The sequence below is a fragment of the Oncorhynchus mykiss genome, chromosome 19, assembly GCF_013265735.2.
Source record: "Oncorhynchus mykiss isolate Arlee chromosome 19, USDA_OmykA_1.1, whole genome shotgun sequence".
Lineage (NCBI taxonomy): Eukaryota > Metazoa > Chordata > Actinopteri > Salmoniformes > Salmonidae > Oncorhynchus > Oncorhynchus mykiss.
In genome coordinates, this window is record NC_048583.1 from 52943424 (window position 1) to 53015512 (window position 72089).

At 42.9% G+C, this 72089-nt stretch overlaps 1 protein-coding gene across 1 annotated transcript; it reads right to left on the reverse strand.

Annotated features, from left to right (window-relative positions):
• Nucleotides 1-8624: 8624 nt before the first annotated feature.
• On the reverse strand, nt 8625-46809 carry LOC110498108. The gene is made up of 13 exons (XM_036953830.1): nt 46722-46809; nt 46267-46359; nt 27297-28004; nt 24681-25367; nt 21824-21916; nt 21533-21665; nt 19539-19641; nt 17728-17792; nt 17424-17638; nt 17000-17330; nt 14529-14676; nt 10208-10355; nt 8625-9701 (listed from the first exon to the last, which is right to left on the reverse strand). Exons 2-13 carry the CDS (start codon nt 46295-46297, stop codon nt 9385-9387), a joined length of 2979 nt encoding a protein of 992 aa, XP_036809725.1. The 5' UTR covers nt 46298-46359; nt 46722-46809; the 3' UTR covers nt 8625-9384.
• Between the last annotated feature and the right edge of the window lie 25280 nt (nt 46810-72089).

Below are 72089 nucleotides of genomic sequence, written 5' to 3' on the forward strand. Positions count from 1 at the left end.
CGGTGGAGAAGGAATAATGGTCTGGGGCTGTTTTTTCATGGTTCGGGATAGGCCCCTTAGATTGAGTGAAGGGAAATCTTAACGCTACAGCATACAATGATGTGCTTCCAACTTTGGTGGCAACAGTTTGGAGAAGACCCTTTCCTGTTTCAGCATGACAATGCCCCTGGGCACAAAGTGAGGTTCATACAGAAAGGGTTTGTCGAGATCAGTGTGGAAGAACTTGACTGGCCTGCACAGAGTCCTGATCTCAACCCCATCGAACACTGTTGAAATGAATTGGAACGCCGACTGAGAGCCAGGCCTAATTGCCCAACATCAGTGCCCGACCTCACTAATGCTCTTATGGCTGAATGGAAGCAAGCAATGTTCCAACATCTAGTGGAAAGTATTCCCAGAAGAGTGGAGGCTGTTATAGCAGCAAAGGGGGGACCAACTCCATATTAATTCCCATGATTTTGGAATGAGATGTTCGACGAACAGGTATCCACATACTTTGGTCATGTAGTGTATATATATGCAGTACCAGACAAAAGTTTGGGCACACCTTTATTTGTACTATTTTCTACACTGTAGAATAATAGTGAAGACATCTAAACTATGAAATTACACATATGGAATCATGTAGTAACCAAAAAAGTGTTAAACAAATCACAACATATTTTATGTTTGTGTAGCCACCCTTAGCCTTGATGACAGCTTTGCACACTCTTGACTTTCTCTCAACAAGCTTCACGAGGTAGTCACCTGGAATGCATAACAATTAACAGATGGGCCTTGTTAAAAGATCATTTGTGTAATTGAATTCCTTCTTAATGCATTTGAGCCTGTCAGCTGTGTTTTTAACAAGGTAGAGGTGGTATACAGAAGATGAACCTGCTTGGTAAAAGACCAAGTCCATGCTATGTAAAGAACAGCTCAAATAAGCAAAGAGAAACGACAGTCCATCATTACTTTAAGACATAAAGGTCAATCAATACGGAACATTTCAAGAACTTTGAAAGTTTCTTCAAGTGCAGTCGCAAACACCATCAAGCACTATGATGAAACTGACTCTCATGAGGACCGCCACAGGAAAGGAAGACCTCGAGTTACCTCTGCTGCAGAGGATAAGTTCATTAGAGTTACCAGCCTCAAAAATTGCAGCCCAAATAAATGCTTCACAGAGTTCAAGTAACATACACATCTCAACATCAACTGTTCAGAGGAGACTGCGTGAATCAGGCCTTCATGGTCGATTACTGCAAAGAAACCAACAAGAAGAAAAGACTTGCTTGGGCCAAGAAACACGAGCAATGGACATTAGACCGGAGGAAATCTGTCCTTTGATGAGATGAGTCCAAATTTGAGATTTTGGTTCCAACTGCCATGTCTTTGTGAGACAACGAGTCGGTGAACGGATGATGTCTGCATGTGTGGTTGCCACCGTGAAGCATGGAGGAGGAGGTGTGATGGTGGGGGTGTGCTTTGCTCTGTGATTTATTTAGAATTCAAGGCACACTTAACCAGCATGGCTACCCCAGCATTCTGCAGCGATATGCCATCCCATCTGGTTTGTGCTTAGTGGGACTATCATTTGTTTTTCAACAGGAAAATGACCCATCACACTTCCAGGCTTTGTACGGGCTATTTGACCAAGAAGGAGAGTGATGGAGTGCTGTATCAGATGATCTGGCCTCCACAATCACCCAACCTCACTCAATTTAGATGATTTGGGATGAGTTGGACTGCAAAGTGAAGGAAAAGCAGCCAACAAGTGCTCAGCATATGTGGGAACTCTTTCAAGACTGTTGGAAAATCATTCCAGGTGAAGCTGGTTGAGAGAATGCCAAGGGTGTGCAAGGCTGTCATCAAGAAAAAAGGGTGGCTACTTCAAAGAATCTAACATCACAAATATATTTTGATTTGTTCAACACTTTTTTGGTTACTACATGATTCCATATGTGTTATTTCATAGTTTTGAGGTCTTCACTATTATTCTACAATGTAGAAAATAGTACAAATAAAGAAACACCCTTGAATGAGTAGATGTGTACAAACTTATGACTGGTACTGTATACTTACTGTATATATTAATACAAAAATGCTTTACTGAGGTGAGGTTTGAGTTAGGGAATGTTTGTGTTAGGGAAGGATTGTGTTAGGGAATGTTTGTGTTAGGGAAGGATTGTGTTCAGGAAGGATTGTGTTCAGGAAGGTTTGTGTTCAGGAAGGTTTGTGTTCAGGAAGGTTTGTGTTCAGGAATGTTTGTGTTCAGGAAGGTTTGTGTTCAGGAAGGTTTGTGTTCAGGAAGGTTTGTGTTAGGGAAGGTTTGTGTAAAGGAAGGTTTGTGTAAGGGAAGGTTTGTGTAAAGGAAGGTTTGTGTAAGGGAAGGTTGGTGTAAAGGAAGGTTTGTGTAAGGGAATGTTTGTGTTAGGGAATGTTTGTGTTCAGGAAGGTTTGTGTTCAGGAAGGTTTGTGTAAATGAAGGTTTGTGTAAGGGAAGGTTTGTGTAAAGGAAGGTTTGTGTAAAGGAAGGTTTGTGTAAGGGAATGTTTGTGTTAGGGATGGTTTGTGTAAGGGAAGGTTTGTGTTAGGGAATGTTTGTGTAAGGGAAGGTTTGTGTTCAGGAAGGTTTGTGTAAAGGAAGGTTTGTGTAAGGGAAGGTTTGTGTAAAGGAAGGTTTGTGTAAGGGAATGTTTGTGTTAGGGAATGTTTGTGTTCAGGGAAGTTTGTGTCAGGTAAGCGTGGGAGGCCACCAAACACGTTCACCCTGTCTCGTCCGGTTAGCCCTCTTTTTCACACCAATCACGTTTTGTCAAATACATTTGTGTGTGTGTGCTGTGCATGTATTTGTGAGGAAACCTGAAATTATCTTAGAGGAAGTCATTCTCTTACTTTTGACTGTGATTGGCCTGGGATTCCAATCTCCAACTGTTGGTGTAGGTGTTGCAACATTTCTCTTTTGCTTTCAGAGAGTCCTATGCAGATTCACTCTGTGACTGTTTTCTCAGAAAGAGAAACATAAGACATTTGAACAACGTCGAACCAATTAATGAAGTCTAATATGTCTGCAATCTGTTTCCTGCTTCCAAAGTTACTTTACAGACTTTACCTCTGCTTTACATCCACTTTCATTGTGGGGCTCACATGCCAATCAAATCAAGAAGAGAACCATTCCTAGGTCTACAAGTCTCAATGGGAATCACACTTTGGTCAGTCAGTCAGTCAACGCCACAGAGTCTGGGCTGAGGTGAATGAAAGGTAACAGCAGCAGAAGCCGACAAGGAGAGAGACATTTTTTGTTGTTGTTGCCAGAAGCAGTCCTTATTCATTTCACTGAGAGGGTGTGATAGAGGATGGGGACTTTGGTTGTTCCCTGTCCCACAATGTGCCCCCCCAATACCATTAACCCCAATACCATTAACCCCCCCCCCCCCCACACACACACACACACACACACTGGAGGCCTGATCACAGCTGCATGTTTGTACTTCCTTGTTCGTTTGCATGCGTGTATGTGTGAGCGTGTCTAGAGAGTGTGTGTGTGAGTGTGTCTGGAGAGGGGCGGGATGCAGGAGAGAGAGAACACACTAGATCCAGTCAGCATAGGCTCTCTGGGCAGGTAGGAACAAGCTTAGCTAAGTTTCTGTTGTACCACAGCCAAACTCAGCAGGTTGATTACTGTCATCTACACATAGAGAGAAAGGAACCACAACAGCTCTCCAAAAGTTATCTATCCTTTTCTCTCTGTCTATTGCCTCCCATTTGGGTGTAACACAGTGAAGAAAGCAACTGTCAAAAGGGCAGAGAGCTAAATCACATCCTCATTAAGGGCTTTTATAGAGGCCCTAACCACTCATCCCTTAACATAATAGTGTGGTTTAGACCGAGTGAGGACGAGGTGTCACTTGGTTCTCAACAGACTAAATGTTTCAGTGAAGTCAGGTGTTATCCCGTACATAACTATCAACAGCCCATGTCTCATGGCATTATGTCAGTTTGGGATTTTTTTCCACAATCCCTGGGAATTCTAGGACGAGGCAGAATTACTAGGAAGAATTCCTAAGATGAGACATAGCCTTGTCCATATTGCATCATCATTTTCCCCATCCTCTGAAAAACTAGGAACTAGACTAGAGTCCATGGAACAAGGAAGAACCCCAGGCCCTAATAATGAACCAGGAAGATGACCTTTGACCTTTCATATTGATTGTGTTTAGACAAACAAACAACTTGTGTGACTTTTTGATGACTAATCAAGTTCAACTGCTTTCTTTTTTCTCCTCCCATCGAGCGCGTCCCCATTCTCATCGACGGGGCTGTAGTGGAGCAGGTCTGAGAGCTTCCAGTTCCTTGGTGTCCTCATCACCAACAAACTACCATGGTCCAAACACACCAAGACAGTCATGAAGAGGACACAACAATGCTATTGTTGAGACTGAAAATATTTGGCATGGGTCTTCGGATCCTCAAACATTTCTACAGTTGCACCATCGAGAGCATGGTTGCATCACAGCCAGGTATGGCAACTGCTCCGCCTCAGACCGCAAGACACTACAGAGTGTAGTACGTACTGGGTTGTGTTCGGCGAATGTGACAAATAAAATGTGATTCGATTTTTTTATTTTGATTTAAAAATATGTTTTACTGTTCCTGCACTGTCATCTAATTAACTCCTGTCAAACTGGCCTGAAATCCCTCTGGTACATAGGACCTTTATAAGGGATTAGATTTAATGCCACCGCCATGTTGTGCTAATCTGAAGTGAAAAAGGTTTGGATAGAAATGTCAGGACAACACATTCACTTAGCAACAGACAGAGAGAAACATGAGTATGACTTGAACCTGAGCCAGGCCTCTAACCCTGCAGGGCTGATGCAGACATAAGGGTGTGTTACAGATGGTTACAGTGGATTGTGTGTGTGTGTGTGTGTGTGTGTGTGTGTGTGTGTGTGTGTGTGTGTGTGTGTGTGCGTGTGTGTGTGTCTGTGTGTGTGTGCGTGTGTGCATGTGTGTGCGTGCGTGCGTGTAAACACTTAACTAATGAACTCAACAAACCTATCTTTGTTAGAATGCTGTAATGACATTCTCATTAACAGTCAAATGACCCAATCGCCATTTAGTGGCCTCATGGGTGGAATGTTATTAATGTTTTAAATAATTAACAAACATAATAAAAATAGAAAAAACGCCAAAAATCTGCTGTTTCTATATTTCAGTCTTCTGTGATGTCTGTAAAGTGTAATATTGGAATACAAACTCCAAATGTAATACATTTCAACTCTATATCTGACTCAGTACAGTTGTGTTCTTGTTTTTAAGTCCATAACCGTGTGTGGGAGGTGTATACTTTTGTTTCAAAGTAACCAGGTAGGCTAGATTTTTTTAAGACTACCAAGAAACACTCTGTTTGGCCCTGATTTAGCCCGCTGCAGTAAAATGTTATTAATGAGTATCTCTATCCTTGGGTTAGAGTATGTTATTAACAGAGCTGCACCTGTAATACCTGTAGTAGGTTAACCCTGACAGACAGCTAGGCTTCGTCCCATCCCTGGCTGGAGCAGATAGAAATCCCTGCACTTCACAAAGGTAGAGGTTAGTCCAACTGCCACCAATTCCAAGTGAAGTGCTATCTTCATTCAGTGGTCTTCAACCCCCGGTACATGGACTGGTATTGGTCCCTGGAATGTTGCTGACTGGTCCCTCAAAAAGATGGTTAACTTGTGTAGATTAAGCCAGTTCCAAGTGCCAATTCTAAATCGGTGGTCCCCAAACTCGGAGTCATATAACAATAGGGGAATTCCACATAATAGTGCTTGACCCCTTAAAAAATTTATAAATGGATTAATCCAATGACCGGATGAGATAACAAGTGAACTGCAGTTGAGTAGTCTATAGACCAATGTATATATACTACAGATTGAAAGGAACAAGCCTAATAGAGGAGTAGTGACATACGATGGACACCAGGGGTCATAGTTGCACAATCTGTGTAAAAGGATATGCAACAAGAAGAAAAAGATGTGTTAGGTTTGGACTGATGTACAGTACATCTACATGCATTCATCTCCTGTACATGTCCATGTTCTCTTCACCTATTGTCATAAGCTTCTCCTCAGGAAATCTTTTATCTTATCCTCTTTATTGTAGTTTTGAGAGAGAAATTAAACAAAATGAATTAAGAGATGATCAATCGACGACAATCTAATAATTGAAAATATCGTTGATACAAATTCAAATAAAGCACCATATCATGTTATAAATAAATTCATTTTTGTATTTGACTAAAATACTATACACAATCAAAATGATTAGCTATTATCAATATATACTTTTTTTCTATTGTATTATTGACTGTATGTTTGTTTATTCCATGCGTGAGTCTGTGTTGTTGTTTATGTTGCACTGCTTTGCTTTATCTTGGCCAGGTTGCAGTTGTAAATGAGAACTTGTTCTCAACTTGCCTACCTGGTTAAATAAAGGTGAAATTAAAAAAAATGTCAAGTGTTATGCAAACGAAGGGGTCCAGTTCAACCAGAAGGCTTTTCATTATTGGACAGGATTGTCAATGACTTCATGTGCCTTCACTGCCTTCTCAAGAATCACCTTCCCTTTCTCCATTACAAGTTTACTGCAGACTTTCTGTTGCAGAAGTCTGTCCAATAGACTTTCGAGCACAGGTATTGACACTCCATCTACAAAATCAGTCCTCACAGAACGCAGATCTTCTGCTGAAACCATCTGATTGGTCTCAGCCCGACATTCAGCAGTTATCTACGCAAACTAAATGAAGCACAGCTCAAGTATTTCACATATGTGTTTGACCTAGGTCTGAATAAACGCTGTGCCAAACCAGTATTTACGTTAGGGGTGCAGCAGCGAACCCTTCTACAATTCCACCACCAGCTAATTCACATTACAGACACTGTAAGGTCCGAATGGTGGTTGGTTAGATTTAGAGACCCTCTGCTCAAATACAGGCGTTGAGGTCCAAAACCCTGCTGGATCGCATCCTTCCCATTGAATCAGGGATTCATTCAGATATTAGATACCTCAACCATATTCAGTTGGGCATTCAGTTGCACATTCAAACTGCACTGGAACAGACCTGCATGGGAGCACTGGAGCCTGGAGGGCACAAGACAATAATCACACATACAACATTAATAGTCACATTAGATACCATTTCAAGTCAGAAAACTTCTGACAAACTTACATTTTGAAGTGAACTATCACTTTAAGTATTGAGTATTCTACAATATTCAAACTGTCAATATTGTGATTCTTTAACAGAGTTGAATCCATTACTACCACAGTAATATGGTCAGTATGATGTGCTTACCTCTGATGTGGAAGTAGAGCTGTGGACAGATTCAGAGTCTTCTGTCTATGTTCAGTGAGCAAGGTTAGGTTAGTGAGATGGAGATTTAGTGTATCCATTGTTGTACACATAGTATCAAACTGACATTTTGACATGGTAGGGTGGGAGCTGAATATTTACAGCTTGTTACTTCCTCAATAGATATGATTATGACACTATTTTCAGGGGAGAATCAGAGCCTGTGCCTATCTCATACAATCCCAGCAGCAAGTCATTCTAGGCCTTATTGGCATAAACGTAAACTGGCCTACAGATACTGATCCTAATAACAGGGAGGCGTCTTCAGAGGTTCCCAGAGACTGGTTGTGAGATATGCCATGTCTAGTCGCTACTGAACATAACAAAAACATCACGAAAAGGGAGTTATTAAACTAAGCAGTGGTTTATGAATCTGCACATGAAGTTGTGGCAAAAACAAAATACATTTCCAAAGTACAGTATTTATTCTGTGCTATGAACTATGAATTACTGTCTCATTGTCATAGTCGTGTGTATAGGTGGCAGGGAAGTCAGGCGCAGGAGAATTAAACTTGGTAAAATGGAGTCATTTAATAAAACAAAACATAACCCCAAAACCATAGATACAAATGAAACAAATTGGGTACGAGGACCCGTCGCGCACCAAATAGTCGTGTTGTTTGTATTTGGTGCGCGACGGGTCCTCGTACCCAATTTGTTTCATTTGTATCTATGGTTTTGGGGTTATGTTTTGTTTTATTAAATTACTCCATTTTACCAAGTTTAATTCTCCTGCGCCTGACTTCCCTGCCACCTATACACAATACACAACAGGTAATGAATGGCAGGTGTGTAGGAAGACAAGACAAAAAACAATGGAAAATGGATCAATGATCCAGAAGACCGGTGACGTCAACCGCCGAGCACCGCCCGAACAAGGAGAGGCAACGACTTCGGCAGATGCCTCTCTTTGCATTTATTTTTACCATTTAAGGACTATTAATGAGAAGCATCAGTGAGAGAACCCTGTGCCTTGTTAAAGTGGGGTCTTATTTTACCTTTATTTAAGGCAAGTCAGTTAAGAACAAATTCTTATTTTCAATGACAGCCTAGGAACAGTGGGTTCAGGGGCAGAACGACAGATTTGTACCTTGTCAGCTCAGGGGTTTGAACTCGCAACCTTCCGGTTACTAGTCCAACGCTCTAACCACCTGCCGCCCCATCAACATTACTATATTGGTGTCCCATGAACGTAATTGGCGTAATTGGTGTGTAAAACAGTGTTTGTGTTTACACTTCATTACATGTTGATTGTGTTAGATTACCAGAAATGAAATAGGTGTTTCACTATAGAGATCAACCCTGACAATTCTGATCAATGATTGCTAGGTTTAATATCTTCTTTATTTATTATTATTTGAAAACAAAGGAAATTAATACAGAGATAATCAAATCAATTACAATCTAATAATTATAAATACATTTTTTTATACAAGTTCAATAACCCCCCCTATTTTTTCCAAATAGTCAGTATTTTACTTAATTGCTATGTACAGTCAAAATGATAGCTATTGTTATTAAAATATCAATCAAATCAAATCATTATCATGGAGGTGATTATCATGTCATGGAATGTGTGACTGCATGGTATTGGCACTAGTTTACGTTACATGTTATAGTGGAATGAGAAGTTGACTGTCCAGTACAATAAAATGAGATGGTTTGTGTCTCTATATTAAAATACTGTATGTCATCAAGCACAGAAAGGACATAAAATCAAATACAGACAAAACAAAAATAGAAAAAGTGCAATTCATCTGTGAATTTATAATGATTCAACTTGACACTATAGACACTATTCACACTGTAACCTGAAATCCAACATGTTGGGATTATTGAAGAAAGCCCAATACATTGTATATTGAGGTTATGTTGAATGACAGAGAAGTGATCAGCCTAATACACTAATTCCAAAATAATCTAAATAGATTTAGCTCAATATGCAAACTACAGACCAATTGTATCATTGAACACAGACATCACAGACAACACTCTAACATGTTTCAGTGGAAGCCAAGCGTTTTGCATAAGAAGGGGTCCAGTTCAATCAGAAGGGTTTTCATTATTAAACATGAAACGTCTCCTTTCCTCAGCACCGTGTCAATGACTTCCTGGGCCTTCTCTGCCCTCTCAGGGATCACTTTTACTGTCTCCATTTCATGGTTATTAATCACTTTTTGTTGCAGAAGTCCATCCAGCAGATCGTCAACAACCGACTTTGACACACGATCCACAAAGTCCTTTCGTACAGAATGCAGTTGCTTCTCTGCAGGATCACTGTGACTGTTCTCAGCCTGATCCCGTCCCACTAACACAGCACCTGGGAGTCGGGAAAACAAAGACATGAACCTCTGTATACAATTATGTATGCTGTGCAACACCAGTGTTTACAAGCACGGTGCAGCAGGGGAAAATCCCTTCTAACATCACTAATCCAAACACATCACAGATGAGTCCACAGTAAGGTGGGAATGGTGGTTGGGATTAAAGAAAACAGATATACATATACAGACCTTGAGGTCCCAAACACAGCTGGATTTCATCTTTCATCTTAGAACTAATTTAGATATCGGGCACCTTTACCATGTTCAGTTGAGTTTATGTTTGCTAAATGTTATTTTTTTACTGGAAAACCAAAAATGAGTGTTCCTTATTGGACAAGTTCAAGTTTCCAAGTATGTTTTGTCCTGTTGTGCCCACTGAACACAATGTTAGAGAAATCTCAATGGTAGTCAACCAGTGAGAAAAGACGAACCAGCAGTACTGTGGACATTGTGGCTCAGGTATTTTAAGGTTTTAATTTAAATAATAATTGTATAGTTTTACCTGGCAGAAGGACACGTCCTGCCCACACCTCATCTCCATCAGCCCCTCTTTCCAGAAGTCTCAGCTCTACATGTTCTGTGTCCGGGTTCAGGAACACCTGAAAGGTGGGGTGGTAGTTTGGACCATAGTCCCAGTAAATCTGAATACGCTGAAACACAAAGTTACAGTAGATTAGACTACATTGTAAATGATACTTGTGCTGTTATCAAACCTTTTCCTTGTATATCAGACACACCACAATGATGAACAGCTAAAAAGCAGCGTGTGACCGTCCTATCGCTTGGTGTCGCTGCTGTGTTAAAACGTATTCTACTCAAAGGCACTCGGACATCCGTTGCTCTGGTGTGTTTCCTATATTAGGAGAGGAGCAATAACCACTAACAGAGTTGTATAGAACTGTGGTTCTCAAACTTTTTAGAGTCCCGTACCCCTTCAAACATTCAACCTCCAGCTGCGTACCCCCTCTAGCACCAGGGTCAGCGCACTCTCAAATGTTGTTGTTTGCCATCATTGTAAGCCTGCCACACACACACTATACAATACATTTATTAAACGTAAGAATGAGTCTGAGTTTTTGTCACAACCCGACATGTGGGAAGTGACAAAGAGCTCTTGTAGAACTAGGGCACAAATAATAATATAATGCTAATCAATAGTTTTGCTCTTTATTTAGCCAGCTTACATATAAAACTTTATTTGTTCATCAAAAATGGTGAATAACTCACCACAGGTTAATGAGAAGGTGTGCTTGATAGGATGCACACAACTCTGCAATGTTGGGTTGTATTGGAGAGTCTCAGTCTTAAATCATTTTCCACACACAGTCTATGCCTGTATTTAGTTTTCATGCTAGTGAGGGCCGAGAATCCACTCTCACATAGGTACGTGGTTGCAAAGGGCATCAGTGTCTTAACAGTGCAATTTACCAAGGCAAGAAACTCTGACCGCAGCCCAATCCAGAAATCTGGCAGTGGCTTCTGATTAAATTACATTTTCACAGAACCGCTTGTTGCAATTTCGATGAGGCTCTCTTGTTCAGATATTGGTAAGTGGACTGGAGGCAGGGCATGAAAGGGATAACGAATCCAGTTGTTTGTGTCTTCCGTTTCGGGAAAGGACCTGTGTAATTATACACCAAACTCACTCAGGTGCTTCGCTATATCACATTTGACATTGTCCGTAAGCTTGAGTTCATTTGCACACAAAAAAATCATACAATGATGGAAAGACCTGTGTGTTGTCCTTGTTAATGCAGACCGAGAAGAGCTCCAACTTCTTAATCATAGCCTCAATTTTGTCCCGCACATTGAATATAGTTGCGGAGAGTCCCTGTAATCCTACATTCAGATCATTCAGGTGAGAAAAAAACAATCACCCAGATAGGCCTGTCATTTGAAAAACTCGACATCATGCAAGCGGTCAGACAAGTGAAAATTATGGTCAGTAAAGAAACGTGTCAATACTTTCACCCCCTTGATAACCAGCGCACTTCTGTATGTTGTAAAAGCGTTACATGGTCACTGCCCATATCATTGCATAGTGCAGAAAATACATGAGAGTTCAGGGGCCTTGCTTTAACAAAGTTAACCATTTTCACTGTAGTGTCCAAAACGTCTTTCAAGCTGCAAGGCATTCCTTTGGCAGCAAGAGGTTTCGGTGGATGCTGCAGTGTACCCAAGTGGCGTCGGGAGGAACTGCTTGCCTTACCACTCCACTATGTCTCCCTGTCATGGCTTTGCGCCATGAGTACAGATACTAACACATCTTGACCACCAAAGTCCATTTGATGCCACAAAGCTGTCCAGTTTTTAAAAAATATACTCTAAGCCCAGGCTCTGTCGCAACCGGCCGCGACCGAGAGGTCCGGGTTAGCGAGGGTTTGGCCGGTAGGGAAATCCTTGTCTCATCGCGCACCAGCGATTCCTGTGGCGGGCCAGGCGCAGTGCGCTCTAACCAAGGTTGCCAGGTGCACGGTGTTTCCTCCGACACATTGGTGCGGCTGTCTTCCGGGTTGGATACGTGTTAAGAAGCAGTGCGGCTTGGTTGGGTTGTGTATCGGAGGACGCATGACTTTCAACCTTTGTCTCTCCCGAGCCCGTACGGGAGTTGTAGCGATGAGACAAGATAGTAGCTACTAAAAACAATTGGATACCACAAAATTGGGGGGGAAATTTCAAAACAAAAAAATAATGTTTTTTTTTTTTTAAATCCTCTCCTGCTGTCCTGGTTTCCAGTGGTTTGCAGAAGATGATGTCTTCCTTAATTGACCCCCCATAAACGTAACGGACATATACCAGGAGCTGTGCCAGGTCCGCCACGTCTGTTGACTCATCCAGCTGTAACGCGTATAATTCACTAGCTTGTATGCGAAGCAGTAATTGTTTCATAACATCTCCTGTCTTTTCCCCCAGTATTGTCCCAGCCATAACTGAGGCAGCAGGAAGAAGTAAGTCCTCCACAATAGTATGGGACTTGCCTGTCCTAGCCACTCGCTAGCTCACCATATAATACGCTTCTAGCCCCTTCTTATTAATGGTATCTGTTGCTTTTTATACATGTCTTACTACTCGAAAGTCATCTTAATTCTCGCCAAAAAAACCTCCTGTGGCTTATTTTTGAAATTGGCATGTTTTGTTTCTAAATGTCTGAGCAAGAGTGAAGGTTTCATCGAGTTGTGAGATAGTACTTTTGAGGAAAGACACTACTCCCAATATAAGTGAACCCCAAATCAATGTAGTTCTCATCATATTTGTGCCTCTTCGATGGCCCAACGTCCCTGTCTGTTGTTCAGTGCTTTCCCGGGTAAGGGGGCAGTAGCTCTTCAGCTGCATCAGATTCACAACTGTCAGTGTCCATGCTAGCCGGGCTAACAACAAATGCAGAATTACTGATGCTAGCATTGGATGTGCTACTGGAATCAGAACAACTTGTCGTCGACAGGTGCAGGTGTAGTACTGCTGGTAGTAGCAGTACTACCAGTAGAGCTGGTATGAGTCTCTATGGACGTAGGCCTTACTTTTTAAAACCATTTATCAATTTTCGAGCAAGCGGAATGAGCAGCAGCTACTTTTGGCTACATATGGACCGTTAGTGGAATTCCCGCGAGAGAGTAACGGTTAATGTGATTGGATGTGAATTATTTGACCAGGCTCCCTGTATTTAACATTGTGTTATTTCGCTGAACACTAGAGGGTTTAATAAAACATTTGGCAGTGAAACGAGGCCACTCAGGCGAGAGAAAAAAACTCACCCAAATGTATAGCCCCGTTGGAAAATATAAATGGACTGTGAAAATTGTATGTTTTTTAAAAAAAATGTGAATCACATTTTTATTTGGCGTATCCCCGACGGCATTGCACGTACCGCAGTTTGAGAATACCTGGTATAGAACAAGCCGTCTATACAACTTATAGGTTATGTGACACCTCAGCAACGTGAGGTAATTATTAGCATGAATGGACAATGTTTAGTTATCATTGTACATAGGGTTGGCCGCAGGCATAAACCCCAAGCAACTTACTGTTGAAAGTTAAAATAGTAGAATACACAAGGTGCAAGTTCGAAATGTGGTTGTGCATCAGCAATTTCTCTTCTGTCAGTCACTGACAGTCACTCAATCAGCCATGTCAGCTAATAATTTTTAGACTGTTAAATGAGTCTATCCAGCTATCAAAACTTGTAGTAATCATGGCCGAATACCGACCGTTCACGCAGGGCACATACCCAGGTGCCCTGACCTCTAGGAGGCCCCCATTGATTTTGATAGTCCCTCTCATTCAGATATCATAAACATTGTATAAGTCATGGCAAAATGGGTAGAATTGCAGGAAATTAGCAGTAAAACTGAAAAATTATTCTCTCTGATCCTTTGAAAAATGAGTAGAATTGCATGAAATAAAATGCATCTCCAGCCCATGGCAAAATGTACAAAATTGCAGGAAATTAATTTAGCTTAAATTTCTCTCCGCTGTTACGAGGGGGACCACTAAAATGTTTTGCCCACCAGAGCCTGGTTCATCTCTAGGTTTCTTCCTTGGTTCTAGTTTTTCCTAGCCACCGTGTATCTACATTTGGGGTTTGAGGCTAGGTTTCTGTATAGCACTTTGTGACATCGGCTGATGTAAAAAGGGTTTATAAATACATTTGATTGATTGATTGATTGATAGGTGGGCAGGCGGGCGGAGCCAGCCATGAGTGTACATCTGGCACAATGTGATGTCATCATCACTATGTGACATCATCATCACTATGTGACATCATCATCATCACTATGCGATATCATCATCAGTATGTGACATCATCAGTAAACAACATCATTCACCTTAGCTTTAGGGTAGATGTCCTGTATCTTCTTCAGATCACAGGAGAGACTGTATTTTTCCCCTCGACTCAGAGTGCAGTCCGAACAGACCGGTATGTAAGTGTTCCCTGTTTGTTGTTGCTTCACCTGCCACAGATTAACAGATGATGATCAATGAGGACATGAAGACCTAAAGGGGGAATTGAACACTACCTAAATGTTTTGTGTTGAACCATGTTAAGAAGAAAAAAACAACTTTTTGAAGTTGAACAAAGTTACACCATTTCCTGTCAAAAGGAAAGCCATATACAGTTGAAGTCGGAAGTTTACATACACCTCAGCCAAATACATTTAAAGTCAGTTTTTCACAATTCCTGACATTTAATACCAGTAAAAATTCCCTGTCTTAGGTCAGTTAGGATCACCACTTTATTTTAAGAATGTGAAGTCAGAATAATAGTAGAGAGAATTTTTTATTTCAGCTTTTATTTCTTTCATCACATTCCCAGTGGGTTTACACACACTCAATTAGTATTTGATAGCATTGCCTTTAAATAGTTTAACATGGGTCAAAAGTTGAGTAGCCTTCCAAAAGCTTTCCACAATAAATTGGGTGAATTGTGGCCCATTCCACCTGACAGAGCTGGTGTAAATGAGTCACGTTTGTAGGCCTCCTTGTGTAACAGTATAACTTTAGACCGTCCCCTCGCCCATACCCGGGCGCGAACCAGGGACCTTCTGCACACATCAACAACTGACACCCACGAAGCATCGTTACCCATCGCTGCACAAAAGCCGCGGCCCTTACAGAGCAAGGGGAACAACTACTTCAAGGTCTCAGAGCAAGTGACGTCACCAATTGAAACGCTATTTAGCGCGCACCGCTAACTAAGCTAGCCGTTTCACATCTGTTACACTCACCCCCCTTTTGACCTCCTCCTTTTTCCGCAGCAACCAGTAATCCGGGTCAACAGCATCAATGTAACAGTATAAGTTTAGACCGTCCCTCGCCCATACCCGGGCGCGAACCAGGGACCTTCTGCACACATCAACAACTGACACCCACGAAGCATCGTTACCCATCTCTCCACAAAAGCCGCGGCCCTTGCAGAGCAAGGGGAACAACTACTTCAAGGTCTCAGAGCAAGTGACGTCACCGATTGAAACGCTATTTAGCGCGCACCGCTAACTAAGCTAGCCGTTTCACATCCGTTACACTTGCTCGCACACGCCTTTTCAGTTCTGACCACACATTTTCTATAGGATTGAGGTCAGGGCTTTGTGATGGCCACTCCAATACCTTGACTTTGTTGTCCTTAAGCCATTTTGCCACAACTTTGGAAGTATGCTTGGGGTCATTGTCCATTTGGAAGACCCATTTGCGACCAAGCTTTAACTTCCTGACTGATATCTTGAGGTGTTGCTTCAATATATCCATACAATTTTCTATCCTCATGATGCCATCTATTTTGTGAAGTGCACCAGTCCCTCCTGCAGCAAAGCACACCCACAACATGATGCTGCCACCACTATGCTTCACGGTTGGGATGTGTTCTTCGGCTTGCAAGCCTCCCCCTTTTTCCACCAAACATAACGATGGTCATTATGGCCAAACATTTCTATTTTTGTTTCATCAGACCAGAGGACATTTCTACAAAAAGTAGGATTTTTGTCCCCATGTGCAGTTGCAAACCGTAGTCTGGCTTTTTTATGGCGGTTTTGGAGCAGTGGCTTCTTCCTTGCTAAGCGGCCTTTCAGGTTATGTCGATATAGGACTAATTTTTACTGTGGATATAGATACATTTGTACCTGTTTCCTCCAGCATCTTCACAAGGTCCTTTGCTGTTGTTCTGAGATTGATTTGCACTTTTCGCACTAAAGTACGTTCATCTCTAGGAGACAGAACGCATCTCCTTCCTGAGCAGTATGACAGCTGCGTGGTCCCATGGTGTTTATACTTGCGTACTGTTGTTTGTACAGATGAACGTGGTACCTTCAGGCATTTGGAAATTGCTCCCAGGGATGAACCAGACTTGTGGAGGTCTACAATTTTTTTTCTGAGGTCTTGGCTGATTTCTTTTGAGTTTCCTATGATGTCAAGCAAAGAGGCACTGAGTTTGAAGGTAGGCCTTGAAATATATCCACAGGGACACCTCCAATTGACTCAAATTATGTCAATTAGCCTATCAGAAGCTTCTAAAGCCATGACATCATTTTCTGGAATTTTCCAAACAGTTTAAATGCACAGTCAACTTAGTGTATGTAAACTATTGACCCCCTGGAATTGTGACACAGTGAATTATGAGTGAAATAATCTGTCTGCAAACAATTGTTGGAAAAATGACTTTTGTCATGCACAAAGTAGATGTCCTAACCGACATGCCAAAACTATAGTTTGTTAACAAGAAATTTGTGAAGTGGTTGAAAAACGAGTTTGTAAACTTCCCACTTCAACTGTATAATAACATTGTATTTTTTTATGATTTCATTACTTTTTGCATACATTTTTAGGTAAGCACCACAGTTCTAAAATACATGACAAGACATGTTTTGGATAGCGCAAGGATTTGGTCTGTACCTCATTAAGGGGCACATTCAATGGCAGAACGATTACATTCAGAACTGACTGAGGATGGCCGAATGATTGGAGGAAAGGCAACACCTGTCCCTTGATCGAGAGGAAGGGTCTAAACATTCTGACCAGGCCCCACAAGGAGAGGTCTGTGATGTTCACCACTACGTGTGTGTCAGTCACCCTCAGTGGTGGTAAAACCTCCACACTGTCACCAGTAACATGGGCCACAGACAGGGAATCAAGACCCTCTCCTGCAAAATAAATATATCTTACTCATCCACTGTTGTATTGGCTGTTGTATTGGTTATCATGATGATAGTTGTGAGTGGTGTGTAACTCACCAGAGAGAATCTCACAGTGTGGGAGATGTAGCTGACAGACAGACCCCTGAAGACACTCAATACTGAACAGCGGTCCTGCAGGAGTCTGGCCTGTGGAGTGCAGGAGATTCTCATCCCATTGGACAGTTCTGTACAGCACTTCCCCCTCCCTCTTCATCAGAAACACCAGCCCTGTCAAACTGCACTGGAACAGACCTGCATGGGAGCACTGGAGCCTGGAGCACATAGGACAATTATTAGTTACAATAATTAACACAAATTCTCAGAATCAAATATATTAATGTTACCAGCAATACATTGTTACCTGCATGACGTTTCTGTAAATCCTGTGGATGTTTCAGGTGTTAATTTTGTCACAACAGCAAGTGTCTGAAATGCAGATTGAAAACACCAAATCAGCAGAAACAACTAGACAACCTTCGATATGCCCTGCAGTCCTCTTAAAGGCACAATCTGCAGTTGAAATAATAACAAATCTCTTTCCCCACCACTGTTTCGGTAAAAAGCTAAGGGATGAGGCTGGAGAAATGTAACTACTCTTTAATTCATAGACAGAGCTATGGATGCAAGGACTGACCATCCATGATATCATAATTATTGTTTCAACCATGCTTTGAGGCTATACAGTGTTTGTTTACATTTATTTTGTTTATAAACATTGGAGTAAAACAAGCTTATATTTTGGGTTCTGATGGAGTATTACAGATCTAAGCTCATGAGGCCTTTCTAAATGATATTCGTTAAGACACAATGGGTACATATCATTCATTTATAGTATGTAAAAAAAAATATATGTACTGTAGCATCTGCAGATTAACCCTTTAAAGTGATAGTTCACTACAAAATGTTTGTCCAATATTTCAAGATCTGAAACGTGGTCTAATATCAACATGATGATAGTTGTGAGTGGTCCCGAGTGGCGCTCAGGACCTGAAACGTTGTCTAATGTCAACATGATGATAGTTGTGAGTGATCCCGAGTGGCGCTCAGGACCTGAAACGTGGTCTAATGTCAACATGATGATAGTTGTGAGTGGTCCCGAGTGGCGCTCAGGACCTGAAACGTGGTCTAATGTCAACATGATGATAGTTGTGAGTGATCCCGAGTGGCGCTCAGGACCTGAAAAGTGGTCTAATGTCAACATGATGATAGTTGTGAGTGATCCCGAGTGGCGCTCAGGACCTGAAACGTTGTCTAATGTCAACATGATGATAGTTGTGAGTGATCCCGAGTGGCGCTCAGGACCTGAAACGTGGTCTAATGTCAACATGATGATAGTTGTGAGTGGTCCCGAGTGGCGCTCAGGACCTGAAACGTGGTCTAATGTCAACATGATGATAGTTGTGAGTGGTCCCGAGTGGCGCTCAGGACCTGAAACGTGGTCTAATGTCAACATGATGATAGTTGTGAGTGGTCCCGAGTGGCTCTCAAGACCTGAAACGTGGTCTAATGTCAACATGATGATAGTTGTGAGTGGTCCCGAGTGGCGCTCAGGACCTGAAACGTGGTCTAATGTCAACATGATGATAGTTGTGAGTGGTCCCGAGTGGCTCTCAAGACCTGAAACGTGGTCTAATGTCAACATGATGATAGTTTTAAGGGCTCCCGACTGGCGCAGCGGTCTAAGGCACTGCATCTCAGTGCTCGAGGTGTCACTACAGACCTAGGTTTGTTTCCAGGCTGTATCACAACCGGCCATGATTGAGAGCCCCATAGGGGGGCACACAATTGGCCCAGTGTCGTTAGGGTTAAATAAAAACATTTAAAAAATAAATTAACTTGAGCAGATCCAACTACATGCCTGAATACCATATGAAAGGAATAGACTTCTGTAGTTATGAATTAAGACAGTGGCTTATTTTATTATTATTAATTATTGAGGCATATAGCTGGATCTATTCTACACAACTGAGGGATACAAACTTAACATTACACAACATTTGAGGAGAGAAAACATTTAAGTACTTTAAAATACTGACTGTCCTACAAAATTCAAACTGTGAGTATTGAGAATCTTTAATAGAGTTGAACTGAAACACTGAGGCATTGATAGATTACTCTACTTACACATTGATAGATTACTCTACTTACACATTGATAGATTACTCTACTTACACGTTCCGCTGGTGTAGATGTAGAGCTGTGTTCAGATTCATGGTTTGATGCATTACTGGTGCATGGATTCTTCTGACTACAAAATATTCTTCTGAGTACAAAACTATATTCAGAGAACAGGGTTAGTTAGGGCAGGGAAATAGAGAATGAGTGTATCCATTGTTGCATGCTACAATAGAAAACTGACAGAGATGAAGAAAGCTCTGAAGGTTTCCGCTAGTGCAACAGTAGCCTTGATGTCAACCTCCCCACTCTTGCATCTTCAGTACATTTTTCAGCATTTTTGTTAATATTCACTACCGGTCAAAAGTTTCAGAACACCTTCTCATTCCAAGGTTTTTATTTATTTATACTATTTTTGAACAATAGTGAAGACATCACAACTATGAAATAACTGATATGGAATCATGTAGTAACCAAAAAAGTGCCAATTAAAATATATTTTATATTTGAGATTCTTCAAATAGACACCCGTTGCATTGATGACAGCTTTGCACACTCTTGCCATTCTCTCAACCAGCTTCATGAAGTAGTCACCTGGAACGCATTTACATTCGCAGGTTTGCCTTCTAAAGTTAATTTGTGGAATTTATTTCCTTCTTGATGTGTTTGAGCCAATCAGATGTGATGACAAGGTAAGAGTATACAGAAGACAGCCCTATTTGGTAAAAGACCAAGTCCATATTATGGCAAGAACAGCTCAAATAAGCAAAGAGAAATGCCAGTCCATCATTACTTTAAGCCATGAAGGTCAGTCAATAAGGAACATTTCAAGAAGTGTGAAAGTGTCTTCAAGTGCAGTCGCAAAAACCATCAAGCACTATGATGAAACTGGCTCTCATGAGGACACCCACAGGAAAGGAAGACCAGGAGTTACCTCTGCTGCGGAGGATAAGTTCATTAGAGTTACCAACCTCAGAAATTGCAACCCAAATAAATGATTCACAGAGTTCAAGTAACATACACATCTCAACATCAACTGTTCAGAGGAGACTGTGTGAATCAGGCCTTCATGGTCGAAATGCTGCAAAGAAACCACTACTAAACGACACAAATATGAAGAAAAGACTTGCTTGGGTCAAGAAACACGAGCAATGGACATTAGACCGGAGGAAATCTGTCCTTTGGTCTGATGAGTCCAAATTGGCGATTTTTGGTTCCAACCGCCGTGTCTTTGTGAGACATGGTGTGGGTGAACGGATGATCTTCGCATGTTTTTCCCACCATAAAGCATGGAGGAGGAGGTGTGATGGTGTGGGGGTGCTTTGCTGGTGACACTGTCAGTGATTTATTTAGAATTCAAGGCACACTTAACCCACATGGCTACCACAGCATAGTGCAGTGATATACCATCCCATCTGGTTTGTGCTTAGTGGGACTATCATTTGTTTTTCAACAGGACAATGACCCAACACAAATCCAGGCTGTGTAAGGGCTATTTGACCAAGAAGGAGAGTGATGGAGTGCTGCATCAAATGGCCTGACCGCCACAATCCCCCAACCTCAACCAAATTGAGATGGTTTGGGATGAGTCGGACCACAGAGTGAAGGAAAAGCAGCCAACAAGTGCTCAGTGCATGTGGGAACTCCTTCAAGACTGTTGGTTAACATCAGGTTAAAGTATTCCAGGTGAGGCTGGTTGAGAAAATGCCAAGAGTGTGCAAAGCTGTCATCAAGGCAAAGTGTGGCTATTTGAAGAATCTCAAATATAAAATATATTTTGATTTGTTTAATGCTTTTTGTTTCTACATATGTTATTTCATAGTTTAAGTCTTCGCTATTATTCTAAAATGTAGAAAATAGTAAAAATAAAGAAAAACCCTTGAATGAGTAGGTGTTCTAAAACTTCTCACCGGTAGTGTACATTGACATGCTACTAGTGTGTATGTGCAATAATGTGTGAATGTGTACAGCTTGTTACATCCTCAGTAGATCTGATTATTATAGAAAATGTTTTGTGAGGGAGAAGCGGAGCCTCAGACAACAGTGCCTACCTCATGACATCCAAGCTGGATTTTTCTCTAGAACTCTTTGATCCAGAGTTGTGCTCACATACTGGTTCTGATGTCTGGGAGCTGTACACAGAGCTTCTCAGAGACTGGGTATCAGATATGTCATCTCCAGGTACTGGACAACATCACAACAAGAGAACTATAATACTTAGATTAGGCTTAAGTACACTACAATCCATTACTTTTTCTTGCTTGGTGAATGATAAACACATTCAACACTTTATTTGTATTTAGATAAAACTGTATTCTCAGGGAAGAACTGTAACATCCTACCCACTAGCCTCAGCAGAGATTCAGCTACAGATCCAATCCCAGACATCTGGTCTGAACCATCATATCCAGTCTCGGGTCTGCTGCCTCCACTCACTGTAGAACAAAACAATGCTTGCATCATGTAGATAACCTCCTAGAGTCGATTGCTAAGTTACATGACAAACAAATCCCCATCAATTTCCTCTCTCCAAATGTCTTAGATTCAAAAGAAATAAGCAATGCTGATATCTACACTATGATGGTGGTTGGTTCAGTTTCATGACTAATGTTAGAAACAGAAGAAAAGTGGTCTCTAGGATTTTGTTACATTTTGCTTAAATGTTATCTTGTAATATATATTACATAACAAAACAATCCCCATCATAATTCATCAGTTTAAGCTAGATACACTACTGTTCAAAAGTTTGGGGTCTACACCAGTCTCAACGTCAACAGTGAATAGGAGACTCCGCTGGCCTTCTAGGCAGAGTTGCAAAGAAAAAGCCCTATCTCAGACTGGCCAATAAAAATAAAAGATTAAGATGGGTAAAAGAACACAGACACTGGACAGAGGAACTCCCGGAGTCGCCTCTTCACTGTTGACATTTAGACAATTTTTTGCGGGTACTATTTAATGAAGCTGCCAGTTGAGGACTTGTGAGGCGTCTGTTTCTCAAAATAGACACTCTAATGTACTTGTCCTCTTGCTCAGTTGTGTACTGGGGTCTCCCACTCCTCTTTCTATTATGGTTAGAGCTAGTTTGCGCTGTTCTGTGAAGGGAGTAGTACACAGCGCTGTACGAGATCTTCAGTTTCTTGGCAATTTCTGTAATCGAACTCACAAATCCTAATGCTCCAGATACTCAACTAGTCTAAAAAAGGCCAGTTTTATTGCTTCTTGAATCAGTACAACAGTTTTCAGCTGTGCTAACATAATTGCAAAATGGTTTTCTAATGATCCATTATTCTTTTAAAATGATAAACTTGGATTAGCTAACACAACGTGCCATTGGTGATGGTTGGTGATAATGGGCCTCTGTACTCCTATGTAGATATTCCATAAAAAATCAGCCGTTTCCAGCTACAATAGTCATTTACAACATTAACAATGTCTACACTGTATTTACGATCAATTCAATGTATTTTCATGGACAAAAAAATGTGCCTTTCTTTCTAAAACAAGGACATTTCTAAGTGAACCCAAACTTTTGAACGGTAGTGTATCTCCAAAGATGTGTTTTTGCGTTGGATGCGTCTCAATCCACTGCATCCACCAGTGTCGCACTTCCGCATCTGTGGTGAAAGGTGGCAGAGCTAGAGCGGTGTTTGTCAGACCATGAGACATCTGTGGTGAAAGGTGGCAGAGCTAGAGCGGTGTTTGTCAGACCATGAGACATCTGTGGTGAAAGGTGGCAGAGCTAGAGCGGTGTTTGTCAGACCATGAGACATCTGTGGTGAAAGGTGGCAGAGCTAGAGCGGTGTTTGTCAGACCATGAGACATCTGTGGTGAAAGGTGGCAGAGCTAGAGCGGTGTTTGTCAGACCATGAGACATCTGTGGTGAAAGGTGGCAGAGCTAGAGCGGTGTTTGTCAGACCATGAGACATCTGTGGTGAAAGGTGGCAGAGCTAGAGCGGTGTTTGTCAGACCATGAGACAACTGTGGTGAAAGGTGGCAGAGCTAGAGCGGTGTTTGTCAGACCATGAGACATCTGTGGTGAAAGGTGGCAGAGCTAGAGCGGTGTTTGTCAGACCATGAGACATCTGTGGTGAAAGGTGGCAGAGCTAGAGCGGTGTTTGTCAGACCATGAGACATCTGTGGTGAAAGGTGGCAGAGCTAGAGCGGTGTTTGTCAGACCATGAGACATCTGTGGTGAAAGGTGGCAGAGCTAGAGCGGTGTTTGTCAGACCATGAGACATCTGTGGTGAAAGGTGGCAGAGCTAGAGCGGTGTTTGTCAGACCATGAGACATCTGTGGTGAAAGGTGGCAGAGCTAGAGCGGTGTTTGTCAGACCATGAGACATCCTACCAACCGTTTTGACCCCACAACTATCAGGAGAATCATTCGAAGTCGGTACCGTCGATGTGCCAACTTCTGTTTGGTAGTGTCCAAACCGTTTGGGCTACAAACTGGGACCGCACTGTGGAAAGTGGAGATTCTAACAAACATTATGGTGTTCTCTGTTTTGCGCTACGACCCCCACAGGTGTGACGGACTTGTCTGAAGGTAACCGGTACCCGTTTTTAAATAACTAATTGAAGTATGAAGGTAATTTTGTGCTTAAACATGTGTACAAAAATAAAATTATATATATATTTCTTAATTTTTTTATATCTTCTAGATTTAGGACAGACACTTCAACATCTTGTTTCTTATGATTGTATTTTTTCACTGTCCTTTTTGCCATTTATTAATGTGTTTTCAATGTGTTCCTATGGGCTTTAGTAGTAAAAGGCCAAAATCAATATTTTATATCCAAAAATAATCAATCGTTTTTATTTTAGTACCTAAAGGGGTCCTAAAATTCTAAATCAAATTGCTAAATGATCCATAGTATGACCATCTTAAAGCAATTCCATATGTCAGGTTAGCAGCCCCGGCACCCCTCCCCCAACATTTTAGACTAAAGAAATAAGTTATACTGATATCTACACTATGATGGTGTTTGGTTCAGGTTTATGAATAATGTTAATAACAGAAGGAAAGTGGACTGTAGCATTTATTTTGTTTAATTGTTATTTATTTTTCCAGTTTGACTGGAATCTTGATTTAAAAAAAAAATCTAAGTTGGTAAACTAACCTTTTTAAATTGAGGGTAGCCAAACAAGAACATTGTAGCACGCTTGAGATTTAAAGGTACTTTCAGAGTACCATACTTACTACTCAGAAGAGAGTGAGCTCCCTTTAATGGCAAAGATGGTTTCTCAAACATCTCCTCAGGTATCAAATTAATTCCTTCTTTACAATCTCTTTCAGGGTAAAACACATCTCCACTGTTGGCTGCCACCAACTCATCTATCTTCTCCAGCAGCTCTGTGACCTGAGTGGCATCACCACTGTTGTTATTGTTGAGGACATGAAATCTGTTCCCACATTTCTCAACAAGCCACTGGAGGGCCTTCCCTTCTCTCTGAATATGATGCTCAATGGTTGTGTCTCCCAGACAGTCCCCATGGGTGAACAGCACTATGGTGTGACTCCAGACTCTCTCACTGAGAAGCTCCAGGTGGTCCTCTGCAGCATTTGTCTCTTCTTCTTTGAACGAAACGTCCACCCGAATGACCAGGAAGACAGTGTGGGGTCCTGGGGGACACAAAGACGCACTGAACACAATCTCCTGTTTAACCAGCTCAGGAGTGTACTCTACAGGGAGATTCTTCCACCAGCCAGGAGTGTCGACCACAGTGACCTGCCTCCCTGCTACTTCTCCCTGTCTCTTCACACACTGAGCGGCTGTCCTCAGGTCAAACTCCTCTCTGCCCAGGATGGTGTTTCCTGCTGAACTCTTCCCAGCATCTCTGGATCCCAGCAGCACAATCCTCAGCTCTGAGAGATGGAGTGAGTCACCTGTCAGAGAGAACACAGCTTTTATTTATCTGAACATGTGATTTGGGAGCATTATGAAAACATAGACGACATTGTAGGATGCAATTTTCAAAATAATTTTCAAAACATATCCATTTTAACACAGCTAATCTGAAGAGAAGTTTCAAAAATTGGGTTACTCGTATTAAGTTAAAAATAATGTCAGCGGTTGATGCATGTTCAGTGCCTTCAGAAAGTATTCACATCACTTCTTTACAGCCTGAATATAACATCTATTAAATTGAGATGTATTGTCACTGATCTTTAAAATACATATATATTTAACTAGGCAAGTCAGTTAAGAACAAATAGTTATTTACAATGACGGCCTAACCCTATCAACACTGGGCCAATTGTGCTGGATCACAGCTGGTTGTGACAGTCTGGAATTGAACTTGGGTCTGTAGTGACACCTCTAGCACTGAAATGCTGTGCCTTAGACCACTGTTCCACACGGGAGCCCCACATAATTGCAAGATCTACACAATACTCCATAATGTCAAAGTGGAATTTTGTTTTTAGACATTTTTACAAATTCATAAAAAATTAAAAGCTGAAATGTCTTCAGTCAAAATTTGTTCAACCACTTTTTTTTATGGCAAGTCATAAATAGGTTCAAAAAATGTGCTTAAGTCACATAATAAGTTGCATGGACTCACAGACAGTTAACCCACTGTTCCTAGGCCGTCATTGAAAATGAGAATTTGTTCTTAACTGATTTGCCTAGTTAAATATAAATAAATACACAATTATCTGTAAGGTTCTTCAATTGAGTAATGAATTCAAGCACAGATTTAAAGACCAGGGAGGTTTTACAATGCCTCACAAAAAGGGCACCGATTGGTAGATAAAAACATATATAAATAAAAAAAGAGCTGACACTGAATATCTCTTTGAGCATGAAGTTAGCTTTGGATGGTGTATAAATACAAAGATAAAGGTGTCTTTCCTAAGTCAGTTGCCAGAGAGGAAGGAAACTGCTTAGGAATTTCACCATATTGGTGATTTTAAAACAGTTGCACAGTTTAATGGCTGTGATGAGAGAAAACTGAGGATGAATCAACAACATTGTAGTTACTCCAAAATATTGAGTTAAATAAATAATAATAAATAATACAGAATAAAACATATTCCAAAACATTGCATCCAGTTTGCAACAAGACACTAAAGCAATACTGCAAAACATTTGGCAAAGGAATTAACATTTTGTCCTGAATACAAAGTGTTATGTTTGGGGCAAATCCAGCACAACACATCACTGCGTACCACTCTCCATATTTTCAAGCATGGTGGTGGCTGTATTATGTTATGGGTATGCTTATCGTCGGCAAGGACTGGGGAGTTTTTCAGGATAAAAAGAAAACAGAATGTAGCTAAGCACAGGCAAAATCCTAGAGGAAAACCTGGTTCAGTCTGCTTTCCAACAGGCACTGGAAGACAAATTTACCTTTCAGGAAAACAATAACCCTAAAACACAAGGCCAAATTTACACTGGAGTTAATTACAAAGACGACATTGAATGTTCCTGAGTTTCCTATTTACAGTTTTGACTTAAATTTGCTTTAAAACCTATGGCAAGAAAATGGTTGTCTAGCAATGATCCACAACAAACTTCACAAATGCTTGAATCATTTAAAAAAGAATAAGGGGCAAATATTGCACAATACAGGTGTGCACAGCTCTTAGACATACCCCAAAAAACTCACTGCTGTAAGGTGTTTCTAATTACAAGTAAATTCATTTTAATTTTAACCCCACAAATTTGGAAAATGTCATGGAGAGTGGGTCCATCTATAATTAGGAAAATATGTGTCCTGCTGAGAATTAAAATGTATACTGTCAATTACAATTGTCTAGTGCTTTTATTCCTGCCAAGCAGTTTGAAAAATAAACCATGAACAGAAAACTCACCTATAAATGTTCTATGGATCTCTCTCTGTTTCTTTACCCTCATGCACAGCTCTTTAGCTTTGTCTTCCTTTTTTCTCCTCCAAACTTCGATCTTCTCTAGTAGCTCCCTCTTCATCTCAAAATGTCCTCCTCTGTTTCCTACCACCATCTCTTCTATCTTCTCAAGCAGTTCTGTGACCTGAGTGACATCCCCTCTGTTCTCATGGTTGAGGATATGATACCTGTTCCCACATTTCTCAACAAGCCACTTGAGGGCCTCCCCTTCACTCTCGATGTGCTGCTCAATGGTTGTGTCTCCTAGACAGTCCCCACGGGTAAACAGCACTATAGTGTGACTCCAGACCGTCTCACAGAGAAGGGTCAAGTGTTCCTCTACTGCTCTTCTGTCTTCCTCAGTGTATAAAAACCCCAGAGATATGACAAGGAGGAATGTGTGGGGTCCTGGGGGACACAGAGACACACTGAGCAAAATCTCCTGTTTAACCAGCTCAGGAGTCCTTTCTACAGGAAGATTCTTCCACCAGCCAGGAGTGTCGATGACAGTGACCAGCCTCCCTGCTACTTCTCCCTGTCTCTTCACACACTGAGCAGTTGTCTTCAGGTCAAATGCCTCTCTGCCCAGTATGGTGTTTCCTGCTGAACTCTTCCCAGATCCTCCTCTGTACCCCAGCAGCACAATCCTTAACTCTGAGAGATGGAGGGAGTCACCTGACAGAGAGAGAGAGCGGGAGAGATTATTTTCCCCTGTTCACAATGAAAGAGGTACATTTTTACTCTGTATAAAGTGTCCATTATAATATTCCTCATATGCCATTGCAACATGGAGGATTTAACCACAAATAAAGATTCCTGTAGCCGATACTACGTCACCTTTTCATAGGTGAGGTCCTCGGAAGTAAACTAGCAATGCACAGGTTATTTACATCAAGGAGTGGAGCATGGGAATGATCAGTCAGATATCAGATACCAAAATACATTGTATTTTCTATAACAGATTTTTAGGTACATTCGAGACATCTTCAGCTCCAAGCGCTCTGGACAATCACTGCTGACAACAAGCACAACATGGTTACATCATCTCAGTTTTATCATTAGCACAAGTACTCATAATCACATCAAGGTATCACATAATATTCACATTCCTATCATCTCTGGCCTATAAAGGCATACCAATCAAATAATACTGAGGAAAGCGTGTCAAGGGAGGAGAACAGCTGCCAGTGGAGAGGAACTTCTTGCCATAGACTGAATATTCAGCTCCAGTAGAATTGGGATTATGCCACGGCCACTGCTCCAATCCTCGCAAGGCCTGCCAGCCTTTTCACTTGTAACAGGATCCACTGAATTAATGACAGTGACACATTCAATACCGCCTTGGACACTCTTACCTGCATCTAGGGTGTAATCATTAGTCCAACTGTTGCAAAGAAGAGTTTCTATTGGACAAATCAAGGTATGTTTATCCCCATTTCATTCCGTTTGCTCCGTTTAAGAAAAGTTTTTTTAACAGATACAGTTCACTTTCATAGCAGCTGTGTTAAGAAGCAGTGGGGCTTTTTTGGGTTGTGTTTCGGAGGACGCATGGCTTTCGACCTTCGTCTCTCCCGAGCCCGTACGGGAGTTGTAGCGATGAGACAAGATAGTAATTACTAACAATTGGATACCACGAGATTGGGGAGAAAAAGGGGGTAAAAAAAAAATGTGAAAAAAAAAAATGAGAATCTGTAGTATTCAAAATGGCGGAACCCATCCAACTTGAAGGAGCTGGAGCAGTTTTGCCTTGAAGAATGGGCAAAAATCCAAGTGGCTAGATGTGCCAAGCTTATAGACACATATTTGCTGTAATTGCTGCAAGGTGGCTCTACAAAGTATTGACTTTGGAGGGGGGGGGGGGGGGGGGGTGTATAGTTCTGTTTTGTCATATTTCTTGTTTGTTTCACACACAAAAAATATTTTGCATCTTCAAAGTGGTAGGCATGTTGTGTAAATCAAATGATACAACCTTTTAAAATATATATTTTTAGGGGGTTTGTAAGGCAACAAAATAGGAAGAATGCCAAGGGGGTGAATACTTTCGCAAGGCACTGTGGTATGCAGTGGCGAAATGTGACTATGCCTTCAGATGGACCAGAACTGTTCCAACACATTGTATCAAACAAGAAAATAACAGAAAGCATATCATCACTTAATGCACCCAACATATCTTTTGTTTTCAGACCATTCTAGTTCTAGTGAAGGAGGAGCAATAGTTTTTAATTATATTATGAATGAAACAAACAGACCTGGCTGTGCTCCTGGCTGCCGAACACACAGAAACAGAACCAGCATGGACACAACAGCATAAAATAATGCGACCAGCAAAAACAAAAAACACACTGTTTACACAACCTATGGTAGCCTAACACCACTATCAACAACAACAGTGTCACATCAAAGGTGACAGGCTTCTACCTGTGCACTCCATTGTGCTAAAGGAGAGCCAGTTTTGGTCAAACACATAGACACAGCTGATACACAGGCGACAGCAGTCAAGTACAGCATTGAATATAAGGAATAAGCAGCCCATTCACTCCAGTAGGCCCCATGAAATCAGAACAATACAAAAGCACAACCATTTCATTTCCAAAATGAAATGAACAAACCAGCTATTACTTCCCATTGCAAATATATTTGATCATGTTCATCACACTAACCGGTGATCTAGTGTAAATGCAACGATGTTTCACAGTCATTGTTTTTCTAAGAGATAGCTAACAGCAAGCGAGCTGCAGCAAAAAACTGTGCCACTCACCAGATTATGATAATTTGTAAACTAAATTTGAACGTTAATCTTGAAAAGGGTGATGCTAACAAATTAGCAAAAACATCCACCTTGAACTTGATAACAGCTGTCGAGAGAAATCACTGTTTTTAATGGTGCCACCCACTGCAAGTCAAAATGTGATTGGTTCATTCCACTGTCACTCCAAAATTCTGCTCTAATACGGTTGAATACAGAGCAATAGTAATGGCGTCTTTTTGTTGGCAACATCTCTGCCATGGTTCGTTGGACTTAGCCTATGGCCAAATTTATGTTTTTTTAAATGAGTTTTTATAGAATTTTTCGATGAATGCTGAAAGTAAGGTCTGTGGTAAACACAGGCTTAGGAGATCTTATAAGTTTTGTTCGATGAGATAATCTTCATCAACTAACATCACATTTTGTGAATTTTGAAGCATTTATGTAATTTTAAAAAGCACATAAAGGCTTCATAATTTATAAAGGTCATGTAACAGATTGATGTTATCTCATAGAACACAATTTATAAGATCTCCTAAGTCCGTGTTACCCTCAGACCTTAGTTTCGGGGTTTATCCCAAAATCCTACTCTTTTCCCAGTCATTTTCACCATATAAATGCCTGAATGAACCAGAGGTAACAAATATCTGGGTTTTAGGACTACAAACTGGCGAGCTCTATGACATAGGCCTTCTGTCCAGCTTCTGAATGCGTAGCCAATGGCTGGCTGTGCTAGCTAGATTTTTCTACCCAGAGACCAACAAAGAAAAATCCATGTATAATGTATAATGTATAAGGAATGTAAATGTTGGGGTCAATGGAGGGTGGATAAGAACTAGGTGTATTGAAAGTTACTGAGAGACAAGGGGGAGTGCAGGAAGTTTACATTCTGTCTAACATGTTATTGTTAAATCTCATGGATCCTAAGGAGGGAGGCAAAGGGCAACAGTCTGGTTTCAGTCACTGATAAGGTAGGCCAGTCATGGATAGGGAGGAGCGAGGAATTCATCACGAGGACAGGTCAAATTAAGTGAGAAGGAGCAGTCCTATTACACACACATATACTTCCACGCCGGCATGGACACAACATGTGACACACATTATAAATAATGTGACCTGCAAAACAACACACTGTTTACACAACCTATGGCAGCCTAACACCACTATCACACCATCAACAACAACAGTGTCACATCAAACGTGACAGGCTTGTGGTGCTGAAAGGACAGCAACCATACTGCCTGTGCACTCCATGGAGAAATACATCTACGTCTAATTCATCTACGCCTTTTTCAATTTTCAATTTTCTTCTTTGCAAGAATCATCTAGTTTGGGTTGATGGAAGGATGTAGGAGGGAACGTAGTGAACGAGTACAGTATGTAGCTAGCTATCTAACGTTAGCTTGCTCTGATTTTCAATGCAATATTCTGTCTTGTAAGTTTTTTATTCAACTGTGCATAAACCTGATTGATGAAGATAGGTGCCTGGCAGAGCATGTGGAGGATAAATATGTTTTGACCATGACAACTTACATTGTACCAACCAAAATGGGTTTTTGACGTTGTAGATTTGTAACTATCTTACGAAAGCTTATGTTGTCAGTTCATCGTAACATTGTTTGGTGCGAGGGATGTGTAACCTGAAAACTAGTTGTTATTGGCAGAGATGTTTGAAACGCTCTTTGATATTGGTCTATTAACTTATGCCGCCTGGTGATGTTGCCAGGCAGGCCAAAACTCCATCCCACCAAAACAAGCAAAAGAAATAAAGAATAAAAGGCTGAAATTGATCAGTTTAAATATATAAAACATACGTTTTTGACTGCACATACACATGATAAGGCATGCACTCTACACAGGCTGCACATGGATTTTGTATTGTAAATATGTGATAGTAGAGTAGTGGCTTAATGTGTTGTGAAAAATGTTATAAGATGTCATGTCAGGAAATATTTTAAACTGTACATAACTGCCTCAATGTGGCTGGACCCCAGGAAGAGCAGCTGCTGCCTTGCCTAGGCAGGTTGCCTTCCTGGGCTCCAGCAACAATAAGGCAGTTATATACCGTTTCAAATATTTCATGACATTACATTTCCTGCCTTGGCAGCAGCTAATGGGGATTAATTAATACAAATACTGCACTGGGTCTTTAAGCAAATTATCCCAATTCCAGTGCAGTAGAAGCTTGGGACTAGTTCATGCTGAACATGGATTAAAACAAAGTAGCAAAGATCTTAAAGCTGTAAGGTATTTTACATACATTTTTATATTAGACCTGACTGAGATGTTGTTGTTGTCTTAGAATACCATTTATTTTGTATTTTCTTCCCCTATAATGAAAACATATTACAGGCTACATTCATCCCAATGGAATGTGTTGTAAATTGAAAGATCTTTAAACAATTTCTAAAGAGCGATACTGAAGTAGCACCAGTGCATTCAGAAAGTATTCAGAGCCCTTGACTTGTTCCACATTTTGTTACATTGCATCCTTATTCTAAAATTGATTTAAAAAAAAAATTCTCATCAATCTACACACGATACCCCATACTGACAAAGCGAAAACAGGTTTAAAGGAATTTTTGTAAATGTATTAAAATTATAAACAGAAACACCTTATTTACATAAGTATTCAGACCCTTTGCTATGAGACTCCAAATTGAGCTCAGTTGCATCCTGTTTCCATTGATCATGCTTGAGATGTTTCTACAACTTGACTGGAGTCCACCTGTGGTAAATTCAATTGATTGGACAGGATTTGGAAAGGCACATACCTGTCTCTATGAGGTCCCACAGTTGACAGTGCATGTCAGAGCAAAAACCATGCCATGAGGTCGAAGGAATTGTCCGTAGAGCTCCAAGACAGGATTGTGTCGGGGCACAGATCTGGGGAAAGGTACCAAACATTTCTGCAGCATTGAAGGTCCCCAAGAACACAGTGGCTTCCATCATTCTTAAATGGAAGAAGTTTGGAACCACCAAGACTCTACCTAGAGCTGGCCGCCCGGCCAAACTAAGCAATCGGTCAAGAAGGGCCTTGGTCAGGGAGATGACCAAGAACCCGATGGACACTATGACAGAGCCTCAGAGTTTCTCTGTGGAGATGGGAGAACCTTCCAGAAGGACAACCATCTCTGCAGCACTCCACCAATCAGAGTGGCCTCAGTAAAAGACACATGACAGCCAGCTTGGAGTTAGCCAAAAGGCACCTAAAGGACTCACAGACCATGAGAAACAAGATTCTTTGGTCTGATGAAACCAAGATCTTTCTTCTTTGGCCTGAATGCCAAGCGTCACATCTGGAGGAAACCTGGCACCATCCCTACGGTGAGGCATGGTGGGGGCAGCATCATGCTGTGGAGATATTTTTCAGCTGCAGGGACCAGGAAACTAGTCAGGATTGATGGAAAGATTCATGGAGAAAAGTACAGAGAGATCCTTGATGAAAACCCACTTCTGAGCGCTCAGGGCCACCTTCCAACAGGATAAAACCCTAACACACAGCCAATACAATGCAGGAGTGTCTTCGGGACAAGTCTTTGAATGTCCTTGACAGGCTCAGCCAGAGCCCAGACTTTACTTGGACCCGAACTAACATCTCTAGAGACTTGAAATTAGCTGGGCAGCGATACTCCCCAATCAACCTGACAGAGGTTGAGAGGATCTGCAGAAAAGAATGGGAGAAACTCCCCGATTTGACACACTGAACTCTATCAGAGAAGTAGTTGGTGAACCAGGCGAGGCAATCATTTGAGATACCAAGGCTGTTGAGTCTCCCAATAAGAATATTGTGATTGACAGAGTCGAAAGCCTTAGCCAGGTCGATGAATACTGCTGCACAGTAATGTCTCTTATTGATGGCTGTTATGATTTCGTTTAGGACCTTGAGCATGGCTGAGGTGCACCCATGACCAGCTCTGAAACCAGATTGCATAGCAGAGAAGGTACGGTGGGATTGGAAATGGTCGGTAATCTGTTTGTTAACTTGGCTTTCGAAGACCTTAGAAAGTTAGTGTAGGATAGATACAGTGCCTTGCGAAAGTATTCGGCCCCCTTGAACTTTGCGACCTTTTGCCACATTTCAGGCTTCAAACATAAAGACATAAAACTGTATTTTTTTGTGAAGAATCAACAACAAGTGGGACACAATCATGAAGTGGAACGACATTTATTGGATATTTCAAACTTTTTTAACAAATCAAAAACTGATAAATTGGGCTGTCACTGTATAGGTCTATAGCAGTTTGGGTCTAGAGTGTCTCCCCCTTTGAAGAGGGGGATGACCATGGCAGCTTTTCAATCTATGGGAATCTCAGACTATACGAAAGAGAGGTTGAACAGGCTAGTAATAGGGGTTGCAACAATTTCGGCAGATAATTTTAGAAAGAGAGGGTCCAGATTTTCTAACCCGACTGATTTGTCGGGGTCCAGATTTTGCAGCTCTTTCAGAACATCAGCTATCTGGATTTGGGTGAAGGAGAAGTGGGGGAGGTTTGGGTGTGTTGCTGTGGGTGGAGCGCAGGGCTGTTGACCGGTGTAGGGGTAGCCAGGTGGAAAGCATGACCAGCTGTAAAAAAAAGCTTACTGAAATTCTCAAGTATAATGGATGTATTGGTGGTGACACTGTTTCCTAGCCTAGTGCAGTGAGCAGCTGGGAGGAGGTGCTCTTATTCTCCATGGACTTTAAAGTGTCCCAGAACTTTTTTGAGTTTGTGCTACAGGATGCAAATTTCTGCTTGAAAAAGCTAGCCTTAGATTTCCTAACTGCCTGTGCATATTTGTTCCCAACTTCCCTGAAAAGTTGCATATCACAGGGGCTGTTTGATTGTTAGGAATTTTATGAATAATGACTAAACAATGTGTACATTTAAATAGAACTATAACTAATTCAACTCTACCCTGTTTTACTATATCTGATTTATAATGTTAGTTCATAAGAAAGAGGTTATGTAGCATGGATAAGGGGTAATTGGAAATGATAACCATTGTGGAAGAAGGAATGTATGTCTGTGTCTAAAGTAAGCAAAGATAGTCACTACAGATATAACTCTGTAGTGATAAAATAAGACAGCGAGAGCCCCTCCAGGTTTTCCTTATCTGGAACTGTCTGCTAAGTGGTAATAAACTATGGTGAGACTTCAGGAGTTAATCCAGATATAGTGTGTCAGGTATGGGCTCTAGTGAGTTGGAATGAACTTTTTAACCTGCTTTGTCCTGGTCGAGAGGAGGAGAGACATTTTAAAACCCATGACGTCATATGTGATATATAAACTGTTGTACATGGTTCTATGACCAGCGCTTTCGAGAATAAATGCTATTGGCTAATTTTGGTAGACTGGTCTCTGTCCATTTTATGCAAATAAGGATCTTACAAATTCTTAGAAACAGACAGTGATTTAAATGGAATTGGTTAATGAATACATATAGGAATTGTTATAATTCCTTTAACATCGATGCTAATGCAGAACGCCAGAGGATGTTTTTGTGCTGGTCAAGGGCAGTGAGGTCTGGAGAAAACCAAGGGCTATATCTGTTCCTGGTTCTGCATTTTTTGAATGGGGCATGCTTATTTAACATGCATGAAACCAAGGCTTTTACGGTTACAGAAGTCAACAAATGAGAGCACCTGGGGAGTAGGAGTGGAGCTATGCACTGCAGGGTCTGGATTAACCTCTACATCACCAGAGGAACATAGGAGGAGTAGGATGAGGGTACGGCTAAAGGCTATCAGGACTGGTCGTTTAGTGCGTTCAGAGCAGAGAGTAAAAGGAGCAGGTTTCTGGGCGTGAGAGAATAGATTCAAGGCATAATGTACAGACAGAGGTAAGGTAGGATGTGAGTACATTGGAGGTAAACCTAGGCATTGAGTAATGATGAGAGAGATATTGTCTCTAGAGACGTTTAAACCAGGTGATGTCACCTCATATGTGAGAGGTGGAATTAAATGGTAGGCATATTGAGCAGGGCTAGAGGCTCTACATTGAAATAAGACAATAATCACTAACCAGGACAGTAATGGACAAGGCACATTGATATTAGGGAGAGGCATGCGTAGATCAATAGGGATCCAGTGAGTGGTTGGGCTGGCTGGAGCGATTCAGACAGCTAGCAGGCCGGGGCTAACAAGCTAGCAGAAGGGCCTTAGAGGGACGTCTCGATGGAGGAAAGTCTGTTTTGGCCTCCGTGTGTGGTGACGTCAATAGACCAGTCGTGATGGATTAGTATGGTTCCGAGTAGCAGAGGGGTCCATGTCCAATTGGCAAAATAGGTATAATGGCCCAAGAAATTGGCTGATGGATCTATACAGCTAACAGTCCAATATGCTCTAGACAGCTAGCAGCTAGCGGGACACGGCTATCGGATGGGCATTCAGGGGTGGGAGCGATGTAGAGGACAGTTGAGTACCCCCTCGAGCAGATTACGTCGTAGTCCAGTCGTGAAGGATCGGCGGGGTTCCGTGCCCAGTACCGGCAGAAGAACGGGTCCAGGTATTGTAGCCCAGGAGTGGCTGATGGGCCTCTTTTAGCTAGCCGGGAGAAAGGGCCTAGCATGGGCTAGCTCCAGGCTAATTGGTGCTTGCTCCGGGACCGACGTTAGCCAGTACTCTGATAGCAGCTAGCTAGCTGCGAAGATCTAGGTGAAAATGTCCAGAGCTTGCAGTAGGAATCCGGGGAAATGGAGAGAAAATATGTCCGGTATGCTCTGGTTTGAGTCACGTTGTACAAACTGGCGAGAACTATCCGAGCTAGAGGTTAGCTGATGACCACTAGCAGTGGTTAGCTGACTAGTAACTAGTAGCTAGTGAGCTGGCTAGCTAATGTTGGGGGATTCCGAATACGAGGTGAATAATGCTTTAGAAAAAAACAGATCCACATTGGGTGAGGCGGGTTGCAGGAGTGTTTTGAAGTTGAGTTTTAGAAAAAACATTAAAAAAAGATATGCGAAGAAAATATAAAAAAAGAGGTATCTTTTCTTCTTCTTTTTTTAATGTTTTTTCTAAAACTCAACTTCAAAACACTCCTGCAACCCGCCTCAGCCAATGTGGATCTGTTTTTTTCTAAAGCATTATTCACCTCGTATTCGGAATCGACAAGACGAGGGCAAAAGACGTCTGACTGCTCCTCCATCTTGGATGACTGTGTGGCGGTAATGACTGCAAACTTAATCTGCAAACTTAATGATGGTGTTGTAGTCATGCCTGGCCGTGCAGTCATGAGGGAACAGGGAGTACAGGAGGTGACTGAGCACGCACCCCTGAGGGGCCCCTGTGTTGAGGATCAGCGTGGCGAATGTGATGTTACCTGTCTTTATCACCTGAGGGCGGCCCATCAGGAAGTCCAGGATCCAGTTGCAGAGGGAGGTGTTTAGTCCCAGGGTCCTTAGCTTATTGATGACCTTTGAGGGCACTATGGTGTTGAATGCTGAGCTGTAGTCAATGAATAGCATTCTCACATACAGTAGGTGTTACTTTTGTACAGGTGTGTGAAAGGGCAGTGTGTAGTGCAATAGAGATTGCATCATCTGTGGATCTGTTGGGGCGGTATGCACATTGGGGGTGGTCTAGGATTTCTGGGATAATGGTGTTGATGTGAGCCATGACCGGCCTTTCAAAGCATTTCATGGCTACAGACGTGAGTGCTACGGGTCGGTAGTCATTTAGGTAGGTTACATTAGTGTTCTTGGGCACAGGGACTATGGTGGTCTGCTTGAAACATGTTGGTATTACAGACTCATACAGGGAGAAGTTGAAAATGTCAGTGAAGACAGTTGCCAGTTGGTCAGCGCCTGCTCGGAGTACACGTCCTGGAAATCCTTCTGGCCCTGTGGCCTTGTGAATGTTGACCTGTTTGAAGGTCTTACTCACATTGGCTGCGGAGAGCGTGATCACACAGTTGTCCAGAACAGCTGGTGCTCTCATGCGTGCTTCAGTGTTACTTGCCTCGAAGAGAGCGTAGAAGTTATTCAGCTCATCTGGTAGGCTCGTGTCACTGGGCAGCTCGCTGCTGTGCTTCCCTCTGTGGTCTGTAATGGTTTGCAAGCCCTGCCACATCCGACAAGCGTCAGAACCGGTATAGTGCGATTCGATCTTGGTCCTGTATTGATGCTTTTTCTGTTTGATGATCCTTCAGAAAGCATAGCTGACTCTAGGTCACCAGGCTGCTCGTTATGGCGCACACCTGTCACCAGCGTTACACACATCTGCGCATAATGACACTCAGCTGGACTCCATCACCTCCTTGATTATCTGCCCTTTATATGTCAGTCCCTTTGGTTTCTTCCCCAGTCGTCATTGTTTCTGTTTCTGTGTCATGTTGGTGCGCTGTTCATGTTTCTTGTTGTGCTTTTAAATGTCACTCCCTTTGGTTTCTTGTTGAGTTTCTTGTTGTAGCATGTATTCACTCCCTGAACTTGCTTCCCGACTCTCAGCGTACATCGTTACAATAGCGCAATATCTTATTTTTACTTCTAGATTTGTGTGTATTGTTGTGAATAATTTTTAGATACTACTGCACTGTTGGATACTACTGCACTGTTGGAGCTAGCAACACAATAATTTCGCTACACCCGCAACAACATCTACTGTGTATATGTAACAGTATAAGTTTAGACCGTCCCCTCGCCCATACCCGGGCGCGAACCAGGGACCCTCTGCACACATCAACAACAGTCACCCATGAAGCATCGTTACCCATCGCTCCACAAAAGCCGCGGCCCTTGCAGAGCAAGGGGAACAACTACTTCAAGGTCTCAGAGCAAGTGACGACACTGATTGAAACGCTATTTAGCGCACACCGCTAACTAAGCTAGCCATTTCACATCCGTTACATATGTGACCAATAAAATTTGATTTAGTCTGTTCCTCTCTTAATTAAAAAAATCTTTTCAACACTCCCCCTCGGTTACCATCAAGCCTCGGTGTGAAATAGAACATTGTCATGTTCTGATCCCATATCTCTACATAGTTTTGAGAACAAGCATGCATGATGTAGTTTACAATCAAAGTTACTTGCTGCATATCTCTGAGTTCTGCACTCAGCTTTTTTGACGCCAGTTGCTCTCAGTGTATCCATTATAGCTCAGTGGGTGTATCATACAATGCTTCCACATGGCAGAAGGAGACACATTCATAACCAGAGTGCAGAGGCCTGCCCGCTGTCCCACCATAGATGGACCCTCATCTGTGCAAAAGCCCACCATTCGATCCCATGGAATCTGTTTTTCGTCAATATAGCCACGCAGCACACTGAACATCTCCTGTGACGTTTCATGCTTGGAAATCGTGAGACAGAACAATACGTACTTGTGAATAGCATCCCCTGACATACAGTGCCTTGCGAAAGTATTCGGCCCCCTTGAACTTTGCGACCTTTTGCCACATTTCGGGCTTCAAACATAAAGATATAAAACTGTATTTTTTTGTGAAGAATCAACAACAAGTGGGACACAATCATGAAGTGGAATGACATTTATTGGATATTTCAAACTTTTTTAACAAATCAAAAACTGAAAAATTGGGCGTGCAAAATTATTCAGCCCCTTTACTTTCAGTGCAGCAAACTCTCTCCAGAAGTTCAGTGAGGATCTCTGAATGATCCAATGTTGACCTAAATTACTAATGATGATAAATACAATCCACCTGTGTGTAATCAAGTCTCCGTATAAATGCACCTGCACTGTGATAGTCTCAGAGGTCCGTCAAAAGCGCAGAGAGCATCATGAAGAACAAGGAACACACCAGGCAGGTCCGAGATACTGTTGTGAAGAAGTTTAAAGCCGGATTTGGATACAAAAAGATTTCCCAAGCTTTAAACATCCCAAGGAGCACTGTGCAAGCGATAATATTGAAATGGAAGGAGTATCAGACCACTGCAAATCTACCAAGACCTGGCCGTCCCTCTAAACTTTCAGCTCATACAAGGAGAAGACTGATCAGAGATGCAGCCAAGAGGCCCATGACCACTCTGGATGAACTGCAGAGATCTACAGCTGAGGTGGGAGACTCTGTCCATAGGACAACAATCAGTCGTATATTGCACAAATCTGGCCTTTATGGAAGAGTGGCAAGAAGAAAGCCATTTCTTAAAGATATCCATAAAAAGTGTCGTTTAAAGCCACCTGGGAGACACACCAAACATGTGGAAGAAGGTGCTCTGGTCAGATGAAACCAAAACTTAACTTTTTGGCAATAATGCAAAACGTTATGTTTGGCGTAAAAGCAACACAGCTGAACACACCATCCCCACTGTCAAACATGGTGGTGGCAGCATCATGGTTTGGGCCTGCTTTTCTTCAGCAGGGACAGGGAAGATGGTTAAAATTGATGGGAAGATGGATGGAGCCAAATACAGGACCATTCTGGAAGAAAACCTGATGGAGTCTGCAAAAGACCTGAGACTGGGACGGAGATTTGTCTTCCAACAAGACAATGATCCAAAACATAAAGCAAAATCTACAATGGAATGGTTCAAAAATAAACATATCCAGGTGTTAGAATGGCCAAGTCAAAGTCCAGACCTGAATCCAATCGAGAATCTGTGGAAAGAACTGAAAACTGCTGTTCACAAATGCTCTCCATCCAACCTCACTGAGCTCGAGCTGTTTTGCAAGGAGGAATGGGAAAAAATTTCAGTCTCTCGATGTGCAAAACTGATAGAGACATACCCCAAGCGACTTACAGCTGTAATCGCAGCAAAAGGTGGCGCTACAAAGTATTAACTTAAGGGGGCTGAATAATTTTGCACGCCCAATTTTTCAGTTTTTGATTTGTTAAAAAAGTTTGAAATATCCAATAAATGTCGTTCCACTTCATGATTATGTCCCACTTGTTGTTGATTCTTCACAAAAAATACAGTTTTATATCTTTATGTTTGAAGCCTGAAATGTGGCAAAAGGTCGCAAAGTTCAAGGGGGCCGAATACTTTCGCAAGGCACTGTATATAGCGAACAAAAGTCAATGAATAGGCATCTCGGCCCTCACAGCTTACGTCCATTTGTAGAGCATAAGGTGAGGAGTTTCTGAGTTGTTCAGTTAGAGTTCCTCTTGATTGGTTATAGCATCAGTTCTTGGTTTCAGTGTTATCTGACAAAGGTATTGATGTGAGTTTCTGTGCCTCTGCATCCCCACACATTGTTTTCACCATATCAATTGTGTCACGCCCTGACCTTAGATATCTCTGTTTTCTATATATTTTGGTTAGGTCAGAGTGTGACTAGGGTGGGTACTCTAGTGTTGTATGTCTAGGGTTTTGTATGTCTAGGGTTTTGTATGTCTAGGGTTGTTGTAGGTCTATGGGGTTTGTATTTCTATGTTGGCCTGATTGGGGATCATATTTAGGCAGCCCTGTTTCCCACTTTCTGTTGTGGCTTCACGTTTCGATGGTTGTTTCTTGTTTTGTTTCAGTTCATTAAAAATATGTGGAACTCTACTCACGCTGCGCCTTGGTCTCATCTTTATAACGATCGTGACAGAAGATCCCACCAACAAAGGACCAAGCAGCGTGTTCAGGAGGAATGGACCTGGGAAGAGATTCTGGATGGAGCAGGACCCAGGTCGCATTCATAGCCCGGTGCGCTCTATTCCAGCTCCTCGCATTTGCCGGGCTAGAATGGGCATCCAGCCAGGACAGATGGTGTCGGCTCAGCGCTCCTGGTCTCCAGTACACCTCCTTGGATATCCTGCGCCAGGTCTGCGTACTGTGTCTCCGGTGAGTCTGCACAGCCCAGTGCGTCCTGTGCTAGCGCCCTGCACTTGCCGGGCTCAAGTGAGCATCCAGCCAGGATGCATTGTGCCAGCTCTATGCTCCAGTGCGCCTCCACAGTCCAGTACATCCTGTTCCTGCTCCTTGCACTCGCCCTGAGGTGCGTGTCCCCAGCCCGGTACCACCAGTGCCGGCACCACACATCAGACCTCCAGTGCGCCTCCACAGTCCAGTACGTCCTGTGCCTCCTCCCCGCACTCACCCTGAGGTGCATGTCATCAGCCCGGTACCACCAGTACTGGTCCCACGCATCAGGCCTCCAGGGTCTCCGGCGACGGTTCCCCGGTCCGGGGTCTCCGGTGACGATCCGCAGTCGAGAGCCTCCAGCGATGATCCACGGTCCGGTTCCACAAAAGCGGAGGGATCAGCGTAAGGAGGGGGGGGGCTGCGTCCAGAACCGGAGCTGCCACCGAAGGTAGATGCCCACCCGGACCCTCCCCTATAGGTTCAGGTGTGTGGGGGGGGGGGGGGGTACAGTCACGCCCTGACCTTAGATATCTCTGTTTTCTATATATTTTGGTTAGGTCAGGGTGTGACTAGGGTGGGTACTCTAGTGTTGTATGTCTAGGGTTTTGTATGTCTAGGGTTTTGTGTGTCTAGGGTTTTGTATGTCTAGGGTTGTTGTAGGTCTAGGGGTTTGTATTTCTATGTTGGCCTGATATGGTTCCCAATCAGAGACAGCTGTTTATCGTTGTCTCTAATTGGGGATCATATTTAGGCAGCCCTGTTTCCCACTTTCTGTTGTGGGATCTTGTTCTATGTTTAGTTGCCTGTCTGCACTATTTGTATAGCTTCACATTTCGTTTGGTTGTTTTGTTGAGTTTCAGTTCATAAAAAATACGTGGAACTCTATTCATGCTGCACCTTGGTGTCATCTTCATAACGATCGTGACAAATTGGAGCCGGTAATATCAAAGTCTCTGCAATAGTGTGTGGTTTCATAGTATAGCAGGCTTAGCCATTCACTGTGGGAATGTTTTAAGTGCAACGGAATGATTTTTAAGGTTAACCACGTTGCAATGATTTTGAGAGACAAAGACTATAGACTCTATTATAAAATATATATATAAATATATACAGTGGGGAGAACAAGTATTTGATACACTGCAGATTTTGCAGGTTTTCCTACTTACAAAGCATGTAGAGGTCTATAATTTTATCATAGGTACACTTCAACTATGAGAGACGGAATCTAAAACAAAATCCAGAAAATCACATTGCATGATTAAGTAATGAATTTGCATTTTATTGCATGACATAAGTATTTGATACATCAGAAAAGCAGAACTTAGTATTTGGTACTGAAACCTTTGTTTGCAATTACAGAGATCATATGTTTCCTGTAGTTCTTGACCAGGTTTGCACACACTGCAGCAGGGATTTTGGCCCACACCTCCATACAGACCTTCTCCAGATCCTTCAGTACTTTCTGCTCCCTCCAAAGATTTTCTATTGGGTTCAGGTCTGGAGACTGGCTAGGCTACTCCAGGACCTTGAGATGCTTCTTACGGAGCCACTCCTTAGTTGCCCTGGCTGTGTGTTTCTGGTCGTTGTCATGCTGGAAGACCCAGCCACGACACATCTTCAATGCTCTTACTGAGGGAAGGAGGTTGTTGGCCAAGATTTCGCGATTCATGGCCACATCCATCCTCCCCTCAATACGGTGCAGTCATCCTGTCCCGTTTGCAGAAAAGCATCCCTAAAGAATGATGTTTTCACTAAAGGTGAGGCTGATCCCTCACCTTCCTCATGATCATCAAAGGTGAAATCCGTTAATGGCAAGATAATTGAATTCATTGGCCTTGACCATCAACTGTTCTCTGCCGTGGATGATGTTGGCTTTCACCGACTGGTCGAGCAAGAAGGCGCTATTTTTCAGATATTGACCTACCGGAGTTACACTGTATTGTTGAAAAGCACATCTATGAGCTACTTGCTATGGGCATCACTGCTTTAAGCTTCACGACTGACATTTGGACCAGGGACGTCAGCCCCATGAGCATGCAGAGTCTGACAGCACAGTGGGTCGACCAGGATTTTGTACTAAGGAAAGCCATATTGCTCAAGAACATGCTGGTTCTCATACCGCTGCTGCCATTTCAATTGCATTTGAGAATATGTTTGAAATCCCCAAGAACAAAGTACACGCTGCGCTACGTGATAATGCACGTAACTCTTTTGAGTGTTAAGTTATTGTTTTCTTACTAGATAATATGCGTGTGGAAATGTTACATTTACTGTAGTTAATATAAGTAGACATGCACTCATAATTGACTGTAGCACATATAAAGCACCCACAAGTTACCGGTGGCTGAAATCACAATCATCGCAGGTCGAATGAGTGATGAATTTCCGAATTAATTTTGCCCTGCAAGTGTAAACACGTCAGACGTCATGGTACGTCATCAGATGTGTCCACTTAATTTGAAGGCTGAGGGGAGAGGGTGTGTCTTTTAAGTGTATGGAACGCAGCCCAGTTCTCGGGGGACGGAGTTGTGTCACACCTTTCCCCCATCCCTAGGAAACACAACAGATTAAACTAATTGTATTCCCCAACTGATGATCATGATTAGTTGATTATTGAAGTCAGGTGTGTTAGCTGGGGCTGGGGCAAAAATGTTACACCAATCAGGCCCCTGAGCATAGCTGAGGGGAGGACGGCTCAAAATAATAGCCATGACGGAGCGAATGGAATGGCATCAGAATGGTTTGACCAGCATCAGACCTGCACTGACCAGCATAGACCAGCATGCACCAGCTAGAAATGTATGCTGGTCTTTTTTTCATCAGGGAATTTTCTCTGACTGCCCCCATCTAGGAAATAAGAGCTATCTTCCTACCCAATGGGCCCTCCCCCATGCCTTTGCAGTTTATATCAACAATGTGTTCTGTCCATCTGGTTTCATCGTCACTGAATGGGGAATAAGTGAGGAAACCTCATCATCTTCAGAAACAGTGAGAGGTTGCACCTCACTCTTGTTACCGGGTCACACAGCAAACTGTTGTCTGCTTCCACATTTTACACATGGCCCTTCTTTGACTTATATTTTGCCATGAGTTTCTGTACTAAACACACAAAGCATCTTCCAATCTTCTTCAGTTTCTCTTTGCATGATTTGTATAAGTTGCAAAAAAAGGCGTTTCTTGCCTTACTGCACAAGCTGGACATCATTCACAAGTGATAAAACATCCTTCACAAGTGATAGGCTAATATCGTCACCCATCAGACTATTATTAATTTAATGTTGTCTTTATATACACTACCGGTCAAAAGTTTTAGATCACCTACTCATCCCCCGACTCATCCAAATTTAGATGGTTTGGGATGAGTCGGACCGTAGAGTGAAGGAAAAACAGCCAACCAGTGCTCAGCATATGTGGGAACTTTTTCAAGACGGTTGGAAAAGGATTCCAAGTGAAGCTGAATGCCAAGAGTGTGCAAAGCGGTCATCAATGTGGCTATTTGAAGAATCTCAAATATAAAATATGTTTTGATTTGTTCAACATTTGGTGCCATATGTGTTATTTCATAGTTTTGATGTCTTCACTATTATTCTATAATGTAGAAAATAGTACAAAAATAAAGAAAAAACCTTGAATGAGTAGGTGTTCTAGATCTTTTGACTGGTAGAGTGTACTAAGTAATATATTTGTGAAATTAGTTTTGATATAGAATGGACCATTTTCATGCACCTGTTTCCGAACAAAGGTGTGGGGAAAAATACATGTCATCTATGCACTTAAATAGCGAATGAGGGACGCTTTTCCCGTGGTTGATTTTCATGCCAGGCAGGGAGGCTCTACTAATGTTGTAAAGCGAAGCAATGTGCTTAATATTTTAAAAAGTTGAGAAATAAATATAGTGGGCCTAGCCTATAGAAAGCTGATGAGGTCCTCCTATTTTTATTAGAGGTCATCAAACTTTGTTTTCTTACACAATTACGTAGTCTATAGAAATGGGCTCTCATTAAGTTTTTGATTAGATTTTCGATTAGATTTCCATTGATGTCAGAGTGATTAGAGGGACAATAGAGTGATGAGTACCAGGCAGTTAGCAAGTTTGGTAGGCTACTAATGAGAAGCATCAGAGAAGCCTAATTACCGTGACTAAACGGTCACATGGAATTTGACTGCCATCATGATTCGTGACCGCCGGTGTGGCGGTAATAAGGTCACTGTAACAGCCCTACTCTCTCCCTATTCTGAACCTCCCTCTGTAGGAAACTAACTATCTCAGACACTTTCCATTCATCATCTACTCTCCTTTGACGATTATAGTCAAGAGCTACTGTATGTCCTCTGGAATCATCTGCAGTAAGATTGGGCATAGTCGGCATCCATGTGTCTCTACACCCAGTGATCCCTAGCTCCTAATCTGAATTTCCCATTCATCATTTGATAAAAATATTTATGTTTAATTTGTAGATATTACCTGACGGTGTGTGTAATCCACTGGCAGCCATTTTTGCATCTCTTTCTCTCCTTCTGCCTCCCTCCAGCCAGGAACTGTCATTTACTCCTGCAGCTGAAGTAGATCGGATAGGAAAATGATTTATTTTTATTTTCTCATGTCAAAAACACCCTTCTGATAAGATACAGTAGGTGTCCAGTACATCATCATGAGGACACAGTGGTTTATCAAACAGAAAGAGAGCCTATAGATTTGACCTGCCGCATGTCAGCACGTGACAGAAAAGAAGGCATAGCCTGCATATGACACAAGGCTGGGTGCTGTATGGAGAGTCTATCTGAAGGGTAAATGGCGCCACCTGGCTGTTTTACAGACTGGTATTTAAGACTCAAGGGGCCTAATAAGTTTCTTCTGTTAATTCACAGAAACTACTGAGCAAAACAACCAACAAAAAGAAAATACATAGCTGAACTTACACAAAGAGGGTCAAGTAGTTTCTGCAGATGAGCAAATGAGAAGCAGGTATGATCTGGAGTCCAACTTCCTGTTGTTGCACAGTACCCTAGTCAGTTCTTATCATAGTCTTACTTTGATAAACATAAGTTGTCTTGTCTTAATTTTCCCTCTCATCATTATTAATCAAACACTTAACAAAATAATGAGTCATTTAAAGTTGAGAAACATTTTCATAGCCTGAAAATAATAACTATGGGAGAGATAGCTCTCTACGTAGAGTGAACATAATATAGTTGTCACATACTGGACTAGCGGACTAATGCCTACAATTAACTGTTTAAAATATATTTGATTGTGTATGATAAAAATAATTGTCCTACTGGTTCCCAACAAATACTAAATAAAAACTCTAAAAGATAAAGAATACATGACATACCGTCTCTACAGACATTCTACAAAACGAGTAAGTGAAAGTAAAATAGATGTGGAACAGCATTTACCTCTGTGGCCCATCCCATCCAACTTTATGACACAATCCCCTACAGGAAGACCTGAATTCAGACTGCTTTCATTACAATCAGTGTTGTTGTGGTAGAAATTATTTTAGGTAGGCGCAAAACTGGCTCCATACTTCCATTCATTTTTTTAAACTCAGGAAATACTATACATGCTCTCTCTGCCTTTGGTTTCACATCATGACATGTTCACTACAGGGAGGAGAGTTGATGCATACACATGCATCAACAATCCTCTGAATTGATTTAAATACTTGTTTTCAATTAACAATTCTTTTTAAACCAGCTTGTTTATCTACAACATGACACAGTGCTAATGGACTCTGTACATTTCAGAAACAAACTAAAGAAGGCAGACAACCAAGACATAAGACAACAATCACTTTGTTCATATGGATCTTTCATAGAAAGAATACAGTGAGGCTGCTTTACCAGAAAATTCAGCAGTGCTTTAACATACTTGGAACAAATCTTGTGACAATAAAGTAATGGGAAAAGCAGGGGAGCAACTTTCCCTGGGGACAGGGGGGAAATGACCCCCCATTCTTGAAATGTTTGTCCCCCCCAGTTGAATCATTCCATTGGGATACAAAAAGCGGCATCGGTGTGCTTTCGGACCAGGCAGTTTGGTGGTTTCAGACGGCTGGATTTAGGACCAGGCAGTTTGGTGGTTTCAGACGGCTGGATTTAGGACCAGGCAGTTTGGTGGTTTCAGACGGCTGGATTTAGGACCAGGCAGTTTGGTGGTTTCAGATGGCTGGATTTAGGACCAGGCAGTTTGGTGGTTTCATACGGCTGGATTTAGGACCAGGCAGTTCGGTGGTTTCAGACGGCTGGATTTAGGACCAGGCAGTTTGGTGGTTTCAGACGGCTGGATTTAGGACCAGGCAGTTTGGTGGTTTCAGACGGCTGGATTTAGGACCAGGCAGTTTGGTGGTTTCAGACGGCTGGATTTAGGACCAGGCAGTTTGGTGGTTTCAGACGGCTGGATTTAGGACCAGGCAGTTTGGTGGTTTCAGACGGCTGGATTTAGGACCAGGCAGTTTGGTGGTTTCAGACGGCTGGATTTAGGACCAGGCAGTTTGGTGGTTTCAGACGGCTGGATTTAGGACCAGGCAGTTTGGTGGTTTCAGACGGCTGGATTTAGGACCAGGCAGTTTGGTGGTTTCAGACGGCTGGATTTAGGACCAGGCAGTTTGGTGGTTTCAGACGGCTGGATTTAGGACCAGGCAGTTTGGTGGTTTCAGATGGCTGGATTTAGGACCAGGCAGTTTGATGGTTTCAGACAGCTGGATTTAGGACCAGGCAGTTTGGTGGTTTCAGACGGCTGGATTTAGGACCAGGCAGTTTGGTGGTTTCAGACGGCTGGATTTAGGACCAGGCAGTTCGGTGGTTTCAGATGGATGGATTTAGGACCAGGTAGTTCGGTGGTTTCAGACGGCTGGATTTAGGACCAGGCAGTTCGGTGGTTTCAGATGGCTGGATTTAGGACCAGGCAGTTTGGTGGTTTCAGACGGCTGGATTTAGGACCAAGCAGTTTGGTGGTTTCAGACGGCTGGATTTAGGACCAGGCAGTTTGGTGGTTTCATACGGCTGGATTTAGGACCAAGCAGACACCACAGAGCGTGAGAACAAAGGCAGCTGTTGTCTGTGTGTTGTGCTTTTTCTCTGAGTTGTAAAAGCAAGTGGAGCAAAAACGGTGTACTCTTAACTGACTGATATAGCTGGCAAGGTAACTGCAGTTTAATTTAACAGAAAAAACAAGTATTTATTCCTGGTGCTGAGCTAGTAGTGTAACTGACATGTAACTTTAGCTAGTGTTTCATCCCCTCTCTACTGAAGTTCTGTCTGAAGTGAATGAACTAGCTAGCTAGCTAGTAGCTACCACAGCCAGTTCAGCTCTAGCCTCCAGCTATCTGTCAGGTAGCAGTGTCTAACAGCTCTTGTGTGTATGGAAATGTTTTGTAGCCTTTTTTTTGTTCCGTTTCAACAGCAGTAAATTAACTTGACTTGTTTCCTCCAGTTGATGTACCATTAGAGCTAGCCAAAAGTTGGCTGATGCTAGATATCATTTTTTGCCCCAATCACAGTCAGTACATCAATGTAATGTAATTGATCTGATAGTTTCCCTAACTAATTCCTGACTTTTTACACTGAAACTGTATGAACAACTCTACAGGCTTCACTGTCATGATGCACAGTTAGTACACAACACTATACTCAACATGTCTTAGCAGGATCAGATGGTGACAGGTGTCCCTGCAGGGTCAGACAGCCAGGGAAGACCAGTCAATGGAGCTCAGGTTTATTTTGCAGTATATTATAACAATCAGTTAATAGATACAAAATTACATCTTGAGTTGATGGGTAGGCTACAGTCTCAGTATAATGGTCATTTCAATAATTTAACACTTGATTCTATTCTTGGAAAATATAATGTATAAATGCACACCAAGGTAATTCTTCATCATGCCTCATCTGAGCAGGATCAGATGGTGACAGGGGTCTCAGCAGGGTCAGGCAACCAGGGAAGAGCAGTCTGGTGCGGCACTGAAGTTAACTTTTATTCACTTTATTATATCTGTGCAGCCAATACTGGACAAGCCAGAAGCTTCAAATAGTCTGACAAACCTCTATAGTTGATTTCCAAACTGTAAGGTTGATTCGCTTTTCACGATGACACAAAACATAAAAAATCAAAATGTGAGGAAGACCTGGGAGCCACTACTGATGATGATGAATGGATACAGATGTGTTTGAATGCCCAGTCATGTTCATATCATCTCAGACATAAATGACTGCAGTTTAAGACCATCCATAGAATGTACTAGTGCCATTCAAAAGTATTCACCCCCTTGGAGTTTTTCCTATTTTGTTGCATTACAACCTGTAATTTAAATGGATTTTTATGTGGATTTCATGTAATGGACATACACACAATAATACAAATTGGTGAAGTGCAATGAAAAAAATAACATGTTTCAAAAAATTCTAAAAAATAAAAACCGGAAAAGTGGTGTGTGCATATGTATTCACCCCCTTTGCTATGAAGCCCCTAAATAAGATCTGGTGCAACCAATTACCTTCAGAAGTCACATAATTACTTAAATAAAGTCCACCGGTGTGCATTCTAAGTGTCACATGATCTGTCACATGGTCTTTGTATATATATATATATATATATATATACCTGTTCTGAAAGATCCCAGAGTCTGCAACACCACCAAGCAAGGGGCACCACCAAGCAAGCGGCCCCATGAAGACCAAGGAGCGCTCCAAACAGGTCAGGGACAAAGTTGTGGAGAAGTACAGATCAGGGTTGGGTTATAAAAAAAAATCCAAAACTTTGAACGTCCCACGGAGCACTATTAAATCCATTATAACCTGCCAGAGACGGCCGCCCACCAAAACTCACAGACCAGGCAAGGACGGCTTTAATCAGAGAGGCAAGAAAGAGACCAGAGATAACCCTGAAGGAGCTGCAAAGCTCCACAGCGGAGATTGGAGTATCTGTCCACAGGACCACTTTAAGCCGTACACTCCACAGAGCTGGGCTTTATGGAAGTGGCCAGAAAAAAAACACATTAGGTATTCGCCAAAAGGCATGTGGGAGACTCCATAAAACGTATGGAATGGGATGTTTTTCATCGGCTGGGACTGGGAAACTGGTCAGAATTGAAGGAATGATGGATGTTTCAGTCTTCCAGAGATTTGAGACTGGGACGGAGGTTCACCTTCCAGTAGGACAATGACCCTATGCATACTGCTAAAGCAACACTTGAGTGGTTTAAGGGGAAACATTTAAATGTCTTGGAATGGCCTAGTCAAAGCCCAGACCTCAATCCAATTGAGAATCTGTGGTATGACTTAAAGATTGCTGTACACCAGCGTAACCCTTCCAACCTGAAGGAGCTGGAGCAGTTTTGCCTTGAAGAATGGGCAAAAATCCCAGTGGCTAGATGTGCTTATAGAGATGTGCTTATAGAAGCTTATAGAGACATACCCCAAGACACTTTCAGCTGTAATTGCTGCGAAGGGTGGCTCTACAAAGTTTTGACTTTGGGGGGTGAATAGTTATGCACACTCAAGTTCTGATTTTTTTGTCTTATTTCTGGTTTGTTTCACAGTAAAACAAATTTTGCATCTTCAATGTGGTCGGCTTGTTGTGTAAATCAAATGATACAAACCCCCAAAAATCCATTTTAATTCCACATTGTAAGGCAACAAAATAGGAAAAATGCCAAGGGGGTGAATAATTTCGCAAGCCACTGTACCTATTTAGGCAATCCCTATTGCTAGGTTGCTCAGTCCTGGCCCTGGAGGTCTGCTGTACTATTGGTTGTCACTCTGGCCTTGGCCTAACAAACCTGAAACCAATAACTCATGTTTCACTAAGATCCTAAAGCTGAGTGGGTTGTAGTGGGTTGGGGCACTGCAGGACGGTGGACCCCTAGGGGCAGGATGAGAAGATCCAGCTATATTGTGTGCAAGTAAACAGAGCTCTACTGTACTATTAGGCCTATGATATGAATTACAGTGCAAACCCCAGAGGAGCCTTATTGCTATTATAAACTTGTTACCAATGTAATTAGAGCAGTAAAACTAAATGTTTTGTCATGCCCGTGGTATACGTTCTGATATATATCAGAACACAATAAATACACTGAAATAAATTCAAAGGCTAAATACAAGTGCCTTTACAAGATGCTTTCTTAAAATAGATCAATTCAATTGTTAAAACATTTGAAGACTTTTCTCATCTCACAGTTACACACAGAGTTTAAGATAGACAAGCAAAGCAAATTACATAATATGTTTTCTATTTTCTGCGCAAATAATATCTGATCAAAAAGAGCTCTTCTCAGAAAAACACACACCTGACTGATGTTATCGGACTAGTAGGCTGTTCACTGATCATAGTTGTAGCCAAAACAATGACTCTGCACAGTGCACACAGTGAGAATATGATACGCTATGTGTTATTTTTGCCCACCTCCACCCTCCCATAATGGCACAAAAACATTATTTATTTGCAATTTGAAAGGATGTTATATGTGTCACTCTCTGTAGAAACAGAGTGAAACAACCTGAGTTTATTTTCATTGCTTATTATCAGTCTTTTTTTTAAAAGTGTTCAGCTAAATGTCCATTTAAGGACTATGGATGACTAGGGGTGAGAAGCATCCATGAGACAACCCTCCTCTGTGCCTTGGTAGCAAAGTGAAGTAAATAACTAAACTGGTTACCTGTTTCAGTTCAGTTGATAAGTAACATATCTAACATGGATAAGTCCAGTCCTTGTGGGTGCTGCTGGTTTTCCATCCTCCCTTAATCAGGGACTGATTCTAACTTGGAGAATCAGTCATGTGGAATATCTAACTTTTAACATATCAAAGAGCCAGGGACCCAGAGGAAAACCAAAGAATACCAGAAGTGCCCAACCACTGAGGACCACACCTGGTCCAGTGTGTGCTTTTACTTTTAAAGAAAATTATATTATAGACATACAAAAAGTCATTTTTGTATCTAGAGTCTAGAACAATGAAAGATGAGTGTTTATTTAATAATATGTTTTAATTTATAAAGTAATAATAAACTATATATTTGCTATGCAGGAAAATGACCAAACTAACTTTTTGTTATGAAAGGGCATTTTTCATCACTGATATTTCTTCTTGGATTCATACAAGGCCAAAGAGACCTATTGCCTTACTTGGCTAGAACGAATAGCTCCAGGAGCAGAGACACCAGTAGCAATAACTGTGGGACCATACACTTGGCCTAGACCTCCTGCTGTTGCTAAAAGCAGTGTCATCTGCCTAAAGGGAAAACTATACAGAGAAAATACCCATAAGGAGTGTCTCTCTAGGCAAAACATTACAACATCAGTAGAATATTCCTCCAATCATAGTGTCATATGCTTACCTGAGGTTAGTCACAAAATACTCACAGTTGTGTGTAAAGAGCTTATATGTCATTGTGCTGCCTTTCACTACTTCTGCTGTCTCCATAATTTCACTGGTTCCCCTTGGTTTGGACTTTCCACCCAGGTTTTTGTTGACTTTGTATTGGTTCTCTTCTGCATCATCCTTTTACTTCTCTGTTGTAACCCTGCATTTACAGGGATGTAACTTTTACTGATGGATGAGCTAATACTGGCGAGAACTACAGGAGGAAGCCACTGGGCACAGACGTCAGTTCAACGTCTAGTTTTGATTTACATTTGGTTGAGTTGTCAACTAGCATGAATTCAACGTGAAATCAACAAAAACATGTGGCTGTCCATGGTACTGATTTCTGTCTGTTTGCGTGTGTGTGCGTGCAAGTATAAACATTTTTGTTGACTCACCTTACTTGTAGACTAGTTGAACGCTGATGCCATCCTCCTCTCTTTCATGCTGGCTAAACGGTCTATGGCTCTGTCATACAGTACACTTTTTTGTTGTCATAGGCTACCTAGCTAAAATGCTGGCTATCCTAATTCCCTTGCATGGGCAACAATGAATCACAGAACAAGCTAAGTTAGATAGTTGATTGGTCTGAAGCCAAATCCAATCTGGCCTCCCTTGGGGGCGTTTTGTTGCACCAGGATAACCCACAGTTGAACTCAACTCAAAGCTGATTGGCAAATGATTTTATAATTGTTTTATCAAGGGAGGCCAAATGCTTGCTAGCATCAATCAATCAAATGCTACGGCTGCAACATGTTACACTCTTTTGGTCCAGACAGCATCAGATACATGGTCTACACATACTGAGACAGAGGGATGCTGTTTCCCTGTCCAGACAGCATCAGATACATGGTCTACACATACTGAGACAGAGGGATGCTGTTTCACTGTCCAGACAGCATCAGATACATGGTCTACACATACTGAGACAGAGGGATGCTGTTTCCCTGTCCAGACAGCATCAGATACATGGTCTACACATACTGAGACAGAGGGATGCTGTTTCACTGTCCAGACAGCATCAGATACATGGTCTACACATACTGAGACAGAGGGATGCTGTTTCCTTGTCCAGACAGCATCAGATACATGGTCTACACATACTGAGACAGAGGGATGCTGTTTCCCTGTCCAGACAGCATCAGATACATGGTCTACACATACTGAGACAGAGGGATGCTGTTTCACTGTCCAGACAGCATCAGATACATGGTCTACACATACTGAGACAGAGGGATGCTGTTTCACTGTCCAGACAGCATCAGATACATGGTCTACACACACTGAGACAGAGGGATGCTGTTTCCCTGTCCAGACAGCATCAGATACATGGTCTACACATACTGAGACAGAGGGATGCTGTTTCACTGTCCAGACAGCATCAGATACATGGTCTACACACACTGAGACAGAGGGATGCTGTTTCCCTGTCCAGACAGCATCAGATACATGGTCTACACATACTGAGACAGAGGGATGCTGTTTCCCTGTCCAGACAGCATCAGATACATGGTCTACACATACTGAGACAGAGGGATGCTGTTTCCTTGTCCAGACAGCATCAGATACATGGTCTACACATACTGAGACAGAGGGATGCTGTTTCCCTGTCCAGACAGCATCAGATACATGGTCTACACATACTGAGACAGAGGGATGCTGTTTCACTGTCCAGACAGCATCAGATACATGGTCTACACATACTGAGACAGAGGGATGCTGTTTCCCTGTCCAGACAGCATCAGATACATGGTCTACACATACTGAGACAGAGGGATGCTGTTTCACTGTCCAGACAGCATCAGATACATGGTCTACACATACTGAGACAGAGGGATGCTGTTTCCTTGTCCAGACAGCATCAGATACATGGTCTACACATACTGAGACAGAGGGATGCTGTTTCCCTGTCCAGACAGCATCAGATACATGGTCTACACATACTGAGACAGAGGAATGCTGTTTCACTGTCCAGACAGCATCAGATACATGGTCTACACATACTGAGACAGAGGGATGCTGTTTCACTGTCCAGACAGCATCAGATACATGGTCTACACACACTGAGACAGAGGGATGCTGTTTCCCTGTCCAGACAGCATCAGATACATGGTCTACACATACTGAGACAGAGGGATGCTGTTTCACTGTCCAGACAGCATCAGATACATGGTCTACACACACTGAGACAGAGGGATGCTGTTTCCCTGTCCAGACAGCATCAGATACATGGTCTACACATACTGAGACAGAGGGATGCTGTTTCCCTGTCCAGACAGCATCAGATACATGGTCTACACATACTGAGACAGAGGGATGCTGTTTCCTTGTCCAGACAGCATCAGATACATGGTCTACACATACTGAGACAGAGGGATGCTGTTTCCCTGTCCAGACAGCATCAGATACATGGTCTACACATACTGAGACAGAGGGATGCTGTTTCCCTGTCCAGACAGCATCAGATACATGGTCTACACACACTGAGACAGAGGGATGCTGTTTCCTTGTCCAGACAGCATCAGATACATGGTCTACACATACTGAGACAGAGGGATGCTGTTTCACTGTCCAGACAGCATCAGATACATGGTCTACACATACTGAGACAGAGGGATGCTGTTTCCTTGTCCAGACAGCATCAGATACATGGTCTACCCATACTGAGACAGAGGGATGCTGTTTCACTGTCCAGACAGCATCAGATACATGGTCTACACATACTGAGACAGAGGGATGCTGTTTCACTGTCCAGACAGCATCAGATACATGGTCTACACATACTGAGACAGAGGGATGCTGTTTCACTGTCCAGACAGCATCATATACATGGTCTACACATACTGAGACAGAGGGATGCTGTTTCCTTGTCCAGACAGCATCAGATACATGGTCTACACATACTGAGACAGAGGGATGCTGTTTCACTGTCCAGACAGCATCAGATACATGGTCTACACATACTGAGACAGAGGGATGCTGTTTCCTTGTCCAGAAAGCATCAGATACATGGTCTACACATACTGAGACAGAGGGATGCTGTTTCCCTGTCCAGACAGCATCAGATACATGGTCTACACATACTGAGACAGAGGGATGCTGTTTCACTGTCCAGACAGCATCAGATACATGGTCTACACATACCGAGACAGAGGGATGCTGTTTCCTTGTCCAGACAGCATCAGATACATGGTCTACACATACTGAGACAGAGGGATGCTGTTTCCCTGTCCAGACAGCATCAGATACATGGTCTACACATACTGAGACAGAGGGATGCTGTTTCCCTGTCCAGACAGCATCAGATACATGGTCTACACATACTGAGACAGAGGGATGCTGTTCCCCTGTCCAGACAGCATCAGATACATGGTCTACACATACAGAGACAGAGGGATGCTGTTTCACTGTCCAGACAGCATCAGATACATGGTCTACACATACTGAGACAGAGGGATGCTGTTTCCCTGTCCAGACAGCATCAGATACATGGTCTACACATACTGAGACAGAGGGATGCTGTTTCCTTGTCCAGACAGCATCAGATACATGGTCTACACATACTGAGACAGAGGGATGCTGTTTCCCTGTCCAGACAGCATCAGATACATGGTCTACACATACTGAGACAGAGGGATGCTGTTTCCTTGTCCAGACAGCATCAGATACATGGTCTACACATACTGAGACAGAGGGATGCTGTTTCACTGTCCAGACAGCATCAGATACATGGTCTACACATACTGAGACAGAGGGATGCTGTTTCCTTGTCCAGACAGCATCAGATACATGGTCTACACATACTGAGACAGAGGGATGCTGTTTCACTGTCCAGACAGCATCATATACATGGTCTACACATACTGAGACAGAGGGATGCTGTTTCCTTGTCCAGACAGCATCAGATACATGGTCTACACATACTGAGACAGAGGGATGCTGTTTCACTGTCCAGACAGCATCAGATACATGGTCTACACATACTGAGACAGAGGGATGCTGTTTCACTGTCCAGACAGCATCAGATACATGGTCTACACATACTGAGACAGAGGGATGCTGTTTCCCTGTCCAGACAGCATCAGATACATGGTCTACACATACTGAGACAGAGGGATGCTGTTTCACTGTCCAGACAGCATCAGATACATGGTCTACACATACTGAGACAGAGGGATGCTGTTTCCTTGTCCAGACAGCATCAGATACATGGTCTACACATACTGAGACAGAGGGATGCTGTTTCCCTGTCCAGACAGCATCAGATACATGGTATACACATACTGAGACAGAGGGATGCTGTTTCCCTGTCCAGACAGCATCAGATACATGGTCTACACATACTGAGACAGAGGGATGCTGTTCCCCTGTCCAGACAGCATCAGATACATGGTCTACACATACAGAGACAGAGGGATGCTGTTTCACTGTCCAGACAGCATCAGATACATGGTCTACACATACTGAGACAGAGGGATGCTGTTTCCCTGTCCAGACAGCATCAGATACATGGTCTACACATACTGAGACAGAGGGATGCTGTTTCCCTGTCCAGACAGCATCAGATACATGGTCTACACATACAGAGACAGAGGGATGCTGTTTCCCTGTCCAGACAGCATCAGATACATGGTCTACCCATACTGAGACAGAGGGATGCTGTTTCCCTGTCCAGACAGCATCAGATACATGGTCTACACATACTGAGACAGAGGGATGCTGTTTCCCTGTCCAGACAGCATCAGATACATGGTATACACATACTGAGACAGAGGGATGCTGTTTCCCTGTCCAGACAGCATCAGATACATGGTCTACACATACAGAGACAGAGGGATACTGTTTCACTGTCCAGACAGCATCAGATACATGGTCTACACATACTGAGACAGAGGGATGCTGTTTCCCTGTCCAGACAGCATCAGATACATGTTCTACACATACTGAGACAGAGGGACGCTGTTTCCCTGTCCAGACAGCATCAGATACATTGTCTACACATACTGAGACAGAGGGATGCTGTTTCACTGTCCAGACAGCATCAGATACATGGTCTACACATACTGAGACAGAGGGATGCTGTTTCCTTGTCCAGACAGCATCAGATACATGGTCTACACATACTGAGACAGAGGGATGCTGTTTCCCTGTCCAGACAGCATCAGATACACGGTCTACACATACTGAGACAGAGGGATGCTGTTTCCCTGTCCAGACAGCATCAGATACATGGTCTACACATACTGAGACAGAGGGATGCTGTTTCCCTGTCCAGACAGCATCAGATACATGGTCTACACATACTGAGACAGAGGGATGCTGTTTCCTTGTCCAGACAGCATCAGATACATGGTCTACACATACTGAGACAGAGGGATGCTGTTTCACTGTCCAGACAGCATCAGATACATGGTCTACACATACTGAGACAGAGGGATGCTGTTTCCTTGTCCAGACAGCATCAGATACATGGTCTACACATACTGAGACAGAGGGATGCTGTTTCACTGTCCAGACAGCATCATATACATGGTCTACACATACTGAGACAGAGGGATGCTGTTTCCTTGTCCAGACAGCATCAGATACATGGTCTACACATACTGAGACAGAGGGATGCTGTTTCACTGTCCAGACAGCATCAGATACATGGTCTACACATACTGAGACAGAGGGATGCTGTTTCACTGTCCAGACAGCATCAGATACATGGTCTACACATACTGAGACAGAGGGATGCTGTTTCCCTGTCCAGACAGCATCAGATACATGGTCTACACATACTGAGACAGAGGGATGCTGTTTCACTGTCCAGACAGCATCAGATACATGGTCTACACATACTGAGACAGAGGGATGCTGTTTCCTTGTCCAGACAGCATCAGATACATGGTCTACACATACTGAGACAGAGGGATGCTGTTTCCCTGTCCAGACAGCATCAGATACATGGTATACACATACTGAGACAGAGGGATGCTGTTTCCCTGTCCAGACAGCATCAGATACATGGTCTACACATACTGAGACAGAGGGATGCTGTTCCCCTGTCCAGACAGCATCAGATACATGGTCTACACATACAGAGACAGAGGGATGCTGTTTCACTGTCCAGACAGCATCAGATACATGGTCTACACATACTGAGACAGAGGGATGCTGTTTCCCTGTCCAGACAGCATCAGATACATGGTCTACACATACTGAGACAGAGGGATGCTGTTTCCCTGTCCAGACAGCATCAGATACATGGTCTACACATACAGAGACAGAGGGATGCTGTTTCCCTGTCCAGACAGCATCAGATACATGGTCTACCCATACTGAGACAGAGGGATGCTGTTTCCCTGTCCAGACAGCATCAGATACATGGTCTACACATACTGAGACAGAGGGATGCTGTTTCCCTGTCCAGACAGCATCAGATACATGGTATACACATACTGAGACAGAGGGATGCTGTTTCCCTGTCCAGACAGCATCAGATACATGGTCTACACATACAGAGACAGAGGGATACTGTTTCACTGTCCAGACAGCATCAGATACATGGTCTACACATACTGAGACAGAGGGATGCTGTTTCCCTGTCCAGACAGCATCAGATACATGTTCTACACATACTGAGACAGAGGGACGCTGTTTCCCTGTCCAGACAGCATCAGATACATGGTCTACACATACTGAGACAGAGGGATGCTGTTTCACTGTCCAGACAGCATCAGATACATGGTCTACACATACTGAGACAGAGGGATGCTGTTTCCTTGTCCAGACAGCATCAGATACATGGTCTACACATACTGAGACAGAGGGATGCTGTTTCCCTGTCCAGACAGCATCAGATACATGGTCTACACATACTGAGACAGAGGGATGCTGTTTCACTGTCCAGACAGCATCAGATACATGGTCTACACATACTGAGACAGAGGGATGCTGTTTCCCTCGTCCGGAGGATTTCACCATTGACATTCAGCCACTTTCAAATTTTCCAGGCTGGAAAATTATGAAAACACAGAGCGAGACAAAATATACATTATTTTATTTGAGGAACCCTGGCTTCCCTTGGCATGCATGAATACACGCCACTGTTTATATCATGCTTTCATTGTCCCCCAATTTTGAAGAATTTCCACAAATATTAAAGCCACAATCATGAGTGTGTTTCAGGCCTACGGCAGCGCTACGACTTCGCTTGGAACAACATTGTTCCAAAGCTCATAAGGAATTATACATTATTTCAATTGAAATAGACATTGACTGTGACTCTAAATATTGTAGGCTAAAAGTACTACAAATAAAATCTACAATAATATTTAAAAATGTATATTAAAACATTTTTTGATTTTGGCCTTTACTACTAAAAACCCATAGGAACACATTGAATAACACATTCATAATGGCAAAAAGGACAGTGAAAAAATACAATCATGAGAAAGGTTTTAAAGTGTCTGTCCTAAATCAAGGCGATATTGTAACGAGTGCGCTGAGAGTCGGAAAGCAAGTTCAGGGAGTGAGTGTTTTAATAAATAAACACAACTAAATACAAAACAAGAAACACAAACACACAGACATGACACTGGAACAGAAACAATGACGCCTGGGGAAGGAACCAAAGGGAGTGACATATATAGGGAAGGCAATCAGGGAAGTAATGCAGTCCAGGTGAGTCTGATGACGAGCAGGTGCGTGTAACAATGGTGACAGGAGCCATAACGATCAGCCTGGTGACCTAGAGGCCGGAGAGGGAGCACACGTGACAGATACTGTATCTATCTCTATCTATCTCTGTCACTCCAGTATTCCTGAACATTGTAAATACGGTACTGAAACTGACTGACCCTGTATATAGTATGCTTACTTACTTTATCGTGTTCTTCTTATTTTTATATCTTGTGTGTTTTTGTTCTACCTTGTTATCTTTAGTATTACATTGTTATTGATTACTGCATTGTTGGGGTGAGAGCTTGCAAGAAAGGCATTTCACTGTACTTGTGCATGTGACATTACATCTATAAAATGACCCAATATTGTCATGCAAATGTCTTCCTATAAGGCCTCTTTTTCTATGGAGATCCATGTCAAGCTGTGACTGACCATCCATTCCTCATACAGTAAAATACATAGTTTGATATGAGGCCTCTTGTTCGGCCGGGGCATTTCTGTGTTGCTTTTATTTCTAGTTACATTTCTCATAGAACAGATAGGGACTGTTGAGAGGAGGATGGTTTTATGGTGAGTTTCAAACCTTTCTGGAGGGACCACACAGACACTGACACACACACACACACCAACCCAAGTGCACACACGCACGCACACACTTATTAATATTTCACAATTTTCATCACCACTGTTGAAGCTAGCCTCCTGCTCAATGCTAATGTGCTGCTGATCAGACTGGGCTACCTCTCGTCATACATTTCCTTCTTACACAGCCTTTCATCTTTTGAAAGGAGGAGAATATTGATCTATTGATTTATAATGATATTGATTTATGTCTCCACAGGTCAGATCATAGGAGAAAGCTGGATTCATTGCATTTACAACCACAAACAGAGCAGAGAGCAGAGGCACTGCTAGCATGCTAATTGGCAATGCTAACACCCTGGGCTCTATGATTCATCTCTGTGTTTGAAGGGCACTACACTGAGGAAGCATTCACACATAGCAAAGCTACATTACAGTATGGTCCGCTCACCCATATGAAAATATGGTCTTTGATTACAATTTAGCCTTTCTATTTCAATAATCAGCTTGGTTAACTTGAACAAGCCTCTATCGGGATTTACGAGGGATCATTTCCCCTGCTTTCCTCAATTCCTGTAGGTGGGAAGAGAAGAGAAGCGGTGTGGCAGGGTGCAGCCGAAGCGCCATACTGTGGCTTGTGGCCAGGGAGAGAGAGGTGGCAGCAGCTAGCTGTCAAACAGTGGGCTGCTGAGACACAGCTCTCTCTCTCTCTCTCTCTCTCTCTCTCTCTCTCTCTCTCTCTCTCTCTCTCTCTCTCTCTCTCTCTATCTCTCTCTCTCTCTCTCGCAGTGCCTGAGCACAGCTGGTAAGGGTTGGGCAGCTGCAGTGAGATTTACACACACACTGACACAGGCACATGCTCACACACACAGATGTAGAAGGAAAACCATCAGAAAACAGGAAAAAGGATATGTGAACAGGAAGTCAAGCATCAACATCACTCCTTCCTTCCATGTGCAAAGATGCCGACGGCTAGGCAGATGTGGCGGCGTCTTAGTGAGATGAAGACGCCGGGCGACCAGTCCTCTTTTACTGAACATACTAACCGCCAATGTTCAATCATTAATGAACAAACTTGATGAACTCAGAGCGAGGATCTTGGTTAAACAGTACAAATACGACCTACACAGATTGATTGAGATGGCATAACACAAGTAAAGGGACAAAGTGGAGGAGCAATTCAGTGGTTCCAACACAAGGCGTATGTGGCAAGGGCTCCTAACGATCATGGATTACAAAAAGAAAGCCAGCTACATCGCGGTCACCAACGCCACACTACCAGGCGGGCTAAACACATTTTTTTTAGCACACTGACCCTGAGCTGCCGACCCTAATGACAACGTGGGCTACATACTCACGGTCTCCACTGACTACGTATGTACTGTAAATCATTCAAACGTGTTAACCCTCACAAGGCTTCCGGCCCAGATGGCATCCCTAGTTGTGCCCTCCGAGCATGTACTGACTGTTGTGTTCTGTGACATTTTCAATCTCTCGCTAACTCTCTTTGGGATGGCAGGTAGCCTAATAGTTAGAGTGTTGGGCCAGTAACTGAAAGGTTGCTAGATCAAATCCCCGAGCTGACAAGGTTAACATCTGCAATTCTGCCCCTGAACAAGGCAGTTAACCCATTGTTCCTAGGCCGTCATTGTAATTAAAAATATGTTCTTAACTGACTTGCCTAGTTAAATAAAGGTTAAATAAAAAATAAAATAAATACCCACTTGCTTCAAGATGTCCACTATCATCCCCATGCCCAAGAAAGGGAAAGTAACTGAGCTACCGTCCAGTAGCATTCATTTCTGTCATTAAGAAGTGCTTCGACTACAGCTCGGCCTTCAATACCGCCCAGCCTTCAGGTCATTACAAAGCTCACAGCCCAGGGTTTGAACTCCTTCCTATGCAACTGGGTCCTGGACTTCCCAGGTGGTGAAGTTAGGCAACATTTACCTCAACCCTGATTGTCAATACAGGGACCCAACAAGGGTGCGTCCTCAGTTCCCTCCTGTATTCCCTGTATACCCAAGACTGCGTGGCCTCACACAGTTCCAACTGCATCATCAAGTTTGCTGACGACACGACAGGCCTGTTTACCAACAACGACAAGATGACCTACAGGGAGGTGGTAGACACTCTGTCAGCATGGTTCCAGGTAAACAACCTCTCCCTCAACGTCAGCAAAGCGAAGGAGCTGATTGTGGACTTCACGAAGAACATGGCTGGACAAACCCCTGTCCTCAACAACAGGGCCCCATGGAGACGGTCAATAACTTCGAAATCCTCGGCATACACACCTCAGAGAAGCTGAAATGGTCAAAGCACACGGACACTGTGGTGAAGAAGACACGACAGTTACTCTTCAACCTCAGGATGCTGATGAAATTTGGCCTGTGCCCAAGGAACCTTGGCCAAATTTCATCAGCTCCCTGTAGGTCATCTTGTCGTTGTTGGTAATCAGGCCTGTCGTGCCGTCAGCAAACTTGATGATGCAGTTGGAACTGTGTGAGGCCACGCAGTCTTGGGTATACAGGGTTCTACAGGAGCACCATTGAGAGCATACTGTCGGGCTGCATCACAGCCTGGTACAGCAACTCCACCACCGCGGACCGCAAGTTGCTTCAGAGGGTGATACGCGTAGCCGGGTGGGTGCAAACTGCCTGCCCTCCAGGACCTACAACACCAGGTGTCACAAGAAGACCAAGAAGATCATTAGGGACCCCAGCCACCCGAGCCATGCCCTGTTCCCTGCTTCCATCACTCAGACACGGTCAGTACAGGAGCGACATGGAGAAAACTGGAAGACTGGCCAATAGTTTCTACCTTCAGACCATCAGGCTGCTGAATAGCAGCCTGATGGTTTCCTGATTCCTGCTTACAAGCAAAAATTAAAGCAGGATGCACCAGTGACTAGATCAATGAAAAAGTGGTCAGATGAAACAGATGCTAAGCGATAGGACTGTTTTGCTAGCACAGACTGGAATATGTTCCGGGATTCCACCGATAGCATTGAGGAGTACATCACATCAGTCATTGGCTTCATCAATAAATGCATCAATGAAGTCGTCCCCACAGTGACTGTACGTACATACCCCAACCAGAAGCCATGGATTACAGGCAGCATCCGCACTGAGCTAAAGGCTAGAGCTGCCCCTTTCAAGGAGTGGGACTCTAACCCGGAAGCTTTGAAGAGATCCCGCTATGCCCTCCGACAAATTATCAAACAGGCAAGCATTAATACAGGACTAAGATCGAATCGTACTACACCGGCTCTGACGCTCGTCGAATATGGCAGGGCTTGCAAACCATTATAGACTACACGGGGAAGCACAGCCGAGAGCTGCCCAGTGACACGAGCCTACCAGACGTGCTAAACTACTTCTATGCTCGCTTCGAGGCAAATAACACTGAAACATGCATGAGAGCACCAGCTGTTCCATAAGACTGTGATCACACTCTCCGCAGTCAATGTGAGACCTTCAAACAGGTCAACATTCACAAGGCCGCAGGGCCAGAAGGATTACCAGGACGTGTACTGCGAGCATGCTCTGACCAACTAGCCAGTGTCTTCACTGACATTTTCAACCTCTCCCTGTCCAAGTCTGTAAGACCAACATGTTTTAAGTAGATCACCATAGTCCCTGTGCCCAGGAACACTAAGGTAACCTGCCTAAACGACTACCGACCCTTAGCATTCACGTCTGAGTGCCTTAGCACTCACGTTGAAGTGCCTTCAAAGGTTGGTCATGGCTAACAACACCATCATCCCAGAAACCCTAGACCCACTCCAATTAGCATACCGCCCCAACAGATCTACAGATGATGCAATCCCCATTGCACTCCACACTGCCCTCTCCCACCTGGACAAAAGGTACACTTATGTGCGAATGCTATTCATTGACTACAGCTCAGCATTCAACACCATGGTGCTCTCAACGCTCACCAATAAGCTAAGGACCCTGGGACTAAACACCTCCATCTGCAACTGGATCCTGGACTTCCTGACGGGCAGCCCCCAGGTGGTAAGGGTAGGTAACAAAACATTCACCACTCTGATCCTCAACGCAGGGGCCCCTCAGGGGTGCATGCTCAGTCCCCTCCTGTACTCCCTGTTCACTCATGATTGCACGGCCAGGCACGACTCCAACACCATAATTAAGTTTGCAGTTGACACAACAGTGGTAGGCCTGATCACCGACAACGACAAGACAGCCTATGGGGAGGAGGTCAGAGACCTGGTCGTGTGGTGCAGGACAACAACCTCTCCCTCAACGTGATCAAGACAAAGGAGATGATTGTGGACTACAGCAAAAGAAGGACCGAGCATGCCCCCATTCTCATTGACGGTGCTGCAGTAGAGCAGGTTGAGAGCTTCAAGTTCCTTGGTGTCCACATCACCAACAAACGAATATTGTCAAAGCACACAGAGACAGTTGTGAAGAGGGCGTGACAAAACCTATTCCCCCTCAGGAGACAGAAAATATTTGGCATTGGTCCTCAGATCCTCAAAAGGTTCTACAGCTGCACCATCAATAGCATGGTTGCATCACTGCCTGGTATGGCAACTGCTCAGACTCTGACCACAAGGCACTGCAGAGGGTAGAGCAAACAGCCCAGTACATCACTGGGGCCAAGTTTCCTGCCATCCAGGACCTCTATACCAGGCGGTGTCAGAGGGAGGTCCTAAAAATGGACAAAGACTCCAGCCACCCAAGTCATAGACTGTTCTCTCTGCTACCGTACGGCAAGCGGTACTGGAGCACCAAGTCTAGGTCCAAGAAGCTTCTAAACAACTTCTACCCCCAAACCATAAGACTCCTAGTCTGACATTTCAAATTCTTAAAATAAAGTGGTGATCCTAACTGACTGGGAAATGTTACTAGGAATGGCAACCCAGACTATTTGCAGTGCCCCCCCACACCTTACACCCTCTTTACATCACTGCCACTCTGTTATTATTCTGACATTTCACATTCTTAATATAAAGTGGTGATCCTAATTGACCTAAGACCGGCAATGTTAACTCAGATTAAATGCCAGGAATGATGAAAAACGGAGTTTAAATGTAGTTGGCTAAGGTGTATGTAAACTTCCGACTTCAACTGTAGGACTAGTTTTAATGTAGATATAGAAACTTTTGTACCTGTTTCCTCCAGCATCTTCACAAGGTCCTTTGCTGTTGATCTGGGATTGATTTGCATTTTTCGCACCAAAGCACGTTCATCTCTAGGAGACAGAACGTGTCTCCTTCCTGAGCGGTATGATGGCTGTTTATACTTGCGTACTATTGTTTGTACAGATGAACGTGGTACGTTCAGGATGAACCAGACTTGTGGAGGTCTACAAAAACAAATTCTGAGGTCTTGGCTGATTTGCTTTTGATTTCCAATGATGTCAAGCAAAGAGGCACTGAGTTTGAAGGTAGGTCTTGAAATACATCCATAGGTACACCTACAATTGACTCAAATTATGTCAATTAGTCTATCAGAAGCTTCTAAAGCCATTAAATAATTTTCTGGAATTTTCCAAGCTGTTTAAAGGCACAGTCAACTTAGTGTATGTAAACTTCTGACCCACTGTAATTATGATACAGTGAATTATAAGTAAAATAATCTGTCTGTAAACAATTGTTGGGAAAATGACTTGTGTCATGCACAAAGTAGATGTCCTAACCGACCTGCCAAAACTATAGTTTGTTAACAAGACATTTGTGGAGTGGTTGAAAAACGAGTTTTAATAACTCCAACCTAAGTGTCTGTAAACTTCCGACTTCAGCTGTACATGTACATACTACCTCAAATAACCGGTGCCCCCTCACCTTGACTCTGTATCGTTACTCCCCTGTATATAGTCTCGCTGTGGTTATTTCACTGCTGCTCTTTAATTACTTGTTACTTTGATAGTTTATTCTTATCTGTATTTTTTTAAATGGCATTGTTGTTTAGGGGCTCGTATGTAAGCATTTCAGTGTAAGCTCTACACCTGTTGTATTCGGCGCATGTGACTAATGAAATTTGATTTGATTAATCAGCTACCCCCCTGCTACTCCCCCTATGGCCATTCCCCCACAACCCCTCAACAATCTGTACTCTGCCTCTACCCCCCTCCCCCCTGCTACTCCCCCTATGGCCAGTCCCCCACAACCCCTCAACAATCTGTACTCTGCCTATACCCCCCTCCCTTCTGCTACTCCCCCTATGGCCAGTCCCCCACAACCCCTCAACAATCTGTACTCTGCCTCTACCCCAATGGACATGTATTTAGTCATCACTGCCACAGTTGTTATGATGTATATAGTGCTATTTCTACTGTTCTTTTTATTACCATTTTCCTCATTTTATTTCACTTAGTCCTGCATGTTGGAGCTCGGAGCCTAAGAATTTCACTGTACCCTGCAATCAAACCTGCAACCCTTTACATGTGACTGTTAAACAATCTGGATATCCTCACCCAGAGGTGTCATGGTAAATAGATATGTTGCCTCTTCCTGGCGTTTTTGTCTAAGGGATGGTTTGGAGGATTCATCCAAGAATTCCAAGCTTGAGATCAATTTCATACAACCAAGCACTCATACAAACACATTCACATGCGCACCTACAGATATATGAGCCAGTTTGCTTCAGCAGGAAAATCATCCTGCAGCAACAGGAAATTTAAATTATCATGTGGATTATAATTAATGCATTTTTTTATAGGGGGTTGATACATTTTTCACTAGGGCAAATCAAGTCTGAATTTTCTAAGTGGAAATTAAACTCAAGAAGCTTTTTTAAAAATCAAATATATTACACTTTAGAATTTCCTGCTGCGTAGGAAAATCCTCATCACCAAAAGAGTGATCAAATTAAGATCCTACATCTGTAGGTACACATACAAAACACACATACACCCACACATGGATATTTCACATGCACATATGCACGCAGTACATACACTGACAAAACGCACATGAAGACACACACACCCTCATGCGCACGCACATACACACACAGATGTTGCTCTTTAATTCCCCTCCATTTCTCTGAGGACTCCTCTGTTAGTCTCTGCCCACTTGTAACAGCAGCATACTGCTGGTCGTCAAGGAAACCACTGCACTCTGTTTTTGTTTGCTTTCAATTTGTTGTGGCCACTGCCAGTGACATAGGACGGAATTGTAATATGTTCATCCTATGAAAATGTAAAGGGATTGTTCATTTATCTATTCTCAGAACAGCAAAAACACGTTGCCATGACAACAATAGTGTAAAATAGATATACAGTATGTGCCTCTGTTGTAACTGTAATACCATTGGTAGTATCAACACAGAATATGGCTCATAATATCACTTGGTGGTGTAGTCAGTTATAATTTTTCTGCTCTGGAAATATCCTATTTCTTTGCTGTCAACCACATTTCTCCTTGAGCCATGTTTCAGCTGACTTTGGGGAGTGGAACTAGGCTGAGACTATAAAAGCAAGGCTGATGGTATGGAACACATTCTCTGACTAGGATGCAGAAAATACCAAAGGCCAAAACACCTCCTCAGTGTGTGTGTGTGTGTGTGTGTGTGTGTGTGTGTGTGTGTGTGTGTGTGTGTGTGTGTGTGTGTGTGTGTGTGTGTGTGTGTGTGTGTGTTTGTGTGTGTGTGTGTGTGTGTGTGCGCGCGTGCACGTGCGCGTGTATCACAGATATCACAGCTGGCCGACAACGGGTGGGCGAATCCCCGGTGTTGGCCGGAGCACTGACCTGTCAGCATGAACTCTCTCAATCTCTCTCCCTCTCTCATTCTCTCTCCCTCTCCCTTCCTCCCCCTCTCTACAGAACACATGACCTCACATTTTGAGGTTGACTCAGGGATGCCAGTCAGCATGTCAGTGTGTTTTCCTCCTGCCTTCGTCTCCATGACAACAGTGAGTGACTGAGTGACCCACTGCACAGAGCCAGAGATGCAATGTTGCCCGGTCCTCTGGCAGTCTCTATGGGGGTACCACAGGGTTAAATTCTCAGGCCGACTCTTTTCTCTGTATATATCAATGATGTTGCTCTTGCTGCGGGCGATTCCCTGATTCACCTCTACGCAGACGACACCATTCTGTATACTTCTGGCCCTTCCTTGGACACTGTGCTATCTAACCTCCAAACGAGCTTCAATGCCATACAACACTCCTTCTGTGGCCTCCAACTTCTCTTAAACGCTAGTGAAACCAAATGCATGCTTTTCAACCGTTCGCTGCCTGCACCCGCACGCCCGACTAGCATCACCACCCGGGATGGTTCCGACATCTATAAGTACCTGGGTGTCTGGCTAGACTGTAAACTCTCCTTCTAGACTCATATCAAATATCTCCAATCTAAAATCAAATCTAGAGTCGGCTTTCTATTTCACAACAAAGCCTCCTTCACTCACGCCGCCAAACTTACCCTAGTAAAGCTGACTATCCTACCGATCCTCGACTTCGGCGATGTCATCTACAAAACAGCTTCCAATACTCAGCAAACTGGATGCAGTTTATCACAGTGCCATACGTTTTGTTACTAAAGCACCTTATACCACCCACCACTGCGATAGTCGGCTGGCTCTCGCTACATATTCATCGCCAGACCCACTGGCTCCAGGTCATCCACAAGTCCATGCTAGGTAAAGCTCCGCCTTATCTCAGTTCACTGGTCACGATGGCAACATCCACCCGTAGCACGCGCTCCAGCAGGTGTATCTCACTGATCATCCCTAAAGCCAACACCTCATTTGGCCGCCTTTCCTTCCAGTTCTCTGCTGCCTGTGACTTTAACGAATTGCAAAAATCGCTGAAGTTGGAGTCCATCGGTAAATAGCCCACCAAATTTACCTACATCATCCCCATGTTGTTTTTATTTATTTACTTTTCTGCTCTTTTGCACACCAGTATCTCTACCTGCACATGATCATCTGATCATTTTACACTCCAGTGTTAATCTGCTAAATTGTAATTATTCGCCTACCTCCTCATGCCTTTTACACACAATGTAGATAGACTCTTTTTTTTCTCATTTTTTTACTGTGTTATTGACTTGTTTATTGTTTACTCCATGTGTAACTCTGTGTTGTTGTCTGTTCACATTGCTATTATTTATCTTGGTCAGGTCGCAGTTGTAAATCTCAACTAGCCTACCTGGTTAAATAAAGGTGAAATAAATGCAGTACTTACAGAAAATACACAGGTGGAATTGATACATAGAACTGAATAATTACAACATGTCATCTTGTTTTGGCTGCACTGTGAAGTCTAAGGGAAGACTGCAAAAATGCCATGACAAATGAAAGGTCATTGAATCATTTGTAATGGGAAAGCTACAATATAAAGTCTGCTGCTCATTGATGGGGAACTATGTGTTTTGTCATAAAATTATGGTTAGATTCCTGTTCCATTTTGAATGGAAGCTGGTGTACAGTGTTTGCTAAGAGCCCTTCTTCTCCATGTTCACATTGAAGGTTCCACTTTTGGCACAGTGTCAGGTGACAGAGGGAGGGGAGGGGAGGGGAGGGGAGGGGAGGGGAGGGGAGGTGAGGGGAGGGGAGAGGAGGTCCGGCTATGGTCATCATAGCAGAACACGCCCTAAGGATGGGATCCTGTTTTAAAATACGACCCAATGCTTGTGCTCCTCAGCCTTTAGTGAAGTTACACCTAGCTTTGAGACAGAATATAAAATGTCAACACTTCCTGACTGTGGAGGAAAATCATTCATCATAATCGAGTCAAAAGAGTAAATAGCCCTTACTGTTTTCCATCTTCACCCCTTAGCTACATTTACAGGTAACTGGCAAAATAAAGGAAACACCAACAACGTGTATTAATAGGGAATTGGGCCACCACGAGCCACCAGAACAGCTTCAATGCACCTTGGCTTAGATTCTACAAGTGTCTGTAACTCTATTGGAGGTACGAGAAATTCCATCATTTGGTGTTTTGTTGATGGTGCCTCTCCAGAATTTCCACACAATAAGTGTTAAATTGGGTTGACATCTGGTGACTGACACACACACACACACACACACACACACACACACACACACACACACACACACACACACACACACACACACACACACACACACACACACACACACACAACCTAGGCTCCTTTGAGATCCCTCTTTCAAAGTCACTGAGATCTCTTCTTCTAGCCATGGTAGCCAAAATAATGGGCAACTGGGCATTTTATACCTGACCCTAAGCTTTATTAACTCAGGAATCACACCTGTGTGGAAGCATTTGCTTTCAATATATGTTGTATCCCTCATTTACTTAAGTATTTCCTTTATTTTGGCAGTTAACTGTATTTTCCATAGTCATATTCCATGGTCCAATGTCAACAGGGATATGCAGAGACCATGGTCTTACAGTAAGATAATATGTCATAGTGTTGGATATGTTACTACCAGTGGAGGCTGGTGGGAGGATCTATAGTAGGACAGGCTCATTGTTATGGCTGGATGGAATTAATGGAATGGTATCAAACACATCAAACATATAGAAACCACATCTTTGACTCTGTTCCATTTATTCCATTCCAGCCATTACAATGAGCCTGTCCTCCTGTAGCTCCTCCAATGAGCCTCCGTTGGATACTACACACTGAGCTTTCTGCTTTGGTGCTTTATTGGCAGGGTAAACCTGTGTGTGAAAAAATACGGATTAGAAAGGTCTGGGAGTCTAA

Excerpts from the sequence above, each read along its gene's own strand:
- LOC110498108 (XM_036953830.1), bottom strand. The coding sequence starts at position 46,297 with ATGGCTGCCAGTGGATTACACACACCGTCAG. Across the intron at positions 17,639-17,727 it reads TTTACAGAAACGTCATGCAG|GCTCCAGTGCTCCCATGCAG; the intron begins GTAACAATGTAT and ends TATGTGCTCCAG. Across the intron at positions 17,331-17,423 it reads ACACTGTGAGATTCTCTCTG|AGGGTCTTGATTCCCTGTCT; the intron begins GTGAGTTACACA and ends ATTTTGCAGGAG.